At 45.7% G+C, this 70,599-nt stretch overlaps 2 protein-coding genes across 2 annotated transcripts; both read left to right on the forward strand.

The window, feature by feature from the left end:
- The first annotated feature begins 9,102 nt into the window (after nt 1–9,102).
- Nucleotides 9,103–24,360, forward strand: VDAC1 (voltage dependent anion channel 1). Its single transcript, XM_027682366.1, has 9 exons — nt 9,103–9,140; nt 15,336–15,405; nt 15,965–16,014; nt 16,279–16,431; nt 16,526–16,578; nt 18,686–18,913; nt 21,859–22,009; nt 22,489–22,546; nt 23,377–24,360. Exons 2-9 carry the CDS (start codon nt 15,339–15,341, stop codon nt 23,466–23,468), a joined length of 852 nt encoding a protein of 283 aa, XP_027538167.1. The 5' UTR covers nt 9,103–9,140; nt 15,336–15,338; the 3' UTR covers nt 23,469–24,360.
- A 1,456-nt stretch (nt 24,361–25,816) lies between these two features.
- Nucleotides 25,817–33,393, forward strand: CUNH5orf15 (chromosome unknown C5orf15 homolog). Its single transcript, XM_027682365.1, has 3 exons — nt 25,817–25,991; nt 28,820–29,397; nt 31,821–33,393. The coding sequence occupies exons 1-3, from the start codon at nt 25,832–25,834 to the stop codon at nt 31,950–31,952; spliced, it is 870 nt and encodes a 289-aa protein (XP_027538166.1). The 5' UTR covers nt 25,817–25,831; the 3' UTR covers nt 31,953–33,393.
- The last annotated feature ends 37,206 nt before the right edge of the window (nt 33,394–70,599 follow it).

Consider the following 70,599-nt stretch of genomic DNA (forward strand, 5'->3'; position numbering starts at 1 on the left):
TGAAGAGCCCTGGGCTTGTGTTAACATCTGCTGCTTAATGGGACCTTTGTCACATCCACTGCAAGGAATTATCCTGTTTATGGGGTGCCTTGTTCAGGGCTTGGTGTGCCAAGTGTTGAACTTGTGGAGGAATTTCCTTTGCTAAAGCTTTCAATCAAAGTATGGGACCAAAGATCAAAAAGAGGCTTTTGGACAGAAATAACACACTTTGACCAAATGAGAATAGAAAATGGTATCACTAATTACAGTCAGTGAAATAGAGACTGATGTGTGTGTAGGGAGTTGGGGTTTATTGTCAACTTCTACCTTATTATTTCATAATTAACTGCATTTCCACACTGTTACTGATGTATCTCAGGCTAAGAGGGAAATTGCCTTTCCCTTCTCTAAGGTAGAGTAGATCCCTGAGCAGAATGTCTTCCAAAAGAGGGAATCCACACCCTTATAGGATGCTCTGCAAGCTGCTGTTACTGTCCTGGCCTCTGCACTTCATCCAGGCTGGAGGCAGCAAGGAAGGCAAACATCTGCTGAGCTCCCAGGCTGACATTCCTGGGAGATGGGCTGCTCCCAGAAGTGCCAGACCTTGGGTAATGCTTTGGCTTGTGCTCAGGAAATAATATCAGCTCCAAACTCCTTTGGGATCCACAAAAAGGCTGCCCTGAGCTCAGCTGAGTGCAGTGAAGCACCTAAACTGTTCTCTCACCTCCAAGTAGGTGGAGGTTTTGCCCTGATTCTCCCTCCAAGGTGGAAGGGAAGCCCTCCTCGCCTGTCCCACACGGACTTCATTTGTAAAATCTTTTTGCACCATTTGCACCCTGCACCCTGCCTTTATTTTTGTACAAAACCAAACCAGAAATTTTCATGATTTTTGGCTCCAGTCACCACCCACTGCCCCTCCCTGCAAGGCGACCTCAAGGCAACCAGCAACGCTCGTCACCAGCTGTAGGAAACATTTCTTTAGGAACAAATCTCTTTTTAGCCATTTCTATAAGTGTAAAGCAGGCTGGAAAGGAGAGCTCCCAGGCAGCACCTTCCCTGAGATCCTTGGCTGGGAAGTGTGAATTGAGAGGACCATAAAGAGCCCCTTTCTGAGGAGCCTGGAGCAGATGTGGTGACAGACGCTCTCAGCAGCAGGACCCGTGTCCCCTCAGGAACATCCTCTGCAGCTGAGCCATCTTCTTTCATCTTCCAGAAAAAACAACCCCTCTTTCCCAGAGCAGCCCCAGCTTCTACTGCAATCAGCAATTTGTCTTGTGCTAAGCAGCCCTCCCATTCCTGCCAGGGGTAGGATTACAAGTGCATCTGATACCCATCTTTAATTTGATGCCAGGACTTGCCTGAAGGGCTGTGAAGGGTCTTTTCTCCTGCAGGCTCCTGACTGTGTCATCCTTCCTCTCCAGTTTCTGGTAGCACATCCCTTCTATTCTCGCCAGTCAGTTGTTGGCCAGTCCTAATATTTTGTGTTTTTTGAAGAGGAAAACTCATGTGTTGGGGAATGGAGGGGAGAACTCTGGCTACTTCTGTGTGACACCAAGGATGGGTCTAAACCCTGAGTGAGGTGGGAAGGACCCTTTGCTTCTCTGCAGGACTGAAAAATGCAGCTCATTGGCATGGGCTGTTCTTCCCTGGACAAAGATGCCCCTTTCTGCCATGGGAAGAGGAAGCTCCAGTGGAAAAGCTGTATATCAGATAATATACACTCCACCAGACAGCCTGTGCACACCCTTCCTATCCTACTGAGGACATCCAATAATTCAGTGAGCCCTATTTATTACACTAAATAGGTAAAACTATTCTATTTCCCAAGTCCAATGGCAGTTTCCACCATGTCCTTCGGTGCTAATCAGAGTTGTGTCCACTCAGCAACAGCAGAAACAAGTTGTCACAGTGCTCAGAGAACATCTCTATACAGTCAGTTTTACCTGAAGGGTTTTTAAGATCTGTAGCCTAAACCTACATGTCCTGTTCTATTGGGTACTGAAGGTGCAGCTGTATTTATGGCTGAGATGCACAAACATAACCCACCACATTTAGATTTGATCTCATGCCTTTGGTTCAACTGCAGCTGATGAACAGATGTTCATAGTTTTGTTTTTTTAAACAAACAGTGTTACATATCTGTATTTGCAGGATTATTTGGTCAGGCAACCTAAGAGTGACCTTATTAAATAATCTCTTAAATAGATCTGAACCATTCCTTTTTTTTTCTTCCTCCCCTGAATCCTCCTGCCCATCACTGCAGCTTCCACTCCTTGACCCTCACACAAAGAATAGAGTTTTTTTTCCAATTCTATTCATCAGTCTGGTTCTGGAGAAGCAAAAGAAGTGTCATACTGTATAATAGCTAATAATCATATTTGCAGCTCTGTAACCACAATGTGAAAAACTTATCTGCCAAATTATTACCAATGCTTCCTGAATTTAAATAGCCTGCAAATAACATTTTGCTTGGCATGTATTTATCACCTATTTATCTGACATACCATATCTTCACTGCTTCTCTAGCACTGCTTTCAAATCAAGATAATCACTTATTTAGAGAATACTGTGGCTTCTGAAAACTTTGGGTTTGATTTTGTTCTGAGAAGTGAAGAGGGCTGCCACATCCTTCAACATCTGCAGAAAAAAATGTATGCTAGGAGGGCATGGCTTCAGCTGCTCCTTTTCTTCCCTGAAGAAGACTTCATGGAATTGCTGTGTTAATGGTTGGACTTGGTGATCTGAAGGGTCTTTTCCAGCCTAAATGGTTCTGTGATTCTAAGATCCCTTTGATACCTGCAGGCAGAGCTCCTTACAGTGATGGCACACCCAAGGCCTCAGTGCCACTCACCACTTCCCTGTGGTTACTGATATCATAGAATCACACAATGGCTTGGGTTGGAAGGGACCTTAAAGCTCATCTTGTTCCCACCCCCTGCCGTGGGCAGGGACACCTTCCACCAGCCCAGGTTGCTCCAAGCCCCGTCCAACCTGGCCTTGGACACTTCCAGGGATCCAGGGGCAGCCACATCTTCTCTGGGCAACCTGTGCCAGGGCCTCCCCACCCTCACAGGGAAGAATTTCATCCAAATGTTTAATCTACATCTTTCCTTTTTTAGTTTAAAACTGTTCTCCCTTGCCCTGTCACTATGAGCTCTGCCCTCAAGAGACACCCACTCCAGCCAGCCTCACCTGACATATCAAATTCCCACCTCTTCCCAAACAATTCAGGTTGTAAAAGCCATGCCATCTGTTTTGGCAGCCTGCAGCCCAGGCTGAGGGGCTGTGTCACCTTCCTCTCCCCTGCCTGGGGAGGGGCATGTTTGCCCCCACTGTGTCAAGATGAGGTTCCCGAGCCCACGGGAGCTGGTGCTCCTGCAAACAGCTCTGTTTGAAGCAGACCACTGGTCCAGGACAGGGTGAGGGGAAGCACTGCAGCCTTTGCAACTTTTGTTCAGAGGGAAAAGGAAAATATCCAGCGATGGAGAGGCTCTGGGCTTTGATCGTGGCTGGCCAGGGGAAATAAAAACATAACCCAAAGGGAGCGAGCGAGGGGAGCAATAATGTCAGGTCAATCACTTTGTTATTCTCTTGAGATCAAAAGAAACTGGGGGAGCTCAGCTTTTATTGCCCTCCCCTTTTGTTTGCTGCTTTTTGCCTTTCTTAAAAATCAATACAGCCCTCTCTGGGCTTCTCACACCCCACGTGCCCCAGCCCTGCTAAGCCCAAGCCCACTGTAGATGGTGTGGCACAGTGCTGGTGTCACACTGAGCAGGGATGCCCACAGCTGGCCAGCCTGCTGGGGGCTACTTCAGTAGAAATACTGAAATATATACAGTAGAAATAATCCCTTCTTCTGTGTTTTGGCCTGGGGTTTACTCTCCTGGCAGAGCTCACCCTGCTGTGTTGTAAAGGGTGCCTGGTGCAGCCAGCAGAGAAGCCTGGAAATGCCTCCATCAGCATCCATCCCCAGAATTCCATCAATAACATCTTTTTCCTGCTGCACCAGCTCTGGTGGTTTTGTCAGCATCATGAAGCACTGAGCCTGAGATGGAGAAAGCCAGGCTCTGGGCTGGTTTATCTGGCTAGGGTGGAACACGACCTTCTGTGGGGCCACATCTTGATTAAGTAGCTGCGTTGCCTAAAATTGAAGAAATAATTCTTTGGACAGAGTTAGTATAGAAAGGTTAAAAAAGCTCTTTAATAAGACATCTTACATGCACAAAGATGGCATATGCACACCCACACACAGGTTTCACAAACTTATAGTATCATCTAACTATAATATCTAACTATTACCTCATGGGGATACACCCAGCCTGAAAATTGTCCATCCCCCAGGTCCTCCCACAGGCACACCTCCCAGAATTGGGTTGGTGGTCCCAGGACTGCATATCTTCCTCCCATGAAAGTCTTCATCAACTGCTTGGACCATTTTCAAGGATTCTGGGCCTTCTCTGGTAGTTTAGACTCTCTTATATCAAGAGATGTGCCTGTTGTGTCTTAATCGAAGAACATTTTATACAGATAAAATGTTCTTTATCTTGCTACAATCTTTGTCCATCAGAATTCTTGACAAGAAATCTTAAACAACATTTCAGGAATATAATAGAAAGGTACTTAGCCAAAGTGCTGCTAAAAGAGTTCTACCAAAATCTATATAACCTATATTTTAAGGCATCAGCTGAGCAGTGCCTGGAAACTCCAGGCAGGGGATGGACTGGAGGAATGGGAATGGGAACAATGAGTGACCTTTCTGAGCTGAGCCTGTTCTGCTGCTCATCCAGCAGTGAGGCTTCCTTGCTTATTTTATCATTCCATCAGCATGTTCTTGACTGATTATGAATGAATTCCTTGCAAGTTAACAAGCTGAAACCATTTTTGTTATTAAAGAGGGCCAAATCAAACTCCACCGAACAGATACATCTTGGATGTCTGGCTAATGAGTTTTTCAGCTGTTCAAACATGTTATGTGATGTGAATGAAACTGCAGTTGAATTAGACCTAGCTGTTCATGTTGGATTCACAAGCTGCAATTTTTTTCACACAGCTTCATTTGAGGCAGCTAGATTCTTTGGGGTGGAAATGACAGTTTTGCACAGTTTAGCTATACAAAAGTGATTAATGAAAATAGTATTTACTGGCTGCATTTTAGGAAGGAATTGAATCAGAAGCACACTTTGAAATGCAGAAGGGCTGATCCTCCCACGCCTCCCACCTTTTCACCACTAACTGCTGTACAAAGCACTTGTTTTGTGCTTTGCTTTGTAAAGCTGTGCCCTGCCAGGAGGGCATAGGGCAGAGCTGGTGGGAGCCCCGGGACCATCATCTGCTGTCATTGGTACCTGCAGTGGCTCTACTGACTTTGATTTATTCCCTGTTAATTTGGTATGGAACAGTATCAGAGCCAAGGTCATGGCTATATCCATTACTGATACAGGACTCAGCTTAAAAGTAATCCTCTGGCTGACACAGATTTATGTAATCAAGGATGGGGCAGTTCCACATTTTTCCAGTAAACTGATGTTTAGCAAGCTCCTCTGATTGCTTGAGACCCAAAGCTTGTGATGGCAAGGAACATTTACACAGCCCCTATACCTAAACCATTTGTGGCATTATCATTAGTCAAATCTACTACAGATTCCCTTCTATTCCATTTTAACCTGATAAATTCAGATGTGGCATTACCAAAAACCACGGACCGCCAAAAAAAAAGAGGGAACTGATATTTAGAGCATTTTGGTGATTTCTTACACTGTTGAAGGAGTTTCTAAAATTGAAAACGAAGTCACAAACACAGATTTCCTCCCTTGTGAACAAATCCTCCAGTTCATCTGGCACACACCACGATAATCTACAGTTCATAGCCTGTCTGAAAAAGAGCCCAGGAGAGCAGATGACATTGTTGCCCAGCTCCATCCAAGGAGATTTGCTGCCATCTTTTGGTAGATGCACATTCCAGAAATTAATGAAAAATTATCTGTGCACAGATACTAAACATTTTCTTGCTCTGCCCACTCTTAACCCCCCTGCAGCATCCACCCCTGGAGGGATTTGAAAGATGTGGCACCTGGGGACATGCTTTAGTGGTGAACTTGGCAGTGCTGGGTTTACAGCTGGACTTGATGATATTCAAGGTTTTTTGCCTCGTTACTGCTGCTGCAGGTGCCAGCAGAACGTTTGGCTGTGATGGATCTCGTGTCCTGCCCCTGCCACTGCTCCATCGTGGTACGAAAATCTCCTGAGATAAAGAAAAGCTGCAGGGAACAGGCTGCAATTTCTGCACGTCTGCATGCAATAAAAAAGTTTTTTATGCCTGGAGGTAATAAAAGAATATAACTGATAAGCTTGGGCAGCAGCAGGACAATGTGAGGGAAGGGAGGAAGGCTGGGAGCGCTCTACAAATCACACTCGTTGTGGGGAGATTTTCCTTGGCCGAAGACAAAGAGCTGAGGCTGCACTTTGACAGGGGCAGGTTGAGGAGTTGCTGGTGGGGGAGAAAATGTACCCCTTTGGGTACATTTGGCTGAGCCAAAGGGGTGATGGGGGATGTCCTGTGCCCCTGCTCCCCTCTGAAGTCCTGCCAGGGGCACCGGCAGCCCCCTCGCCTCCCTTGCTGCTCTGACTCCTGGATGAGGAGGTTCAATCCACCCCGGTAGAAATCTGCCCACTGTTTCTGCTGGACTAGGTTTTTTTCATGGGACAGTGAGTGAAGTCAGCCCAGGGCAGGCTCCAACAGGCTCCAGGATGCAGGGAAAGAGGGAAGGCACCAGCTGCTGTCATAGGGAGAACAGAGAGGCTGCCCAGAGCCACCAGTTCCCCCTGATTGCAACTCCATGCTCTGCTTACGAAACCCACGCTTGTAGGGGTGCCTGGATCAACAAATGACTGTGCTTAGAGAGCTTTCCAAATTTGAAAGATACCTCTTGTGGGTTTCTACCCTGGTGGCAGCCTGTGCACTTTATTGTAACGTGGATTTGGTATCAGGCACAATTCCTTCAGCCTTTGCTGCCACAGCTGCATTTCCAAGGTCAATGTGTGGCTACACAAAACCCTTTCCCCTCTACCAACCTGTCATAATGCCAAGAAATTCCTGAGATCTCACTAAATTCCATGAGCCACTTCACTTTTACGCTTCAGTTCAACGTTAAGTCCCTTGCAGGGTTTATTGAGTTCAAACCCTGACCAAAGTTAAAGAGTGCTCTGTGTGTGTGTGTGAGCAGGATGACTCTGACCTTGCTCCTGGGCTGTGCTGGGGCACGTACCAGTCACCTGCTTGGGGTACAGACCTGTGATGGCTGTGGGAGCAGTGCCCTTTGGAGAGATGCTGTTGGGAAAGCAAAGGCACAAGCCAGGCAAGAGCACAAGCAAGGAAGCTGCTTCCTCTTGCCACCCATTTTCACTGTGCGAGGGAGAAAGAGTGAGAAAGAATTAATTGTAGAAAAAGAAAAAAAAAAGTGAGTAAGAGTTCCTGTGAGTGGGATGTGAACTCTTAGCAATGATTCTTTTTCTAAGCCAAATCTCCCCTGGGTGGTGGGGGCAGAAGGGTGACTATCCAGACCAGAAGGAATTTCCTGCCTGGGATGAGTCTCCTGTTTGTCTTGTGGGTGATGCTCTGAGCTCCCCAGGGGCCTCCAACAGTGCAGTTCTGGGTTTATATTTCATCCTGAGAACGGCCTGGCTTCAGCTCTGTTCCTCTCTGATAACAGAGCAGTCCCTGCCTGGCCTTTTGTCACCAGGGGAGTTTTGTTCTGGACCCAGCCCCAGTTCCCTGTGAGCTGTGAGGGCTGATTCATGTGTCTGGAGGGGGAGTTAGGAAAGATGTCAACTCCCTAATTCATGGGAACATCTCCACACCCTGCAGACAGTCCCCACCAGGGGCAGTTTGCTGCCTCCCTGCCCCCTGTCCCTCTGACAGCTCCTTTGGACATGACCAGCCATCACACATGGCCTCACCTGCTCACAGACCTTCTCTCAAACTCTCCCTTCCTGCTCTCTCACCACTCTTGCCTCAGTACCTTGAGGAATGAATCAACAGAACCCTTTTTCTTGCTTTGCTGGGAGCAGAGTTGGGATTTGCTGGGATTTGGGGTGCAGTGTAGTAAGCTTGGGGAGAAAACATGGGAATTGCTCTGGAAGTTGTGTTCCTCTCTCTGCCAGTCCATCCAAATGCAGTAGGTAATAGATAGATAATAGTAGATTCCATGATATGGAATTATAAGAGTTGTTTACTAAACATGGCACGACAATCCCTCACCCGCGTTTGCAAGCTTGACAAAAATTCATCACAGATAGAGAACTGAAAATCACAAAATCACAGAATGCCGTGAGTTGGAAGGGACCCTCAACGAGGATATGGGGAATGGGAATTTTAACAAATGGGGCGTTAGAGTTGATTGGGCTGATTCCAACGGGATGAGGTTCAAAAAGGCCAAGTGCCGGGTCCTGCAATTTGGCCACAACAACCCCCTGAAGCGCTACAGGCTGGGGACAGAGTGGCTGGAGAGCAGCCAGGCAGGAAGGGACCTGGGGGTTTGGATGGCCAGGAAGCTGAACAGGAGCCAGAGTGTGCCCAGGTGGCCAAGAAGGCCAATGGATCCTGGCCTGGCTCAGGAACAGTGTGGCCAACAGGTCCAGGGAAGTGATTCTTCCCCTGGACTCAGCGCTGGTGAGGCCACCCCTGGAGTGCTGTGTCCAGTTGTGGCCCCTCAGCTCAGGAAGGACATTGAGCTCCTGGAGCAGGTCCAGAGGAGAGCAACAAGGCTGGGGAAGGGACTGGAGCACAAGTGCTGTGAGGAGAGGCTGAGGGAGCTGGGGCTGTTCAGCCTGGAGAAGAGGAGGCTCAGGGGAGACCTCCTCACTCTCTACAACTCCCTGACAGGAAGGGGGAGCCGGGGGGAGGTTGGTCTCTTTTCCCAGCAAGATAAGAGGGTTCAGGGTCTTCAGCTGTGCCAGGGGAGGTTTAGGTTGGATATTAGAAAGAATGCGGCGGCCCCGCCCGGCTCTGCCGCTCCGCCCCGCCGGGTCCCGCCCGCCGTCACGCAGCAGCCGCGGCCGCCGCAGAGCCCGGGGAGGCGCCGGGCAGGGGCAGCGGGGCCGGAGGAGGAGGAGGAGGAGGCCGAGGCGGAGCGGCGAGCGCGGCGGGGCCGCGGCGGGGGCAGGTAGGGCTGCCCCGGGGCTATGAGGGGATGGGGGGGGGGGGGTGTCCCGGCCGCTCCCTGAAGGGTGCGGGCGGAGAGAAGGCCCCGTGTTCCCCGGCTCGTGTGTGGGGAAGCCGGCGCGGGTCGGAGCTGCGGGTGGGTGAGGGATGTTCCTTACGTAAGGCCGGGCCTGGAGGAGCGGGGATGTTCCCGGAGCCCGCGGGGGAAGCGGCGGGGACGAAGCGGGCGCGGGTTGCGGGTCCCGCGGGTTGCGGGGATGGTTCTTCCCCTTCCCGGCGAGCAAAGGTCGCATCTGCCCGGCCCTAACACCGCCTGACATCCCTCCCACCTCCTCCTGCTGTCCGAGAGCACCCGGACTGATTTTTTTTTTTTTCATCCATTTTATTCCCGGAGCGCAGCTCTTCAGCTGGGAGGGCATAACGCCAGTTTAAGGATGCCCAGGGCTCTCGGTTGTTCTGCCTCCATTCTGCCTCGTCACAGCCCCTGGCTGGGAACAACTCTTGCTGGAAGGGGGGGAAAAGGCTCGTTCAGGGCTTCGGGTATCTGCAAAAAAAAAAAAAAAAGTAGCAAAATTTTTCTGAAAATGAAGCGGGGCTGACTCATCTCGGTGACCAAGAAGGCAGGGTTGTGTCTCTGGGGAATATTTATAGCGATTCCAGCAGAAACAGATCCCAGCTTGTTTGTCAGATGGTTTAGTGAGGATCAGAGGTGTGTTGCAGTTTGTTTTGTTGGATGCGGCGGATGGTTGAATAATCACCTGTCTCGTGGCACTTCACCTGTGAAATTTTGTTGAAATTCCTTCCAAAATGGGCTTTTGCGCTATTAAAATGATATTCTGGAATAATCCGTCCCCCGGCACTCTCCATCAAAGGTTTGTGTTGATCCACAGCCTGCACCTCTTCTTCCTGCCCACATTTTGGGGTGAGTTTGGGGGTGTGAAGGTGTGGGGGACATCACTGTTGGCTGCTGTAGGAGCAGGAGGATGTCCCCAGCCCTGGCAGTGTCGGGATGCAGGCAGGACACACAGCTCAGGCCCTCCTGAGCTTGGCATCTGCTGCAGGTAGGGGAAAAAACCCAACCACCGGTGTGGCGGGTGCTCCTCTTCTGTGTGAGCTGTCACACTGTGCTGGAAGACAAAAAATTCCATTTTAATTAGTCACCCCCATTGATCTGGCACTGGGTGTTCCTGCAGCAGGGCTGTGAGTGAGGGACATGTCCCTTCCTGAACGCACGGGGTGGGACAGGGCTGGGACAGCAGCACTGCTCCTCTCCTCCTCTGCAGGCATTTCACAGGAACAGTTAACATGAATTAATTTAACACGTAGGGTATGTGGTCCTGGGTTCTTCCCTTGCAGTTCAGTAACTACAGTAGCTACAACAGGCTGCAACATCCCCCAGCTTCATTTAATTGATACTCATATGTGACAGTTTAATAAGGGGTTGCCATATAACATTGCAATTCTTAATTTACAGCCAGACAATTAAGAGCAGGCTGTCTCTTTCTGTAATTCCATAATTAGTATAGCCTAAATAATAATATTTACATTTGCTTTTAAGGATTTTATCTCCTTTATGCTCCTGTGTTTATTGGGCTACAGACATGGAGCATAAACCAAGCTTTAAATCTGCTCCTTCATGCATGAAGTTCCAAAGCAAAGCTGCAGCAGGAAGGCTGGGATCCTGTGAGTGTCACAGGGAGGCTGCAGGGCTTTATAATGCCGGCACAAAACAAATTGTGGGCTCCCAAGCCTTGAATTTTGAGTCATAATGGTGCACGGATTATATGACGTTGGCACAGTAGCAAGTTGGGGCAAAAAGTGTTGTTCAATATTGAGTCTCATCACGCAGAGTATTTACAAACCATGTGCTTCTCAAAAGCCTCGTGAATGTGCCCAACTTGATGTTTGACCTCAGCATGACTGTGCATGCATTTACGGGTGAGTGTGTGCTTAAATCTCTGCCCTGTGAGGCTGCTGAACCTGATCTGGAGCAGACTGTGGGCATGACTTGAAGGGATTTTGGGATCTGGATCATAAAACCCAAACTGCGGAGCCAGTGCTGAGCTCTCCCGGCGGACTGGGATGGTGGGATGTCGGATGGTGGGACAGGGACACCGGTGCCATGTGGAGCTGGTGACTCCAGCCTGCTGTGGGATGTGGGGAGAGCTGGGCCCTGTTCTGTCTGAGAGCAAAAAGCACTGTCCTTCAAGGTCTGTTGATGCAACAGGTTGGGAAATGACACTGCACAGGCTGCAGGGCCAGGAAGGCGCTTAAAAGTTGCTTCATTCCAAGGACAAATTTTTCCTTTAATGAAGGACATAAATGACTAATATTCTTTATTTTTAATCTTGAGGTAAGAGACCCTCATGAGCATTTTTCCCCATGCAGACAGACTGTACCTGATCTCTAACCCAATGCTCTCGGTCCCTCCCAGCTGTCCCCAGCAGCTGTTACGTGTCTTTTCTGCAGTTCACATCTTTCCAGGGATAATGCTCATGGAGACAGGGAGATGGAATGTTCAGAACTACTGTTATCATTGAGAAATGGAACATGAGTTCAAACTTACTGGGAAAAAATGTGGCTGCAGTAGGGTTAAATGTCTTTCCATGGAGACAGGGAGATGGAATGTTCAGAACTACTGTTACCATCGAGAAATGGAACATGAGTTCAAACTTACTGGGAAAAAATGTGGCTGCAGTAGGGTTAAATGCAACCTTTTTATTTTCTTAGCCTCGAATCTGACAGACTTCCATTGCCCTTGTGGGAATTTTATTCTTATCCTGAATTTTTAGATTGCTCCTTCCCCCATGTAAATATCATAAAGCTGATAAGTCTGTGCAGGGAAACTTTAACTTGGGCATGTGCAAGAGTTACCGAGCAGAGATGAGTTTTCCTTTGGTTGCAGCCAGTCCTTACGTTTGCCAAGGGCACCCTGGGGGTTTGCTGCTTGTTGGACTGAATTTGATTTAATTGCCCAGAACTGCATCACAGAGTGAAAACTTTGCCATCTGTGACACTGGAAAATATTCAAATTTGGCCTGCTGTAATGAAATCTTCCCTGGGCCTGGCTCTTGGGTCCTGCAGCTCCAAGGGGAGCTCCTGGTTTTCTCCCTGTGGCTGTTATAAATCTGGAGGTGTGCTTACAGCTGACTCCTCACTTCAGGTTTTCTTCAGTCATCACTTGTGCTGTGGTGTTTCTTACTCAAGAAAATCAAAATATTTTCCTACTTAGAGCATGTTATAGATCGTGCACTTGGTCTGCTCTGCGGGGGAGTCGAGGCACCTCGTCACGCTGAGCTATTTGCACAGTTGGACAAGGATAAAAGCAATGAATTCATTTCAGTCCAAACCTAATCTGAGTTAATGTGCAGGGATCGCACTGGTGAAAAGCAAGGGCACTCGGCCACGGCCATTCCTTGATCCTTTAAGAGTCTGAATCCCTGCTAAGCATGCTTGTCTTACAACCTGCACTCGCACAGGATGTAATCAGTTTTGTTTTCCATCTGTTAAACAAGAGGCTTCTGATTAGCCAGTGCAAAGGGGAGTCATTATTTTTGTTTTGTTCTTGCTGACAACAGCAAGGTGAAGCACCAGGTACAGAGCTTGGAGTGTGCCCCACGCTCAGCAGCTTTAAACACCTTGCTCTGTGCATGTTACAGGGTTTGCCTTACAAGCGGCGGGGATTTGGCTTTCGGCATTGTCCCCTAATTATAGTAATTGTCTAAGTGGAGCTCTCCATGTCTCCCACTGTTCTGGGCCCAGACTGCAGCAGTGGAGCAGCCTGGCACAGCTCATCCCCCCAGCCAGCCTGGCCACGTCCAGGGGGGACACACAGGCATCAGGGAACAACGCTTGGCTTCCCTGAGAAGATCCAGCCACAGAGCCTTCATTTAGCAGGAAAATATTTTGATTTTATGAAGCGACTCCAAGGGACTGTCGATGAAATTGGATCTGGGAGGTTCCAAGGTGCAGCTGGCAGAGCAGTCCATTATCTTTCGAAGCAATCCTTATTTGACTTTTCAAGTGGAGGGATTTGTAACATTTTTAATTTTTCATGATGCTAAATGGCACTACCATCAGGGGGTTCTCACGGGGCTGGGCTGCTCTGGCAGGGCAGGAGCATTTCCTGCAGACATACAGCCCTTAGTGACTCCTGCCAGCCTTCTCCTGAGTACTGCCTGACTTTGGGCTGGGATCTCCAAGCAGGGCATTGTATCTGCTTCTAGAGACTTGTGTGAGGAGCAGAGGAATTGCTCAACAAAATCTGGTACTACTTACTTTGGGTTTTTTGGTGCCTGTGGGGTTTATTTCCCTCCCCCTCCCTCCCCCCTCTTTTTGAAGGCTAGTTTTGTGTATAGACATTAGATCCCCAATTTCATGTTTTCCACAAAAAACCCAAAAGTTTAGGTCCAATATAAGTAGCTAAAACTGCTTTGGAATAATATTTTTTTTACCTTACATTTAAAAAAAATTATTTTAACTCTTTAGCTGCTTATGTGTTTGGGGCTGCATGTTACTTCTGAACTATAACTGGAAGGAGATGCCATGCACCCATGTAGTCTGTGCAACTGAAGCTACATCATAGTATTTGCCCTTGTATCCAATTTTATTTATTTTCCAATATTTATTTTATTTTATTTATTATTTATTTATTTTATTTAGCCACCAGATCTGTTTTGTTCCCTCCAGGATAGGGATTCCTCCTTTATGCAATAGCAATATCCTGCTTTAACAGGCAACAGCTTGTTGCCTGGAGTGCTTGAGGCACTGAGTGGCTGCTCCAGGTCCCTCTCTGATCTTCCTGGGGTGATGTGTTCCCAAGAACTGCATCCCAGTCTGCAGCCAGGGAGACTGTTAAAGCACCTCTGTGTTCTAGTGGCTTTGTTTGGGGTTTAAAGGACTAGTTTCCTGCTAACACTGAATAATCTGGAGTAAGAACCGACAGGCAGTTTTTTAAGTATTTGCACGCATATGTAGTAAACTGCTTATTATTTCTGCATAGCCAAAAGTTTGGGAAAATGGAATTTTAGTGCAACATCTGGTGTGGAGAGGATTACCTTCCTAAGTATGATTTATCTCCTTTGCTTTTTAAAATTAGGAAATCCTGTCTGTGAAGACAGAAGGTGTACACCATTTTGGATTGCTTGACTTTTGTTTCCCTCGAAGAAATGACTGTGCTTGATTGAGGGAGTAGAAATTACTGTGCTTGGGTGAAAAAGGAGATTTGGTCGGTTGGTTTCTCTGAGGATCCTGTTTGCTCCTCTGTGTATGGTGCAACAGTTTTCCCATCAGCTGGGAAAATGGGATGCCTTCATCTCACCTGCAGGAGAGCAGTGAACTAGGAATGTCAGGGCCTGCTGGAGATGGGAAAGTGGATCCCCCTGGCACTGTGGGCATCCCTAAGAAACCAGACAGAGTGGAGAATGCTGCCCCTGCCATGTTCCCACCCCTGGGCTGGGCCTTGGCAGGGAGCTGCACTCTGCAGTTGGCTGCTGAAATGGGGTTGTGGTTGCCCTCCCAGCCCGACTTCACAGTGTGGCCTCCCTGCAGGCTCAGTTTTTCTCATTTTTTCTCAGATGATGCACAGAAAAACACTTAAAGGTCAGTGTCTAAGGAGACAAACCATTAACAGCGACAGCAAAGTCAAAGAAAACTGAAGGAGAAGAATGACCATTTATTGATTTTGCTGCCATAAATGTTACCCATTTGCTGTTCTGCATTAGGGGGTGAGAATGCTCCTGATGGGAGATGCTCCTGATGGTTACATTCTCTGAGTGAATGAGCTGGGGCCCTACTGCTTTCCATCAGAATGCACAGATCCATTACGAGAAACTGGAGAAACATTTCCAAGAAAACGGTTTAAAAAAACCCAGTTGTTGTTCACTCATGAAGTTACACTGATAAGAGAACAACAGTTAACTCTTTGGGAAGGCATAGACAGTTCCTTTTCTTGCAATATATATTTGTTCTGCAGCCTGTTTCCCACCCTCAGTGGCAAATCATTGCTGCTGCTGGCAAACTGAAGTCCCACTGTTTGCTGGAGCTGCTTTCCTCAGGCTGTGTTCAAGTGCTAAATGGGGAACACAAAATAAAAGTGGCTGAAACGGGCTGAACTTTCTCGTTACTTAAATGGATTGAGTAAGTTTCTGTGCACTGTAATTTCCTTTTTTTTGATTTCTTCATTTTTCCTTTCCAGAAAATGGCCGTTCCACCTGTTTATGCCGACCTGGGCAAAGCTGCCAGAGATGTTTTCACCAAGGGATATGGTAAATAAAGCCAAAATGAGTTTGGTCTCTTGCTGTCTACCTGAGTCCAGGAACTGTTAGGCTTTTATTACTTTTCCCTGAGAAGTATTCCAATAATTTCCATTAGAATCCATGGAGTTTTCCATCACAGCTTCACATTGCCTTTGCTGTGTGGAAAGGGAGGGTAACTTACTTTTGACAAAATTCTTCCTGTCCCCCATAGGACTGTTGTCTGTTTTGAGAGAAAATTGTGTGTTGTATTTTGGCTGTTCCCTTGTATTGATGAGTGGGATCATTGCTGTCAGAAGTTTCATTATGAACAGAATGCTGCTCACTATGAATAAATTCATTATTACCTAATTTGGTCCCACTTACATTGCTGAGGTCAGTAGGATTATGAGTCAAGTGCTGTCTGAAGTGAGTACAAGCTGCTTCATAAAAACACATGGTTTGATAACTGTACCCTTGGTTTAACTCTTCAGTAGTCCACAGGTGATTTAGAAGGGATTTTAAAGATATAAATCAGAAACGCTTTTCAAATCAACATATATATGATTCATATTTTTTACTCACCTTCTAGGTTTTGGGTTAATAAAGCTTGACTTGAAAACGAGATCTGAAAATGGACTGGTGAGTTTGGAAACACACTGAAATCCTAAACACTGCAACAGTGTTGTGCTTACTGTATATTTCTTTTTAAAATAAATATGCATCCCTTACCTTCTCCCTTTACCATTTGTCACATATAACTTTGCAAGTTACTTTGTATTTGTCTGAACTAATATTTAACAAATTATAATGACTAATATGTTCTAGATGTATAAGTATTTACCTGAGAGTATTAGTGGCAAATACATATTTTATATATGTGATCTTTTTTTTTTTTCCTTCTAGGAATTTACAAGCTCAGGTTCAGCAAACTCAGAAACAAGCAAAGTTAGTGGTAGTTTGGAAACAAAATACAAATGGGTGGAATATGGATTGATGTTCACAGAGAAGTGGAACACCGACAACACACTAGGCACTGAGATCACTCTGGAAGATCAGGTAAGCTTTGGCTCCAAAAATGCAGTTTGCAAATTCATTTATGCCAATAATCTCTTAATTAGAAATCCAACCAGTGAATTTCTTTTCTGTTCAGCTTGCACGGGGCCTGAAGCTGACCTTTGACTCCACCTTCTCTCCTAACACTGGGTAAGCAGCGAGTCAGCTGAAGTCACAAAAAGGCATTTTTAATTTCTCTGTCCTGAGATACTGAAACAGCTGTTAATGAGCCTGTGTCTAATGAAATGGTGCACATCTCTTAAACCTTAGCATTAACTACCCCCTTTTAGTCCTCAGCTATAGCAAGCAAGCTTTTACATCCAGTAACTTGAAAATCATAGTCAGAATTGGGGAGTGAGGAAAAGGTTGTGTCTGTGCTCCCGCTGTGTGTTTGTGGCCGTGTCAGAGGATGAGCTTCTGCCTGAATAAAAGCCCTGACCAAGTCAGCTGTGATGCAAAGCTTAACAAGCTCTGGGAGCCAGTTTGGCCACGGCTCTAATAGGGTGGCACAGGACTGGGCTCTCCTCCCGGGCTGAATTTATCCTGGGAATTCTTGCCGGGCCCCGCGTGCCGTGCCGGTGGGTGGCTGTCCCTGGCACGGCGATTGGATGCCATGTTTTATGTGGGCCACGGGGATTAAGCAGCAGCTGTAGGTCTACATGTTGGTTTATTTTTTTCCCCTGATTATCTTGGTGCAAGCAGTGCTGCCAGTGAGGCAAAATGCTCTGCACATCAGCCTCCCAGAGCTGCCCTCTGCACCTCAGGCCACAGGGGGTTACAGTCCCGGGGGGGTTCACCCTGTCCTTTAGATTTAGTGTCCTGCATTGTCACCTGCTTGCAGTCCACTCCTAATTCTAGATTAACGAGGTATTTTTGTTAACCAGAATAATCTTGTTTGTTTAGAGTTATTTAACTGTAGGATTCTTAAAGAAATAGAAAAAAAAAGCGTTCATGAGAATGATGTTACAGCTCTATAACTTTCTTGGGCACTTCACAGACACTGTAGTGTCTGAGTTAGGATTGCCTTAAGAGGACTAAAATTTGAGTAAATGGAGTGAGATTGAGTCCTGGTGTGACCTGGTTTAGGTTTATAGGGATGCATCATATCTGAACATGAGACCTCTTCTCCTCTTCCCACATTACTGACTGTGATTAGTCTTTCAACAGGGAAAGTAATTTTTAGGAGTGCTCTGTGTTCTTGCCTCTGTCCCTGCTGACATTGGTGGGAGAGGTGCCACTGACTTTTACAGAAGTTGCAGATGAGGGCTTTTTGCACTCCTGCACTCTAGTTCTGATTCTGCAAAACACAAGAAATTCCTGAGCCTGAAATAATAATAAAACAGGGAGCAGTCTCTGTGTGGGTCTGATACAGCACTGATACAGTGTCTGGAGATTGCTTTTGCTAGCTGGCGTGAAAGGTTGATTGCAAATTTCAAATTAGTCTGATTTTTCCAGAAAGATTTCAGTAAAAATTTGGTCAAAGGCAGAAGACACTTGTAAAAAGAGAAGCAAAAAATCTAAAATAAGAGTAGCTGAATATATTAGATGTAACTCTCTTGCCTTGTGAGGGTCTGGCAGCCTTGATATAAATCACCCTGAAGACACATGAGAAAACACTGTTCTGGCCAATAGTATGAAAAGAAACAGGTGACTCAGGAAAGTTTATTTCTGTATTAACCTGGCAGCTTTCTGGTGGCTTTAACCATTATACTTCATAAAGCACCCTAAGGAGAAATTGGGGTGTCAGAGCCATTGAAGCAGCAGGAAACTGCAGCCAAAGTAGTGATTCCTTGATGTCTATCACAGTAAATAAAATTACCAATTCACCAGGATTGCCTAAAAATTGTTTGTTTGGGACAGGCCAGCTACTCTGAACTTTTGGTGGCAAACCTGTAAACTGCTACAGTTTCCATTCCATCCCTTCATCTGCCAAACTTCCAAACCCATCAGATCTGTTGGAGGTGAGGATTTGTTTTTGTCACCTCCCACCTGTGTGCTGCTGCTTTTCAGAACAAAGCCCAGAAGTGCTTTCTGGGGCACCACGCTGCATTTTATTGCTCAACTGCAAATAATTCCCTGTAACTGAATTAGGGTTTTGCAAAGGTGGGAGGTAGGAAGGCGACGTCCAGTGTGGCTCTCCAGGGTTTACACGTTGTCCTCAGAAACTATTGCACTGAGTTAAAGGAAGTGATTTGATGGGATTGCTGCCTACAAGCGTGCCTTTTCAAAAATAAGAGATTCTTTCTCTCCTCTTTAGGAAAAAGAGTGCTAAAATCAAGTCAGGGTACAAAAGGGAGCACATCAACCTCGGCTGCGACATGGATTTCGATATCGCGGGTCCCTCGATACGCGGAGCCCTCGTGCTGGGCTACGAGGGGTGGCTGGCAGGCTACCAAATGACTTTTGAGACAGCCAAGTCGAGGGTAACCCAGAGCAACTTTGCTGTTGGCTACAAGACTGATGAGTTCCAGCTCCATACTAATGTGTAAGTACTGGCAGACAGGCATTACAAAGGAATTTGGAGGGGTTCTGTCGCTTGCCAGGACAGTGACAGGGATGGAGGGTCAGCAGTGGGGAACCAGGGGATGGTGGATTTGAAACTGGGTCTTCATTAAGGATGTCAAGCTGCATTTTTTTTTAGCTGCATTAACTTTTCTTTTGAGTTACGTGGGTGAGGGAGTGCATGATGGAAGGAATTGGAACTCACTGAGCACCCAAGAGTCCAGTGTGTCTGTCTAACAGATAAGGATTATTAGAATCTGTTAGCAGAATAATAAAACAAGTAGTTATAAAGATACTGTTTGTGAAAGCTGAAATAAAAGCAATGCTTTCCTTTTGCACCTGTCAGCATCAAACAATATATGATGGCTTGATCTGTAGCTGAAAGAGTTAATCACAGGATGAACAAGAGCAGGCAAAAGGGAGTTACTGGAAGAGACATGGACTGGGTTTGTTTTAGTACTGGCAGCAATATGGTGTAGAAGTTTTTTTGGTATTATTTGGTAATAATCTATTTACTCAGGCATTTGTGCTTTCTGAATGTATCAACAGTGGAAAACCAGAACCAAATTCCATGAAAACCTTAATTTCTCTGTCTCCTGTTCCTCTTAAAAAAAGCAATTTATGACTTTGGGGAAGACAGGTTTTTAAGATTAGGCAATCCCTAATCCATTCTCCCAGCCCCCCCCCTTTCCGTGCCCTTGGGTAATTGGATATTTTGCATGTAGCAGAGCTATTCCAGGCTCTTTCCATCTGGGGGCTGAACAACTGTTCTGCCTTCCTGGAGCTGCTGCTTCAAAGGCCTTCTGTTCTGTCTCCTGCTGGTTTGCAGAGATGTGGTTTAGGAAGCTCCCGCTGCCTTTCGGAACAATGGAACCCCCACAGCCCAGACAGGGTGTTTGAAGGGTTGCCAAAGCACAAAAATGTGGGCAGAGAACTTTCATCAAAACAATCCGTGGGGTCCCCTTCACTCAGGAGTTAGGAGTTATTCCTTCAAGCACAATGACTCTCTGTTATGCTGTAGCAGTTCAAAACATTGTATTATTGGCTTTTGCTATGAAATGCTGTGATTATTATTACTATTAATTAGAGCAACAGGAGAAAATCACTTTATAACACCAGCAGGGGCTCGGATCTGACTGTTTCTTGAATTCCTGAGGGTCTGTTTCTCAGGTTGCTGTTACTGTACCAAACCACAAATGTGTCATATGAGTAGAAATCCCATTTATTGTTAATAATAGGTTAGTTAGGTGTTTGATGTGTTCCAACTTCGAAATGTGTCGGAGCTTTTATATAATGGCAGAAGGAGTTGTGTGTGGGACTCCCCTCACTGCCCTGCTCAGTTGTTATATCTGCACAGGTCAGTGTTTCACAGGGATGCTGTGGCAGAGCTGATAATTTAACGAGGTGGGGCTTGAACCATTGTTTTTTGTTCCTGGCATTACACAGACCAGCTGGGGACTTTAGCAAGTAACTTTCCTTAAGGGTGCCTTAATATATTAATTTTCATAGGGGGCTAATGTTTTTTTTAATCTACATCTGAAACGTGCTGTTATTAATATCAGTGTTAAAAGGAGGTTCGACTTTATTATTATTAATAATAATAACTTAAAGGAGGTAGGGCTGGATAATTTCTAGTTTTAAAATGACTTTCCTCATCTTTTAAGCATAGCTCAGACCGCCCCCCCCCTAATGTTGCAGGTCAAGACAGAGCTGTGTGGGAACCTTGCACAAAATCTGCCTGTGTAACCAGCTCTCCTCAGTCCTTTTTAATCCTTCCTTTTCTTGAGAGCCAAGCACATGCAGTTAATGTGAGCTTCAGTCTTATCTGAAGTAAGTATTGTAGTGTTTTTCTGGAAGAATTGCTCTAACAACTTAAAAGGCTGCTGCTATTGCTTGAACTTTTAAATAGGTGTATCACTACTCTTTGGGCAAGTGGTATGAGCTAAAGAACATCAGGCCAAAGGGGGAAAAGGGAAAAGATTCTAAATCTACCCTGTTTTTAATCCCTAAAGGTCTGGTATACTGTAATAGTTGGAACCAGATTATTTCACAGTTAGAAATAATCATAATTGCTTTATTTGCAGAGGTCTTCCTGGGGTTTAAAGCCCATTCTCTGCAATGTTTGTGTCCTCTCTTAAGAAAACGAGTGAAAATGGAAATTCAGATGCTCACTGGTTTACAAGGAGTGCGAGGCCTTTAGGAGTCTTTTGCTCTTGTTTTTATCCTCTGCATTCTCTGACGTTTTGCCTTTTATTTACCACAGTTCATTCCCTGTATGACAGTGGTGGCAGTAGCAATTGGAAGTTATGCTGCTCATCATTCAGCTCTGGGCCAGTGCTCTCTGCAAAGCAAAATTAGTTCCATTTCCATTTCTAGTCCAGAGACTGTAGCACAGATGTACCATCAGGAATGTTGCAAATGGAATTCATTTGCAAAAGCCAATAGAGTCGGACAATTAAGTGGCATCTTCACTTCTGATACAGTTCCTCTGTGTCTGGTAAAAGTGCTGACAGGGCAGTTTGGGGATGACTCAGGCTCTGTGACTCCCTCTCAGGACACGAGGGAGACATTCATAGGGAAAGTAATTATTTCAGACACATGCAGGGAAAAATAAATCTCTTTACTACAAAGACTCCCATTGCAGGGAAGGGAAAATTGGAAGCTGTCATCACTGGTCTGATTTTTTGATAGTTTATGCTGGTTTTTTTTCAGTTTCAGAAGTTGCTGAAATATAGTAACCTTCACTGAATTTAAGCATCTAAAAATAACTTCATAACCAATCTGGCCTAATGTCTCTATTTTAGCTGTTATGGGTCATACTCAATGAGGTGTGAGTGGGTGTTGTGCAAATAGAGATCTCACTGGAGAAATAAAAGCCGATTGTTTTGCGTTGCTGTTCAAAACCACACCGGTGCCTTTCCCTTGCAGGAACGACGGGACGGAATTTGGCGGCTCCATTTACCAGAAGGTGAATGATAAACTGGAAACAGCCGTGAATCTGGCCTGGACAGCCGGGAACAGCAACACTCGCTTCGGAATAGCGGCCAAGTATCAGATCGACCCAGATGCCTCTTTTTCTGTGAGTCCTGTGCATGCACATTTAGAAGCATTTGGAAGTCAGTGAAGCAGCCTTTCCATCAGCAGAGCACGCTCTGGGTGCAGTGCTGTGCCGTGGAGCTGGCACGTGGAGCTGTTTGCCTTGGCTTTGGCAGCCTGAGAGCACAGCTATTGGATTTTCCTTAAAGGCACACAGAGTGTTTGATCGTGTTATTGGGTGCTATTTTGAGAATGTTTTTGTGTCAGTCCGGAAAAAATTAAAAGCTGTGTCAATAAAAACCAGTGTTTTCTACAGTGACTGTAGATACTTTGAGACTGGGGGCTTAAGTTATGGCAAAATTATCTCTAGATTTTTAAGGATTTAAAACTTGAAATCCTTTACCTGCTTAAAAGCTGTTGCTTAATTTTCAAGTGTGAAGGACTTTGAAGAAAGCTACTAAATTATTTACTGAATTTATTACTTATTACTAAATAATGCTGTATTTTTTTTTTCCCTTGAAGGCTAAAGTGAACAACTCCAGTCTCATCGGGTTAGGATACACTCAGACTTTAAAGCCAGGTAGGTCTAGGCAGAAAAAAAATCAGAATCAATAAAGTGATATTTTAGTCTTGAAATACCAGAAGTTTTTTTGGTGACAAAATGTGATGGGTTTTGTGAGATTGCTGTTTTGCTTGGCAAGCCAGGGATGAACCTTTCTAGGGACTGCTCTGTTAATTTTGGATGCCTGTTGGAAGCAGAATTATTAGAGACTGTGGTCCACTGCCCAGTCAGATACTCTTTTTTTGTTGATACAAAATATATCTATAATTAGTTGTGTCACAGATAAGTAAACACATTTTTAATACTTTCAGAGGCTTCTCATTACTGAGTTTATTTTGCTTGAAAATGTGACTTTCTCAAGGTCCCCTGGCCCAGGAAGAGGACAATCTTACTGCTGTGAAATTGGGTTTAATGTAGTCTAATAAATCTGCTGCCAGAATACTGAGCAGATTGACATGAGATATTACAGCAGACTGGGCTTGGGCTTTTTCATACCTAGATTTTAAAGTGGTTTAGAAAGGTGGATATGTATCAAGGTCCCAATTTTTCATAATACCAGACTCTCAAATTAGATTAATCAGTAGACCTGCAGCAGCGAATTGACTCAGAGCTTTAATTACCCGGAGTGATAAAAAGCAGAATCCATCATCATGGTTTATTATAAATTTCATAACTCAGAAAGATTTCTTATCTGCAAGTTGCTGTAAAATGCCCAGTCCTTACAAGGCCAGCTGCCAAATTCCGTTAACCTGGCTACCCAATAAATTAAAGCAGCAGCACAGACACTGAACCTAAAGCTCAGTCCAAGTTTTAAGTTGACTTTTCTCTCACTTTTCTCTGTTTTGCAGGTATCAAACTGACATTGTCAGCTTTGTTGGATGGCAAGAACGTCAACGCAGGTGGTCACAAACTTGGTCTAGGACTGGAATTTGAAGCATAAGGAGTGATTCCACAATTGCTAATCTGAAAATACAGCATAGCTACCTTCAGAATATAGTGTACCTTTCAATGTTTTGTCTGGGGTGCGAGTATTGCTACGTATCAGTCCTGCTAGTCCTGGTTAAAGACAGCTAAGCTTTAAAAATGATGTTGTTAAAGAAGTGGAGACAAAAGCGTAAAAAAAAAAATCCTAATTCCAGGCTTTTTTTCTTTATGTAATTGCTCATCACATGTGTCAGCTGCCACGTGATAGGAAGGAGGAAGGCGTTGATTACCTCTGCTAACATCCTGATGGCACAAGGAATGTGTTAATGTGGTGTAAAACCTGAGGATTTCCATGCAGACCACTCCGTTGTACTGTTAATTCCGCGAGCAAAACGTTCCGACACTTGAGGTTTCAACTGACGGGGGAATGTGCAAACTTGTCTGAAAAAGGGATTTTAAGATTTTATTTTTTTTTTTTTTTAGCTCTGTATTCCACGAATGGTTTGTCTTATTTGGTTACCTCCCCCCCACCCCTCCAGCTGTCTCCAGAATGCTTTAGGTTGTCCGCCTTGTCCAAGTCTCGTCACGGAGGAGGTTTGATGTGACTCAGCCAACGCTGCCTGTCCTGTGTTGTGGTTCCTTCCCCTTGCACTGACCGGAAAGCTTTGTAAAAACAGACAGAATCAGGGAAGAGTCTTTGCGACTGCAATCATGCAGTTGCATCACTTAAATCTAAAATGGGAAGTTTTGTTTTATTACCACTTTTTTTTAGCAACTAAATGGGTACATTTTTAGAGAGTCTTCCATTTTGTGTGGAACTAGACCCCAAAATGCTGTACTTGACACTACTAAAAATGGATAAAAAACCCAAACTCGACTTGAATAAAATATTGAAATGTCACCTTTTACTTTTGTCTTTATATTAATTGTGAAAACAGTTTCATCTAAATTTGTGCTCCAGAAGCAGACTGACAACGTCTTGGTGCATATTTTGTACCACACAAACCAAAAATACTTACTAGATTTAAGTTCCAGACGTGGCACTGTTCTTACTGCTCACTAAGCTCTGGCAACTGCACATATGCATGTGTTTAGCTCATGGATAAAACAAGATAACATCACTTGTCTTCCATTGCAGAATCCAGTAAGTTGAATTACCTTTCTATAAACAAGTAAGTGTGAGCAGTGAAGAGTTATGAGCTGGGATCAAATTCAGTGGCTTTTTGGCAATATTTTGTATTTTTTCGTGGGTAAGCCGTTGCTGTGGGTGGCTGCAGATGGCAAGAGCTGCAGTACAGGAGGATGTGCCTGGTGAGGCAATGGCGTTGCGACAGCGTGAGGCTGCAGAGCCACAAACTGGGCAACACTGGCTGTCTTCCCTCTTACCACGAGCCGTTCCCGAGTGTTTCCTATCTCACATGCTTTTCCCAGCACTCCTGGGAGAAGTGGTCCTCTTCCAGACTTCACCCATCAAAATGAACCACGTGCAAGCAGCTCAGAGTGACATGGCAAATGCTCAATATTTATTTACATTCCCGTGTGCTGTGCACGTCCCCTGTTCTCTTGGTGTCCCCGTGAGCCTTTGGGCTCCTTCCTCTTGATTGTCTCATGCTTGAGGCATCTGCTTTGGTATTTTTTTTCTCCTGTGACCAGCTTCGAGCCTTCTCTCAGGGCATGGAATACCCGACCTGAGGTGAGAACAGGAAAGCTTGATTTTTCTATAGATTTACCCAATGTTGCAAAAAGCGTTCCATGAGCGCCAGAGCACAAAGCCTGGACAGGAGGCCGGTGGGCACTTCCCTGTGTGTGGGTGTGGGTGTCCAACCCCTCACATCAACCTCCATCGGAAGGAAGGCAGAGGAAATTCCCTATTTTCTGTCATGGATTTGTCTCACTCACAGCTTGGAGGGCCCTGGCAGCTCCAACACCGCCCGCCTTGCTGGGCCATCTGGGCAACCACCGGCCAGGAGGGTGCAGGGAGGTGGGACGGGGCTGTGCTGCCGTGAGAGCACCAGAGGACACGGCCTTAAGCTGAGACAGGGAGGTTCAGATTAAATATTAGAAAATTTTCCCTGTTGGGGTGGTCAGACACTGAAGGGCGGCCCAGGGAGGCGGTGGGGTCACCATCCCCTGGAGGTGTTTGAGATGTGGCGCTGGGCGATGCGGGTCAGTGGTTTAGGGGTGCAAGTGGCGGTGCCGGGTGGACGGTTGGACTGGGCGACCGCAACAGTGTCTCCTACCCTCGGTGACCATTCCATAGCCCCCCACCATTCCATAGCCCCGCGGTTCTGTGATCCCACAATTCCACAACACCGCCATTCCCTCACTCCCGCCCCGCGCCCCCTCACGCCCCGCCCTCCCCGCCTCCCCCCCGTGCGCATGCGCGGCCACCTCCCCGTGGGCGGTGCCTCCGCCACGTCCGCGGAGCGGCCCAAGATGGCGGCGGGCGGCGGCGAGCGGCGGGAGCGGGCGGGCTGCGTCCTCGGCCTGGCGCTGCTGCTCGGCTGGGCCCTGGCGGCCCGCGGGCAGGAACCCCGCGGTGAGCGCCGGGTGTGGGGGGCGGCTGGAGGGATGGCTGTGGGGCTGCGGGGGTGCCCTGCCCGGCTCTCACCGCGTTCTCCGGTTGGGCCCGTGTGGCCTCGGCCTGCGCGGGTCGTGCCTTGGGGGCACTGGCCCCGGCCCCGGTCTCGGTCAGGGCAGCGAGCGCTGGGGGGTGCGCTGGGGACGGGCATTGCCCGGGCAGGGATCGGGAGGCCCAGCCGGGTGTGCTCCGCTCGTGGTGCTGCGAGAGCGGTTTGGGTGGTTGGAGCAGTTCGGGTGGTGACTTCACTCGTCAGACTTGGTACTTTGTTCTAAATACTCTAGTTCTGTGCCTGGGTTTAGCCTCCCTCTTCCCGCGAAATTAAGCTTATGTTACTTTACAAGTTGGCTCCAAGTTCAGTCTGTTTCCTTCCTTCCTCTTCAGACCAGCTGTAACCCAAGACTGGTAAGAAATGCACATTTCACGTGCGGCGGGTTTCTCTTTGTTTTAGGTGGAGTATTGGCTGGGCAGTGAGGAGAAAGGAATTACTGAAGGAAATGAAGGGAGCTGTTTGAGCCCTCAGTTCCCTCTGTGCCTGTCAGTGGGAATATCCAGCTATTTGTGCTGCCCCTCACCTGGTCTGACGGGTTGGCAGGAAGAATTTGGGACAGAAACCTATAGGAAAACGAGAATTTTCAACTTCAGAAATCATGAAATAACTTGCTTTCTAAAAGCAGTTCTCCGGGAAGGGCATTTTAACCATCACATGTTTTTTTATGTGGTGTTTACTAAGAGGGCTGTGTTGCTAATTCTGTCACCAGGGCTGAACACAAATATCTGTTTCTGAAGCTGAGGCATCCCTGGAGCCCAGGCACTGCTATAACACCACCTGACAGTGTTGTGTAACTGTAAACAGTGCAGCCACCGTTTATAATGCCAAATAGTTTTGGGTAGATATCATAAATCAGCTGTGGTTGAGTTGCTACACTTCCTGCTGCAATTAAAAAAAAATCCCCCGTGTTTTAGGAACAATAGGAAAGTATTCTTTCCCAGTCTGAAGCCACAGCATTAACTGGTGGGAGTCCCTTGCATTTAAGCATATATCCTTCTAAAACTTTAATGTAAAAATGAGTTCAAGAATAATTTGAAATGTAAGCAGAATAATTTTATAGGGAAAATATGCTTGTTTGTATTTCAAACAGTTTAGCTGTTATTATTTAGCTCTCTAACACTTTTTGCCTGTCTGAGGAGAGCAGTAAGGTTGACCTGCCTCCCTCCCAACATGCCAACTGGCTATAAATAAAAATTAATATAACTCTGGCAGCTGCATTTCCTCATATTTATCTCCATGTATGCAGTTAGCTGACTTGACTCCTGAGGGGAAATCAGAATTCCCTAAACTTGTCCTGTGCAAGATCTGAACAAGGTAATGTTAATATAATTCAGAGCAGTAGTTTTCTCAACAACAAGTGTGTTAACTGTAAAACAGTTGCCCTTGAACCTCAGCAGAGGCACTGTGACGTCCAGTTCACGTGAGATGAGTGGAGTCTGCTGTGTTTGAGTTGGTTAAAGAGTAATTCCCACTGCAGAGGTGTGCCCTGTAAACAGGAGCTCTGTTGTAACTGATCCTCAGTAAATACACATTTCATGAATAACATGATTCAGTGTCCCCTCTGTAATATTTTACTTGGGAGTAACCTGGCACAGGCAGTTGGTTGAATGCTTCATTTTTAGAGTCCCTAACTTCCCAGGTGGGCCTTGGGAGTGCTTAATGAAAGTATTGTTACTTTTTTAAAATGAAGAAAGAGTTTTCTAGGGGCAGGTGTGGTTCCCCTGTTCCAGTGATGATGTGTGCTGAAAGTCTAAAATGTGGTCTGCGTTTTTCCAGGTGCCTCTGGAAGTGACGTGCTGTAAACATGAATAATTTGCTACTTTTAAGGTTTTAAAAAACACTGGCTCTTTATAAACTCCCTCTGCATCTGTTTTTACCTTCCTTTGGATAGAGAAGAGGCAGGATGGGCTCTGCATGTGGTTTTAATGCTCACCTTGTTTCTTAGGGGGTTCTGCAAAGCCCTCCCAGCGTTGGAGAGATGCTGAATTTGCCTGAGGGTGACTGTTACTCTTGCTGACTTATTTCATTAGAATAATTTGCTGCCAACAAAAGCCTTTCCTCCAGGAGTGTGGGCAGTCAGATTGTCCTTTCTTTGGCTTTGTTTTTAACCTGTGGTTCAGTGGTTCTGTTTCAGTTAACAAAAGGTTGGAAATCTTTTTCAGTAGCTGTAAATTCAATAAAAATTAGTGCCTGGGAAGAGGTGCTGTGACCTTGTGTCCTGACCGAAGGGGACTTCACAGCATGTTCTCATTTTTGTTGGTAAAATATGCGCTGGTGAGAGATTAAAAACTTTTAACTGCAGGAAAAGCTTTGCTGAGAAAATCTTCCTCTGTAGAGCTCAGCTTCTTCTGTGGGAGAAGGAATTTGATGGTGGAGAAAATACTAATCATGTGTGAGTCTACAAGACATCATAAATCCACAGAGGGAGGGATGACATGTCTTTGAAGTTCTTATGCCTGGAAAACATGCATGCTGAATTTTTTAGGGACACTTTGGCATACTAATCTAGAAAGCATGTGCTTCCAAGATTTGATTCCTGTCCTGCTCAAGACTTAGGAAGTTGCCAAAGTACAGGAAATGTATTTCTGCATATGACTGTTAAAAAGTTTGCCATGTGACATATGATTTCTTGTCTGTAAAGGAAATCTGTGGCAATGGTGTCCCATTACAGCTGAGGTACCACAGAAGTTACTGCCTGGTGCTTAATATTGACTGTTTCTCATCCTTTTCTCAGATCCTGTGAACGCGGAGATGGCTCTGAAAAATATTTCTTCTAGAAGTGAGAATGAAACACTGAGCAGATCCCAAAATTTGACAGACAGCTTGCAGAGCCTAACCTCAACAAAAAAGGCAATCCCAACAACAGCCAAAATCAGTTCAGTGACTGCAGGAAAGGCACCTACAGCAAAAGGTGACTCGTCCTCATCTGTTCTCCCTGCTAGTCCGGTATCTCCAATTGATGCTTCTGAAGACACTAAAATTGAGGACGAGGATCTTCTAACAGATTTGAAAGATACACTAAATAGTTCCCCACCCCTCATAAAAGAAACTCTGGAGTCAGATGGAGATGATTATGGTCCTTACGAGATGACACCGATTTCCAGGTACAACCCAGAGCTAGAGATGCCGGATGACGACGACTCTGACACCATCAGCAACTACAACGAGGAGATCAAGACCCTGGATGAGAAGATAAAAGGTGTTTCTGTCTCAGGGTTGGAAGAAGAAGAGGACAGCCATTTCTTTTTCCATCTGGTTGTAGTTGCCTTCTTAGTAGCTGTTGTTTATGTCACCTATCACAATAAGAGAAAGGTAGGTGTGCTCTGAAAGGTTGAGAGAAACAGCTGGAGCATTTAAAATGAAGTTGGTACACCTTTTTAATAAGAGGAACTTTTCTTTTTGGAGAACAAAATATTTGTCCACTTAAGTCTTGTGATGATACTAATATGCATATTGTTATTATCATTTTATCTGCACAATGAAAATGAACTCAAACATTTTCAATTAGAAAATGAGTTAATTGATAACACCAGTAATCAGTCAGTTCAGTAATGGACACTGGCAGTGCACAACATGAGTTCTATAAAGGAGACCTGAGCCAAGTCAAGTGAAGGTGAACAATTAACTGATTTTGTTTCTGCACAGGATTATAAACAGCAAATTAAGGAAGGTTTAATCCTTAATGGTGTGGGAACGTTCATGTTATGACTGTGATAATCCTTCTAATAATTGTTCACTTTAAGGTGGTCTTTATATCATAAATATTATGAGGGCTTAACTACAAACTTCTAGGAAATGCTCAACACTGCTTCCAATTTTACATAGAGAAGCTCAGAGATGCTGTTTTCAGGTAACTGTTTCTTCAGTGCAAACTAATTCTCTGTATCTCAAAAGTAGCCTGGTTGGTGTTATTTCAAAATACATTGCTAGCATAAAAAATTAACTCCAGCCCAACCAGACCCAGTGCTGGTACATGCACAAATTTGCAATTAAACCACAGGTTAGTTTTTAGATATGAGGAAAATTAAGTGTTTATCCTTGTGGAGAACACTGATTTGGGTGAGGATGTGGGGGACTCTGAACAGAGCTAAAACCCCAAAACCTTCTGCTTTCCTGTGCAATGGCATATCTGGATTGTGCATTGCCAAGGCTTTTTAGGGGAAAATGTTGAAGACTGTGTTGCATTTGAAAATGTAACTTTGAGAGAAGTGCAAATAAGTGATTAAAAATGCCTTGTCTTTGCTATGTAAGTGAAATAATGCTTATAGTATAATTTGGGTAATTATTAGGTTTTAACATGTAGAGATAGTTTTGGGACCAAAAAATTCACTAGTACATGAAGTATGTAGATAGTGGCATGTATTTGTGTGAAACAACAGTCAAGTTGGTTCTTCTTTCTCTGTGCCCACTTCCAGTCTCCTGTTTCCCCTTTTGCCAGTGTAGTTGCTCTGTGTAAAGTGAATTCTTGGATGAGTTGGTAAGAAACAAGGCTAAATAGGGGTGAAGATAATAGACATTTAAACATCTGATTACTTTACTGTCTGTCTTCTTTAACTGCTCAGCTGTGATGCAGAAACAGTTTATCACATCACACCATTGCTGCTTCTGTTGCCTCTGTTGCACCAGCAATATAATTAGTTTTAACAAGGGTGAAATGCCAGGATAGATAAGATGGATAAAGTAACAAATGTCACCACCTGGGGATAGTTTAATAGTCTGTAGATGCAGTGCTTCTAGAGCTACACATGTAGCTTTACTAAAAGATTTCTGGGGGGAATGCAAACTGCAGCCGAGGGTGGCGAGGACAGTGTGCAAGTGTCTGACTGCCAGTGCTGGGGTTTATACCAACAGCAGTGCCATTGCCAGCACCAGGGGGAGAACTGGGATGTCAGTAGGTCTATCAAACCCAGAATCACAGAATCAACGAGGTTGGAAAAGACCTCTGAGATCATCGAGTCCAACCTTTGACCCAACACCACCTGGCCTCCTGGACCATGGCACTGATGCCACATCCAGTCTCTTCTTAAACACCTCCAGGGATGGTGACTCCACCATCTCCCTGGGCAGCCCATTCCAATGCCCAGTCACTCTCTCTGTGAAGAGTTTCTTCCCAATGTCCAACCAAAACCTCCTCTGGCACAGCTTGGCACTGTGCCCTCTTGTCCTGCTGCTGGTTCCTGAGAGAAGAGCCCAACTCCCACCTGGCTCCAGTCTCCTTTCAGGGAGTTGTAGAGAGTAAGAAGGTCTCCCTTGAGCCTCCTTTTCTCCAGGCTAAGCCCCCCCAGCTCCCTCAGCTGCTCCTGCTAGGATTTGTGCTCCAGACCCTTCCCCAGCCTCGTTACTCTTCTCTGGACCTGCTCCAGCCCCTCCATGTCCTTCCTGAGCTGAGGGGCCAGAGCTGGACACAGCACTCCAGGGGTGGCCTCACCAGCGCTGAGTCCAGGACAAGAATCACTTCCCTGCTCCTGCTGCCACACTGTTCCTGAGCCAGGCCAGGATCCATTGGCCTTCTTTCCCACCTGGGCACACTCTGGCTCCCGTTCAGCTGCTGTCAGTCAGTCCCCCCAGCTCCCTTCCTGCCTGGCTGCTCTCCAGCCCCTCTGTCCCAGCCTGTAGTGCTGCAGGGGCTTGTTGTGGCCAAAGTGCAGGACCCGGCCCTGGGCCTTGTTAAACCTGATGCCACTGATTCCCTCACTGTTCTGAGAGCAGATCTAACAGTGTGATTTGTGTTTCAGATCTTCCTGCTGGTGCAGAGCCGGCGCTGGAGGGACGGGCTGTGCTCCAGGACGGTGGAATATCATCGCCTGGATCAGAACGTGAACGAAGCGATGCCTTCCCTCAAAATAACCAACGACTACGTGTTCTGAGAGCACTGTGCTCTGAGTTTGCTGAACTTATCACTCTTTGCCTGCCCAGTCATGTAATGATATTCAGGTATCCCAAATAAGCTGCTTGTACAGAAATGAGATGTACTCTCTGTGACCTGGATGTTTTGGAGATTAAATCTCATGGATGAGTTCAAGGGCATGACACATCTGTTTGCTACTTTGGTCGGGTTTTATATCAACTATAAAGATGCAGAGTTTAATAAATTAGTGCTCTTTCCATTCATTAAGCATCATCCCTTCTGTCTGGAGCAGTCTTAATAGTCGTATTACAAAAAAATAAGCATAAAATATTTTAGGTCTAATAAATTAATGACTTTGGCATCACTAAATCAAATTAATGATCTCTTTGCTCTTCACTTATATGGCTCATAAATCCCACTGTATCGCAAACTTAAACTATAATTACTTTTTTCTATGCTTAAATCCTGATGCTGCAAATCTTTTATCTTTTTTTTTTTCTGTTTCTGTTTTCTTGTTGCATAATTTGATCCTATTTTAGGCAAAGTAGCTAGAATGGCAATTTAATAATTTCTGTATGTGTTCATGCAGTAAATAATTTAAAAATAATTATGTATAACCTGTTTTATTCAGAAGTTTTATACCATATATTTCCTTAAAATGCTCAAGGTGTTTGTGAAGGTATGAAGCTTCCTGACTGTCCAATTTTTTTCTCTAATGGTATTTATGACTGTTTCATTGTCTTTGTAATTAATGAGTGGAAAATAAGCCTTGTTGAATAATCTTACTAAAATATAGATAGTTGACAGGCTTTCTATACATCAAAGCCTTCTGTTGAATTTTAAGACAGTTGGGAAATGGTTATGTGCTCATATTATAATTGGGAGAGGCCTGAAACTGTAAGAATAATTTATTTGGTTGTTCTGACCCAGGTAACAGACAGGTGAGAGTAAAGGTGTGGGGGCTGCCAGTGCACTCTTATTTTTGACAAACATTTATGCATTAGTGTAAATCAAGTTACTGGTACAGTAGTTTTTTTGATTTTTTTTTTACTTTGTCTTTTGTACTTCCATTATTTATGTTTTTATGGGTTGTAAAATATAAAATTTTAGTTTTCTGTACATTCTGTTTGTGATTTAGTTTTCAACCTGAGAAATATGTAAATAACAGTGAATCAGAACCCCATAATTAATGACTTGGTATTCAAGTAGTTATGTAACATTTGGGAAAAAAATCACCTTCACAGCTGATGGCATGAGGAGTCTGAAGGCATGATACTATCTTAGGAATGAAGTGCTAAAAGTTCTAAATCCTACTGTTAAATGCATTCTTTTCATAACTACAGGAAGTAAAGCACAAACAAAATATCCCAAAACTCTTTTCTCGCAGTAATTTTTATCATATTTGGACTTGTATCACTTAATATTTTGAATAAGGTTTTTAAAATAAATGACAATAATGAGCTTGTGTTTTTTATCTTAAATATTTCACTCCTTTTATACAGTATGTGTGATATGCTTGGAATTGGAAACCAGTTCAAAACCATCTTTTCTGTTCCCATATTGGGTGTGTGCAGGTTTGTTTTATGCTTCTGAGAAATGGTGTGTAGCAAGGTTTAAATGAAATCTTTGAAGCTACAGGAGTTAAAAAGTTTTTTAACATGCAATTTTTTAACCTAAGTTGTATAATTAATAATTCTTGTGGAAGATACTTGGAATTCTTACCTGAACATACCTGCTTTGAAGTAATGCTGCTGTGGTCAAGATCCAGAGGGAAAGGTTACTTTGCAAAGCTCCTTTAGGATGTTTAAATACTGGAATTTGAGGAGTTGGCTGATGTTTTTTGCACCCAAGAAGTTCAGGAGCTTTCTCCTTGAATAACATTCATAAAGTGTAGCGATTTTGACAGCAGAAAATAATATATTCACACTTGGCAGAAGCTTGTGCTCCTTTCACCTGGTACCACAGGCCTTGCTCAGAACCTGGAAGGAGGTGCTGAAGGACCTGGCTGTGCAGAAGTGCAGGGATGAGCAGTTTAAATTAAATTGTCATTTTCTCTTCAACCCATCCAGTGAATTAGGCCATCGAGACAGATGTTTGGTCACACCAAAGTTTGTGGAGGCATCACAGCAAGTGAATTTAGATGATGTTTGTGGAATATCACCATTCCCAAAACCCGTGCCCTGCTGCTGTGCCCCAGCGTTCAGCTGACGGTGCCAGTGGGACAGAGAGCCTGCAAGGCAGTGGTTACTTGTGTCCTAAAAGAGACATTTCCTCCCAGTCCCTGCTGTGTGGCAATAGAGAAGTGTCCCTTCAAGATGATCTCAGAATTAAAGCTGTACATCAGTGAGCTCTGAGCTCCACCCTGGCTCAGGGCTGGGCCGAGCTGCTTCTCCAGTGACTTGTGTGTCACTGCCACGGAACAGGGACCTCACCCAGGGCAGGTGAAAGGTTTGACATGCACACAATAACTTGGACACTTTTTTTTCCCCAAGGATATTTTTCCATTCTCAATAGCCCTTGGACTGTTGCCTGAGCAGGGGGAGTGTTGCTGAATTGGCCTGGGCAGTCAGGAGCTGTTCCCTAATAGCGCCAATAAAGAGGGAAAGGTTTTTCCTGATCTGGCTTTACAAGGGCTCCAGCAGCTCCAGGAGAGCCCAGCATATGTCATCCACTGTGCAATAAAAGAGCCATTTGCTGATGAGGTAATCAGGGTTGAACTACTGGGTTTTAATTTCTTTAATTGAATTTGCTTGGGGAAAATTAAGAGCAGGCAATCAAAAATTCATAAAGTGCTGAGATCAAACAGAGGAAAAAGCAAGCAGATTTATGTCAGATCTTACCAACAAGAAATGTCTTGATGAATTTCTTTGGTGAAGAAAGGAAACTTTCTCACATTAAGGTGAATTATGACTTCCATCAATACTCTGATAAAAGGAATAAAATATTCCTGAAGAGCTTTCTGATTAAACTTCTCAAGATGAAAGTTGAAACTCTATTTATGTAGGTTCTCGTTAGTGGTTGGGTTTTATGAAATGAGGAAAGAAATAATGAATAGGATAGTTTAAACAAATGATACATTTCATTTTTACTATCCAGGAAATCAGGTATTTTAAAATATTTATGGTTTAATTTTCATTTAGCACCAGTGCATATTATTCAGCCCTAAGTCAACTGTCCTTGGCTGCTGCTCAGTTGTGTACAGGGTGAATCGAGAAGGGTTTATCTGAGCAGGGAGCTTTGAGTTACGGGAAATTAATTTGCAAGGTGGAGATGAAAAATGGGATACCTTAAATAAATTTCAGTGCTACAAAAATAATAGGAAGGGAAAAGAGAGAGTTCTGTGGCTCTCACCCAGACTGCAATGAACAAAAACATTGGTCAGGGATTTTCCGAGTCAGGGCCAGTTTAGGAAACCTGTGAGGAGCCACAGTGGGGGACACTATTTGTTTTTATTGGTGGAAAGCTGGCACGGTGAGCAGAGAGAAGCCTGGCTGGCAGCTGGGACTTGCTTCGGTCTCAATTATCTGCCTGAATTTGAGGCAGTGATGCCTCCTGGGGCTGGGGGGGCAGGAGGGACTCGTGATGGGGCAGCTGTTGTTGCTCTGCAAGGGGAGGAGCGGGTTCTCCCAGCAGAGCTTCCCCCTGACCTGCCCCGGGGAGGTGGAGGCTGCAGGTTGTGGTGGCCCCAGGGGCTGGGTGACTGAGAGCCCCACAGCCCAGAGAAGGCTGCTCCTCACCGCTGCTCTGGAAGGTAAGTGGGTTCCTAACCCAGTAAAACCATTCCTCCTTCTTTTTCAATCTTATTCCTGGGCTGATTCTCAGTCATTTTAGGTGCTGAGCTGGTTCACTGGGCAGCCAGAGCAGTGCCAGGACTGGTGGGAGGTGGGAGTGTTGGGGGCAGAGATGGGGCTGCTCCCTGTGCAGGAGCTGCAAACTCTTAATTTGGTTTCTCATAAGGCTGTGGAAGGTGGCCCTGCCCACGGCAGGGAGATTGGCACGAGATGATCCTTAAGGCCCCTTCCAACCCAACCCAAACCATAACTGGGATTCCGTGATTCTAAAGCTGGTTCTAAAGTTGTCTCATGAAGCAAAGCCCAAAACAAGAAGGTTTTCACACTGTGGAGCCCAGGTGAGCAATGGTTGCTGTAGTCTCAGCATAATGACTTTTGTGGCTGAGAGGCCAAACCAGGCTGAGGATTTGGGGTCTCTTTTGCTTTGGGTTGTTTTGTGGTAATTTTCTTGCAGGGGAATCCCTGGGTGGGCTCAGTGGGGAGGCTGAGGGTGGTGCTGGTCTGTGCAAGGTCCCCACCACCACAGCACCTGCTTGGCCGTGCAGCTTCCCCCTCCTGTCCCAAATCCAAACCCACAGCTGCATTTTGTGCTCCTACAAGGCTGAGTAGCTTTATGGGTGTGCTAAATCCTCCTGTGAGGCTGATAGAGCAGTAATCTTCGAGGCCATATATCCCAGCCACCACAAAGCAGCAGAACTAACACCATCATTCTTACACCCTTTACCATTGAGTGTCCTTTAAAGAGGAGTCCCTGTGCTGGTTTTTGTTAAACTTTTCTGATCCAGAGCAGATGAGTACCCTCAGTGTAATAAAAAATGGTTAATATGAGAACTTCTCGGCTTCACTGTTTCCAATAGATCTAATTAAAGGGGGAAGAATGACACCTCTTCTCTAATTGGTCCTTAAATCATTATCAAAATCATTTAGCAGCCTCCTAAAAAGTTATTTTTAATTACAAGGTCTGTTGCTTTGTTATTAGCACTGAAAATTACTAATCTCGGCAATTTCCTATCTTTATTAAAAATAAAATACAAAGGTCATGTTATCCTTACTGAGGTGCATCCATAGAGGTTTTATTCAAGATTAAGTGAAGCTGGATTTAATCCCTTTCTACTGTTCTGTAAACAATGCTGAAATGTTGCTATTTAAGGAAGCTGGCGGGGTTAAGAACTGATGTTGAGGTTCACAGGTGTACTCAGGCCACTGAAATAATTTAAATTCAGATTACATGAACTGGGAGACCCCTGTGTTTGTTGATCACAAAGCTGACCCTCGTTATCAGCTGGTTTTGGGAGGCAGTGGGATTATGTTGTGTATTTTTGTTGGCCCCCTCCTGCCTTTCATTTTGCAGTGGGGTTTGTGATGAGTGATGGAAGTTCACTTTGTCCCTGGGGAACATGTTCATGCTCTCCACGTAACTGTTCCTGCTCTGCAAGTGGGGGACAGTGAATAAAACATTCAGAAGTACCCACATGGCCCAGTTTTTGCACTACAACAAGCCCTAATGACTCAGTTTAGGATGTATCTTTTAAGGTTAACTCATGCTTATTGTTACTAGTTAAATTTCCAAATTAAATTGTTGCAGGGTGACTGTTCTCGAGCTGCAGTCACTGAGGCAAGGAACAGCTGATTATCCTCTATAAAGGTGCAAAGTGTTTTCAGCATCTAAAAATAGCCCTTTTAGTGTTAGCTGACAAATTCTCCCAGTTAATCTGGAATAGGTTTTAATTTCTAATGCGTGCTGACTGTGGATCCCAGCAGCTGGAATGCCAGATGTTCAGAAAAGGAGAATTATGTTCCACATTGTTTGGGGAGGGAAGGAAGGTGGGAGTGAAGGACATAAAGCATCATGCAGAAATGAAACCACAATCTTCCAAGCAGCAATGCCACATTTTCAGTATGATTTCTGGGAAAGATCCTCTGCATTTGAAAAGGTGATCCCTAGAGAAGGAAAGCTATCCTTGATCCTGTCTGGTACAGAGGGTTTGGCTGGGTTGTGCCACAAACAGGCAGAAGGGCCCTGTGCCACATGGTATCTGTGCAGTTTGGGGGCAGTTTGAGAGGCAGCTTGCTTTTGTGCAATTTTTTGTAGTTTTATCTTAATAGAGTGGCTGTGGTTGCTCACAGGGAGCAGAACAGTGACCCTGGGGGAGGTGGTGGCATCTGCAGCCTTTTGCTGTGCTGTGTGGTTTGTGAGGAGCTGTTGGGATGGGGGTGAGCTTTGAGTGGCTTCAGCAGCAGGAAGGACCATCAGGCTGTGCAGGGGTGTCTGCCTGGGATCAACTCTCCTACCTGGAACAGAATGAGGATGGTCCTCATGCAGATGTAAATATTTGAGAGCCCAAATGTCACCGTGGCTCCGAGTAAGGGCTGGAAAGCCCCGGAGCAGCTCTGGATACTCAACACACTGCTCATCCCAGGTGTTCATGGCTGGAGCCTGTGGGACAGGTTCTTCTGCACCATGAAACAGCTGGAAGCACAGTCCTCTTGGATGTGACATTACGAGAGCCCAGACTTGCTCCTTTTGTCACCTCCGTGCCTAATTTATTGCTCTGGAGGTTGCCTTCCTCTTTCCCCTTCCTTAGCCAGTGGGATGGCTTTGGGGGAGTTTGGTGAATTGGGAGGTTCCCTCTGCCCATCCAGAGGGTCCCAGGGGTCCAAGTCCTGTGTGTGGAGGTAAAGCTGGGAGGTGAGTTCCCCTTCAGTGACCTGTGGGTGCCCGTGTGGAACAGGGCCGGTCCCTCTGCGCCGTCCTCGCTCTGCTGGGACTGATTTCCAGAGAGCTTGTTTTTGAAAGAAAACCAGGGTGAAGAACTGGGTGAGTTCTTTATCTCCCCACCCCAGAAAAGCCCTGTGCTCGCCCCTTCTCATTTCAGTGGGAACATTACGGGTATCACAGCACAAACCAGATGCCTTCTGCTGCTGGTGGGTGGTGGCTGTGGGGACAAAAGGACCCTGCTGTCACCCCTGGCACTTGCCTGGAGTGCTGCCCACTCCTGCCCGGGCCTGGGCGAGCAGATAAAGCACTAAATAAAAGTTGTATTACAGAAAAAATTCACTGGTGAGGCAGAGGAAGGTATTTTAAGCGGCAAGCAAACTTCCCTTGCTGGTGCTGGGAAACCGTCACTGCTGAGGACAACTTTTCTTTGCGTAATACCCAGAAGAAAAATAATAATCAGTTTAGATTTTCCAATAATTTCTTTTTCCCAGCTTTACCTGCTGCTGGCCAGCCCTTGGAGCAGCCAGCAGGGGGGAGTGTGGCTGCGCCATGGAAGGCACCTGCCAGCCAGCAAAGAGCTGGGAAAGTGCAAAATAAATCCAAAAACGAGTGTAAGGAGGGATCCCTTTGGACAAAACTGACACGATGAGACAGACAGAATGAGCCTGTAAAGCAGCTGAGAGGTGGAGGGCTGTTAAGGGGTGTTTATCTATTTTTTAAAAAAAGAAATTTTATTAAAAAAACCTTAAAAAATGGAGTTTTTTTACCTTGGAGCAATGACCTCGATGATCTTAAGAGTCTTTTCCAACCTAAATAATTCTATCTCCTTCTTACACTGCATCCCCAGGCTTTTATTTTTTATGTTTCTCCTGAAAAATGTCTGCCCCTGACTTCATGGGCTCTTATGTATTAATCCATCTGAGCTGTAATAACAAGTTTATAAGAACAAAAATTGTCTTTACTCTTGAGGGGCTCAGCAAAATAACCTCCAGAGTTCTTCTCCAACCCTGAGGAAAACAAATCTGTTTCCTCAACCCAACATGTATTTCTATTATTGTGCAAGGGGAAAACATTGGAAAACAAAGACACCAATCTCCCTAAATGTTACTGCATGGGAAGAGAAATTAATACAAAGAAAAAAATGGTGCTATTTATGGGATTGTTATATGATGAATTTTACCTGACAGTGCCTAACCTTTTCCAGAGCAATACACAAATGATTCCTATGTGCTTGAGTAAATACAGACTTAAAAATACATCACCAAAACACAAATAGATTAATTACATGCACGCTGCTAATACCCATTTCTTTGTTGAATTTGGTGCCTGAAAAGGGGTTATTTTATATCTGTAAATAGTTTCCCTGCCTAATTACTTGCTTAGCCATTTCTCCTCCCAATTACACACATGTGCAGTTGTTGTGTGGGAATTGCTGATGCTTGTGGAGCTGCAGTGTAAGGCAAAGATGTCTTAGAAACTCAGACAGGGAAGGAATTTCTCCATTTGGGAGAGAGATAAAAATTCCCTGCCTCTAAAACAGCTGCTTTATGTGGGGTGATCCCCACTTAGGGCCTCCTTCCTTCCCCAGGGCTGACAAAGACTCCAGACCAACAAGCAACTCCGGGAATTGTCCATCACCTTCAGGATCCATTTGTCATCCTCCTTCTTTGAGTCTTGCCAGTGTGGATCCTCCAGTGGCTGTTGAGCCACCAAAGGCCAAGAAAACCTTTCTGAGGGCTGGAGAAGGTGCACAGGTGATTTATTCACTGCACAGCAGCTGAGAGAGGAGAGGGTCTCCCACCCCTGTGCTCAGTCCCAGAGAGACTCGAGTCACTCCTGTCCTGGTGATTCATTTTCATGTTTAAGGCAGCAATTAACTTCTCTTAAAATCGATTGTAGCTCCCACCAGGGAGTACTCAGAGCAGAGCTCTGCTGATGTTCAGAGGGCTCTGATGTCCCTCCAAAGCCTTGCAGTCCTTTTATTCCTCTCCACTCTCCATGCAAAAAATTAAATTGAATATAAAAGCTAAAACAGTCCCTTGATTGGTGCAGTCATTAACTGTACCAATTTCTTTCCCTTAGATTGAGGTGATTGATTTCCTAGCAAATGTTAATCAGAATTACTAAAAGAAAAGGAAAACCACCCTCACTGGCACCCACCAGGCCTTCTGGTTGACTTCCTGCTTTATTTCTCTGTAACATGCCAGTCCTAGAACACAAAGCAGGATCCAGAGGTGGAAATATCATTAGCAGAGGTGGTTTCTTATGAAAAATAAGGCAGTGAGACTTTGGGATAATTTGGACATGATATGGCATTTAAGGAGTGATGGTTCGGCAGCACCAGAGAAATATTGGATGGTGACTCGTGATTATTCTAGTGCTTGTCTTCAATATCTGACTTTGCTCTGCATAAGCTGAATATCCTTAGAAATTTTGGACTGAAGAAAATGGAAGTGATTCATTTATATTATTCATTTAATTAAAGCGCTGCAGGTCCTTTAGGCTTCACTGGTTCCCACCCAGTGATGGATGAAGGAGGGACGTGGTACCTCTTGCTCATGGCAGGGCTGGGGATGTTTTTTGCAGCCCTGCAAGCAGCAGGGAGTTGGACTGGATGATCCTCACAAGTAACTTCCAGCTTGAGATATTCTGTGGTTGTAAGGTCGCGTAAAGCTTCTCAGGTCCTGATATTAACAGTGTTAATGAGGGGCCCTGCAAAGCTCCCTGGTGCCCACACCTCACCCCAGACAAGCTGTGTTCAAAAGTCAGGAGTGTGAGTGACTGTTGCAGGAAGGGTTTAGTGCCCTGAACACAGACTGAACAAGTCTCTGTGTTTCTGTCCAGTTTCTTGTTGCACTGAGTGTTGTTTAATTCCCTCCCGACACTGAATTGCAAACAGATGCTTGGGTAATTGAGGGCTGAGGCTTTGGAGATGATGGTCCAGGCTCTGATGCTGTTACTCGGGGTGGATTACACTTCATAAGCAATCCCACCAGCTTTGGTGCAATAAACCAAACAATATTGAGGGGGGGGGGGGGAAAAGCCTGAGCTAAACTGAGCCCTGTGTGCAGCACTGCAGAGGAAACCTGTTCCCACTGAACCACCACTGACAGCTTGTGCTGAAGTTGCAGGAAGGACAAAGTGGGCTCTTAACAGGCTTTGCTTCTTTCTGCCAGATGGTCTCATTCTTGTTTGGGTTCACAGAGCTCTTTCCCCCTCTGTCTGAATTGCTTCTGGGATTAATGTCAGCGCTTTCTGCAGGAGGCTCCACTGAGGGCGAGGAGCAGGGGGAAAACATTCTGCCTGAGTGAGAAAAGAAAAGAAAAGCAAATGCAGAAAATCAGGGGGAGGTTTGGCTGTTGGCCCTGGGCTGAGAGCAGGGGGAATGTGGTCTCCTCCCCTCTCTCTGCTGACACCTTGGCTCGAGGACCCTGCTGGGGGTGAGGGTGGGAGCTGTCGATGATGAAAGGAGGAAAAGATGCCACTTCTCTAAAAGTGAACAATCTTTCTTTTCTATTCATGGCACTTCCTGCAGAGCGTGGCTCAAAATGCCCCACTGACTGAGGGAAGGGGTTGGCTGTGTTCCCCTTGGGAGTGTTCAGGGCAGGAGAAGGGCAGGTGCCTCTTCCATGAGCACTCACCCAGCCTCTGGGGCTGAGGGTTCCTGGGGAGAACCAGCTAAACCCCCACATACCAACCCCCCCTCAGCCCCAGGAACGCTCAGCTTGGCCATGCTGAGCCTTAGTTTGCTGTGAGGAGCCCAAAACCAATGACAGCATCCAAACCAAGCAGTTTTTCTATTTTGGGACAAGATTATCTTGAAATATTTACTGTGGAGGTGCTGATGGAACCAGCGTGTTCATGTCAAAATGTCTGACTGACATGTTGCTTTTCAAATAGCCCTTTGCTCTTGAGATATTTAAAAGCTTTTCCAAACCTATTCTCCCATCTCTGGGGACATAATCTGCTTGTTCCACTTCTGGTCTGCTAAAGACTGTCTTTTTGCTTTTGGGTGAAAATATCTGAATATCACAATTTCTTCTGTTTGCTGCATGGGGCATTTACACATTTCTACACAAGCATTTACCATTTGCAGTGGAAATGCTGTTTGGATCGAGGTCTTCACGACAGAAATGATCTACATAATGTATGTCCTATTACCATCAAACCTCTTAAATAAAAAAAAAAAGAAAAAAAGCCAAGCCCTCAAATATTTTCCTCCGTTGAAAACACACAAAAGCCTGTTGCTTCTAGCAGAGCCTTCTCCTCTTCTGCAGTGCTGCAGCTCAGGGCATCGATCAGACCCCACGTGCTGAGTGCAAGTGCCTCAAAACTCAGAATTTCAGGAACGTGTGGCATCTGAAAGTTGCAAAATTATGGAGTTGAATCCCTTCCTCTCCACGTTCATTATTTCGCTGCATTTTAGGGCTTACATTTGAAATTTCACCTTTCCTTTTTTTTTTTTTTCGAGGCAGATTAGCACTTTATAAATAAAGACACGAAAATTATGAACACCCCGCAGAAAGACGGGTTTTGTGGCGATAAATTATGCAGTAGCCCTGCCAGGGATGTGTGTTCGTTACCAGCGACGTGTTTTATTTGATGCCAAACTGCACGAGGAGCCTTCCCTTGGCCCGTGCAGCTGATCCAGCTCCTCGTTAAGCAGCAGGATCCCAACCCTGCAGGTGCCCCAGCCCGGTGTGATGCTGGGCGGGTCAGGGGCTGGACCACGGCTCCATCCTGGCACCGCTGCCCTCAGGGGTTCTTTGTGATCCCCGGGCCCCAGCTGTGCTGTCATGTACCTCCATCTCCTTACAATAACGCAGCAATAAAGCTGCAAGATGCCTACAATCTGTTTGTAATCTCCAGAATATCACCACCTGCATCCTGTGACTAAAAGATGTAAATACTTCCTTCTGTGCGGAGTGGCGAAAACTTTCCCAAGGCTCCATTGCCAAGTGAACAGTTTTAGTTTTGCAAATGTTTTAAAGCTTTTTGTTTCTTGGAGAACGTAGCTTTTGCCCTTTTATTTTTTTTTCTTCTTTTTTTTTTTCCTTTTGCTCACTTCTCTTTCCAGGCAGCCTGTTGTTCAAAGCTCAGCCCAAGGATTTGCAGAGCCCTGGGAGAACCCTGGGTTATGGCTGACCTGGAGGCTCCAGAGCAGATGAGGTGCTTTGCAATGAAATTGTGCACAACACCTGACTTATTCTGTATTATGAGGGGGGGAGAGAGGCTGTTACATTAGGTATGTGTTTTCCAGTCCACCCAGGTGTCTTCTCCAGCTGTAACTCTCTCCAAATCTGCAGTGGGAAGCTGGTATGAGCTCTGAATACATTTATTACTGAACAGTAGCTGTGGGATATGTAGAATGTGGATGCAATAAAAGCATGGACACCTTCCAACTGCTGTTGGCCAAAGGCTTGATTTGGTTGAGATTTATCACAGCAAACCATCTCTGCTGGAGCTGGGCTTTCAAGCACACAGGTATGTGAGGGGCCTGACAAAGGTGTTTGCTGTGGCAGAGCAGTGTCACAGCAGTGGGGCTGAACCTGTGACGAACTGCAGCAGAGCTCGTCCTCTCTGGCACCTGCAAAGTGGCCATTTTTGCCTTGCCTGGGCAGTTCTGTAATTTCCTGCAAATAATTTTATCACAGTGCAGTCTGAAGGCCCAGACCCCGCTCCGAGCTGTGATGTGCTGAACGTGCTGTCACACCACAAAGAAAGTAAAGTTAAGCTGACACAACACAGCACATCCATGTGATGCATCTCATGAGCATTCCAAAGCTATTCAGGCTGTGCAAAATATTCAGCACTTCACTCTCTGGCTTCTGACTGTGCTCTTGCAGAGCAATTGGTATTTTGGGGTGGTTGCAGCATCTGATTTATACCCAGGCAGCTTAATCTTCAAAGGGAATTAACACTTCAGTGGCAGCATCATTTACAAGGAGCAGCACGTTGCTTGTCTAGAAGATCATCCTTGCTGTAACTAATTAACACAGCATGCTTAAGTGCTTTGTGCAATTGAGGGTGGAGTTCCATTTACCTCCAGTTAGGTGGAGGGAGCCTGGTGAGCTCCCCCCTTGGAAAGAGGGGGGAGAGCAGCTCCACAGCATCACCCCGGGGGCTGTGCCAGAGCTTTTGGAGATGGCAGAGCTGCCACAGGGAGCCTGGCACCTGGAATTATTTCCTTTAAAAAAAAAAAATCTCCCACGGCTGAGTATTCAGAATATTTAATTAGCTGACAGCCACGGTACCTGTCAATCACGTGTTGCCTCAGATTTTGGGTTTAAAGGGCAGACTTATTCCTGAAGACTTATTATTAAAGGAAATTACAGGTAGGGTTGGCTCAGATTCACTAAGAAACAAGATTATAGATGGGTAATGTTACCATGGAAAGCCAAACACTTTAATCATACCCCAGCATGTAATAATAGGGTTTCAAAAGCCACGGTACCAAGAAAACTTAACAAAACCCAGGTGTTAGACAGATCCTGGAGTATCAGTGAGCACTCAAGGAACTTTTAAATGGTTGGATCCATCATGGGGGTTTGCAGCTGCAGCAGTGAGTCCTCATGTCTGTCTTGCATGTGTTTGACACCCATGGAAATTGCTGCACAGAGAGATAAAGAATTAAATCCTGGGGAGGGGGGGGAAACCAGCAAAAAAACAAGCTTTCAGATTTCCAAGCATTAGGAATCTCAGGAACATGTGTCCCATGCTGGTTCCAGTTCACAGCTCAGTGTGTTTTACTGGTTTGGTGCTCTTTGCTGAAGAGCAGGACTCAAGGGTGTGCACCTAATTAACCACACTTGGATATTTTTTTGCAGCCACTGGGAATAAAATGTAAATTATATACTTAAAAAATGAAGCTGAGAAAAAAGGAAGGAGGTTTAAATAGGAAAGTGGCACGTGGCAGTCAGATTTAAAAGCAGCTGAAGGTTATGTAGTGGCAATGAGATTAGGAAAGCCCTGGGATGTAACAGAGCTGATTTTTAATGGGTACATTGCTGAAATAATAATAATAATAATAATAATAATAATAATAATAATAATAATAATAATAATTCTGTTCTGCCTGTTGCCATATGCTTCCTGTGATCTCACAGTGTTAATAAGATCATAATGAAATGCTGGAAAGTTTTTGTCTCAGTCATGAAACTAGAAGGGGATGCTCTGGTCTTCTCCAGGATGTCACAGGACAGAGGCTTTCAGTGCTGCAGACTGATCATAGTTTCATTTCATGCAAACAAGTTATGAATATTTTGAGGCATATTAGGCAGGATTTAGTGCCTGAACAGTGATCAGTGTGAGTAATGAGATAATACCATTCTTTCCCCTTCTCCTGTCTGTGCATAAAGAACAAATACTATCAAATACAGCAAAGAGGGGGGTTTGCTGAGAGCCAGGAGAACTTTTTGACTGCATGAAGGAGGCCTGGTGCTCAGACCTGTCTGTGGACAGGTGCTGATATCTTAGAGATGTGTGCTAGTGACTTCCATGATGGAATAAGACACTAATTTGCTATTTGGGAAGACATTTTAGGTCCATTTGATTTGAACTACTCTGTTTTCTCAGCTCCAATTTCCGAACCTTGTGAATCTGGGAAACAAAATGAGAGCTGTGGCAAATGGATCAGAGCAGAGGCTGGTGTAAAGAAAATATGGACAAGTTCCTTTCAAAGAGTCAGTGTGGTCTGTGAAATTGGATTCTCAGCTCAACAGTGTGAGTGGCTGCATGGAGAGGCCGTGCCTAATCCCAAATGCTCTCAGAGTCGGGGAACAGTCGCTCATGGATTTCAGGCTCTGCAGTCAGCCCGTTACAGACCCACTGATGTTATTAGTGGCCCAACTCAATCATCTCCTTCACTTTGGAGTAATCCCCATTAGCTCAGAGCATAACTCCTCAGCTTTTAGTTGCTCCTTTTAGTCCCAGCTTTGGAGGGATTCCTTCCTGCCTTCCCAAACCATCCTGCTGCCTCCTTCATGGCATGTGCCTGTACAGACCCCACCCACAGCCAGGCTCATCTTCTCCTCTCTTCATTCTGCTTGCAATTATAGAGATGTTTCTATTGCTTAATGCCTTGTAAAAACAAATAAGCCTATTCTTTCTGTGCCTGGTGCAACCCAAGCTCGTTGTTTGCCAGAATGACAAGAGGGACTGTGTGCAGAACTTCCAGGTGTGTTCAAAGGGGAAGTCGTGTGGCTGTGGCAGTGGTGAGGGTTGCTGGTGTTTGTAATGCCTCCATCTGTAGCTCTGCTCCAGGAGAGCCTTTGTCAGACACCAGGATCTGACAGAAATTCCTGCCTTGCTGGCATCAACAATGTTTTTGTGAGATGCTTTTGCACCTCTCTCTGCCACCCTGCCCTATCTAGGGTTGCTGTGGAAATTCCAGCTGTGCAAGATGATGCTCTCACACCTGTAGGAAGTTCCTAAGTTGGTAGCACGAGAGTTTCAGAGACAGTTCAAACATTTCTCCTACTGTTCTTCTCGTCCTTTACTTTCTTTCCAACTTTCTGCACTTTTGCCTTTCCCTTCCTCCTCTCCCTTCCCACTTCTCGCTTCTGCCTCTGAGTTATTGGACTGTGGAATTATTGTTGGGCAACCTATGTGTCCTTCCCTGGAAAAGGCCTCTGTCCTCTCCCCCTTTGCTTTAAAACCCAGGTTGTGGGTTGAACCAGCAGGTACAGAAATGGCCTCATGTCCCTCTGTGTGAGCAGCTCCAGTGCTGGTTCAGGTCAGTCATTTGTTAGCAGGTAAATGAAGTAGGTAAGTTTTCTTTTTGACCCCTGAAGATGAGACTAAATAATCTCTCATTACTTAATTGGACACATGTCCAGTTTTAATGATTTATTATGCCTCAGGCATGGCAGAGGAAAAGACAAGACGTGACTGGGGAATACCCAAGCCAAGAGCTGGAGCTCAGCTAAGGAAAAGCTTCCTGGACGTAGCTTTTGAGTTTTAATTATCTACATAATGCTATCTCAAGAAAATCTTCGTCTTTGGCTAATTAGTTAATCCCTGTCTGGTGCTAATAGAAAACTGTGTTTCAGGGTGGTTTGTTGTTGCACAGCTGAGGACTGAGGCAATTAGTAGCAACACACGCTAAAGCTGAGTCTCCAAACTTACACAAAATGTTTAACGAGACAACTGGGATCCACCTGATTGGGAGCCAAATGTGTTGCAAGTTGTTTGCTGTTATTAAGCTGAAAACACGTGGTTTGGAGCATCTCCCTTATAACTGCCCCGTTCCTGGATCTTACTTCCCGAGCCAGCAGCTGTTGGAATTGGGGTGCTGTGGGCAGAGCTCCCTGCCCAGATGTCTCACAGAGCTGTGGAGTGCTTTCTCCTGCTGCCAGATCTCCAGCAAGGTGAGCAGTGTTGCTGTAAGTGCTGGATTGCAACATCAATAATTGATTTTTTCCAAGTCCTACTGAGATCTGGGCAATCAAATCGCTGGCAGCCTGGAAAACCTCAGCAGGGAGGGAGAAGATCTTTGGTCTTGGAACCTTGTATTTTCTGAAGTTGTATGTTTAATTGATGTGGCTGTTATTTCAGCTGAAAGAAGGTGTGTTAGCAAATCAACACCCTTTAGTCAGGAGCCTTATGAATTCCTGGAGCTCCAGTCTTACACAAAGCAGAAGAAACTTGGGCCATGTAGGATCTTGACCTACAGCCATCCCCCATTTAGCTGAGCCCCAAAAACACATTCTGGGGGCTGTTTCTCTGCAGATCAACCACCTGCCTGTGTGCAAGGCTTTGGGTAGAGAAGAGCCAGGTTAGGCAGTGCCTTTGGCTTTAGGTCCAGCTTCATCAAACCTGAGTTTGTTCTGGTGCTGGAGGGAAGCTGTTCCCAAAGTGCTTGTGGTGGAGGGCAGAGCTGGGTCTCCACCTGCTCATGGTGATGATTAATTCATGTCCATCAGCCTCACAGGGGATAGGAACCATTTTTCCTGGACCATTATGGGCTAAGAAACTGATAGTTCACTCAGTGGTGCCTTGGATGGGAGTCCAGATCTTTATTCCCTTGGGGACAGGATGAGGCTCAGGTGGCTGGTAGGGTGGAGAGTTATAGGGGTTTTATTGTATTTTGGAGAAGTTGGACAGGCCTTGGAGGCACAGCATGTTCCATGTGTGCCCAGTGCAGCTCATGAACGTTACAGAAAGAAAACCTCCTTATTTTGGGTGTCTCCCTGACACGTGTCTGTGAGGTCAGGATTAACCCTCAGGCTCTGGCTGCTGGTGTCCAAAATGACTTAAAATTGTTGCACTTTGATTTCATAGAATCACAGAAGGTTTGGGTTGGAAGGGACCTTAAAGTTCATCTCATTCCAACCCCCTGCCATAGGCAGGGACACCTTCCACTAGCCCAGGTTGCTCCAAGCTCCATCCAACTTGGCCTTGAACACTTCCAGGGACAGGGTATCCACAACTTCTCTGGGCAACAATTTCTCTGGTGTGAACTTTCACAGTGGAATAATCTCTTTTTATTTTAGTTATAGAGCTGGGATTAAGAAACAAAGCAGTTCTTACAGCCACTCTGCTCTTTCTGCCCAACTCACACCATCTCCAGCAGCATTATTCTAAAATTCAAACAACTAATTTTATTGACAAAAATAACGCTCCAGAATGAGCTCCCAGGGTGTCTGTCTGGAAAAATGGTTGTCTCCTTAGCAGGAAATGGCAGTGTAGTAAATTAGAAAGGCATTTCATAACTTCAGAATTGATCATTTTTTTAAATAAATGTTAATGTATTCAAAGGAAATTCTGTGATCCAACTGTGCCAGCCAATGCAAGCATTAAGGCAAAGAGTCAATCAAGACGTAATTTTGTGATCATATAATTCAGAATGGCTGTGTATTCTTCCTAACTCACTTATTTTTTATTGCTGTGGCTCTGTTATGGATAGCTGTAAAATTCCGTTTATGCCTATTCATTCTTTCTCTTGACCCTTATTTAAAATGTAGTTTTTTACGATTCATTTTAAGCTGACAACATGTCAAACCCTGCAGGTAATAAGAGTGTTGATAGGAAAACACTCTGTAAGCACAGGCTTTCTCAATGCATTACACATCAGCTGCTAATTGGACTTGGAGAAATTGCTGAAATGTCTTATGGAAGTTGGGTCTGATCCACGGAAGCATTCCTCTGGATCTGTGTCAGTGCAATCAATTGCCTGACATCTGGTCCCTTTCCAGTTCCTTAAGCCTGGAATAGCCTCTGCATAGTTTGGGTTTGCAGAGAGCAGAATTAAAAACTGGCTCAAAGTGACAGAAGTGCTCGGGGTCACGGCGTGCACCACGTGAGGTGTTCAGCTTGGTTTCCTGAAGAAATGACACTTTGGCATCAGCCTGCCAGGGGACGTGCCTGTGTGGGGTTGTATCCTGCCTTCTTGTCACTTTGGGGCCTATTAACACATTGTAATCCTATTTTCTGATAGCAGAGGCTTTGAAGGGATGATATTCCTACAAATGGAGTGAAAACAAAGAGGCAGCAGGGAAGGCCCTTTCCAGAGCTTTAGGCTGTGGGAAGGCTGAGGCATTGCCTCAAGTCCTTGCTGAGCAGTTGAGAATCAGCAGGGGAGGGGGATCCTCTCGCAGGGATGCTGCAGGTGAGCAGAAAGCTGCCCCAAAGCTCAGCTTTGGAAGGCAAGCAGGGCCTGCACTGGCTCCTGCAGAACTGCCTGTTCTGATCAGGAGGAGAAGAGCTGGATTTGTTGAGTCACAAGCCCTGGTTTTCTTAATTGCTATAAGACATCTTTCACATCCTCTGTTTTATCTTTGGATTCTCTGCCTTGGAGTCAATCCAGAGATAAAGCAATCTGAAACTTCCATGTGTGCACATTTCAATATTGCTGGTCCGATGTGCAAGGTTGTGTTTCTGGCTGCAGTAGAGTGTGTTGGTACATCCATTTTTTCAACAATCCCCTCTGCAGGGGCTGTTCCAGGCAGTACTTGCCTTCCTCCTCCTCTGTTGGGTTTATTGTTACTTATAACACACTCCCAAGGCTGCTGCTTGCTTTCATCTTGCCTTTTTACTGCCTTGCTTGTTTTTCTCTTCATCCCGTTGTTCTCTAAAGAGGTTTTTATGAAACAGTGTCTATCTGCTATGCATGTCTCTCTGTTATTAATAATTCATTAATCAATTTAGACCAGAGACCAAAAAAAAAAAAAAAGGCACCAAAACCAACAGCTAGAGGTGATCACAGCTTGGGAATGGTGCTGTGCATATTTTGCACCTCAGGCTGCATCATTCACTAGTACTACCTGCAATACTCCTGCCAGAGAGAACTGGAGCTCTGTCTTTGTAGATCTGCTTAAAAAAAAACCCCAAAAGTTCTTTCATGCTACACGGAAAAATGCTCCCTGGGAAATCAATTGATGTCGAGTAAAAATGGAACCGTGTTTCTGGAGCTGGTGTTTGATTTTTGCAGGGATGCAGAGGTTGGTGTGTGCTTACCCCAGTCTGCTGGGCAAAGCAATTACAGGCTCATCGAGGATTAAAATTCACCTGTGACTGCACAGTCACTTCACTGAAGCTTCTGGTAATAAAGTCAAAATTGTTTCGATGACATGTAGAAATTAATGCCTAATTCTGAGCAGGCAGCTTGTTTTTTAAGCCAATATCATAGAATCAGCTGGGTTGGAAAGGATCTCTGAGATCATCAAGTCCAAACCTTCTTTTTTTTTTTAAATTTTTTTTTTTGAAATCCAGTCCAGATTTTCCTCCATTCCATACTCCAGAAAAATCCAGTCCGGGTTTTCCTCCATTCCATACCCTGGAAAAATCCAGTCTGGGTTTTCCTCCATTCCATACTCCAGAAAAATCCACTCTGGGTTTTCCTCCATTCCATACTCTGGAAAATTTCAGTCTGGGTTTTCCCCCCATGCCATCCTCTGGAAAAATCCAGAGGCTTCCAAACAGTTCTTCCAGTGGCTTTAATACCTGTTGGAGAGGGAGGTTTTGGCTCTGCCTGTGTGTGGCCCTGAGGGCTGCCTTGGTCTGACTTGCTCTGAAGAATCATAGGATGGTTTGGGTTGGAAGGGACCTTAAAATTCATCCAATTCCAACCCCCTGCCATGGGCAGGGACACCTTCCACTAGCCCGGGTTGCTCCAAGCCCCATCCAACCTGGCCTTGGACACTTCCAGGGATGGGATATTCCCAGCTTCTGCAGAAGCTCTGCCCATGCCAGGGCAGGAGCAGGGCACTGGTCTCTGGAGCAGCTGATGGAGAACAGAAGGATGGCAGCTGGAGGAGGGAGTGGGACCACTGCTGTGCTACTATTTGCTAATTGCTAATATTACTTGCTATCCAAATATCTAAGAGCTGTCTGAGCTCCTCCAGCTCATGCTGGGCAGTTTGATGATGATGCTTCTCCCCAGCTTCAGCCACGCTCAGCACTGAATTATTTTGGTTATTTTGCCATAACCAACTTTGCTCTACGTTCCTCAAAGCTTCATGCAAAGGTTCACCTTTCCTGCTGTCCTCCAGACAGAAAATATAAAGATTTGCTCATTTTTTTCCTGTAACCTTCAGCGGGTTCCACGCTAATCCTGCACTGTTAAGGCAGTTTAATGCTCTATTAATTATTTTGGAGGCAATCTGGGAACTGTGCATGGCGATGACTGTGCTGCTTATTCAATGGGAAGTGAGTTCCCAGCACAATGTGTCTGGTCATCAAGGAGAGACTTTTCCCTCTAAGGAAAGTTAAAGCCTTTTCTTAGTCTGCTTCTGACCCGGAGTTTGCCCCTTCTAATCCTCCTTTCAGCAGGCACAAAGCAGCACATTGTGAATTAACAGAGCTCCAGCAACCCTCTGGAGGCAGATGAATCCCCACATACGTAAGACGTTTAAAAAAGTTCCCCTACTTCATCCAAGCTTCTGCCACTAAGTCACAGGAAGGGATAACATTATGAGTTTGTAATTTATTTCCATATTCTTTAATCATATTTCAGTGGCTGTTTGGTTTATGACCTTTAAAGCCACCTTAGATTTAGATTGATAAATGGGTAGCAAATAAATTTGGCCAAATAAGCAATTTCAGCCTATGGAAGGTCAGCAGAGGGCTGTGCAATCACGGCTCCCATTAATATGTTATATTTCAGTCAAAAGCTTTTAAATGCTGAAGCTTTTCGGTGGGAACACCTATAGCTGTGATGAATGGGTTTCTTCTAATGGCTGAATGGGAAATGAAAATCAAAGTGAGGGGATAAACCGCTTTGTTTCTGCAGCACAGGTGGAGTTCAGCAGCAGTTTTCCTCTGGCACAGGGGCAGGACAGTTGAGTGGGCTTGGTAATGAGCAAATTACATTTCAGCTTGTAAGGCCATTTGAGTGGTCTTGTAAATTAGTTAATTGGCAGAGATTATTCATAATAGCCATTATTATTATTGACATGAGGCTCGAGCAGAGGAGAACCACACAGGACAGGTAAACTAAATAGGCATCTCTCTTAGCAGAGAGGGAGAGGAGAGAGCTTGGTGATGTCAGCCCTCTATTTCCCACTGGGAGCTCTTCCAGCAGGTTCAGTCACGAGGGGCTGGCTGGGAGGGGGATTGCACCTCTTTGAAGGGGACAAGTTTGTTGAATTAATTGCTTGCTGCACAGTAGCTCACCTACATTCACAACCATGTGCAGGGCTCCCCTTCTTGCTGCAGTATGAGAAGTCAGATTAAAGGAGAAAGCAATGCAAAATCTTCTTATGGGAGCGAGATGATCTTTCCTTTGTGCCTAAAGCCATGGAGCTTTTGTGTGGAATAGGAACTCGGATCTCAAAGCCAGGCTGGAGGGGGCCCTGAGCAACTTGACCTACTGGGTGCCATCCCTGCCCATGGCACAGATTGGAACTGACCTTTAAGGTCCCTCCCAACCCCAATCATTCTATGATTCTATATGATCTATATTCCATGTGATCTATATGATTCAACATGATCTGTCAAAAGCAGCACTGAGGGAGAATCAGTACAGGAGAGATCCAGGAGATGCATGAAAGCAGCTTGTTAAAATCTGAGTTAGAACTTGCTTCTGCTTCTCACGAAAGAGTATTTTCACCATTCATGAGATTACAAGTCCATTGTAAAACCTCTTTGGATTTTTAAAAAAAACCCATGAAATAAAGTCAGTTGTTGCTTCTAGGAGCTGTGGGTCAGATCAGCCTGGGTAAAAATCTCTTGGATGGCTCCCACAAGTCAAAGTGGCCTCAGAGGTGATGTGACTTGCTCTGGTGGAAGGTGTCCCTGCCCATGGCGGGGGGGTTGGAGCTGGATGAGCTTTGAGGTGCCAATCCAAGCCATTCTGTGATTCAATGACTCGCAGGGCTGGGGTTGCCCAGGAGCTGGGGTGGCTCTGTGCCCCAGGGGAGATGTTTTTGGGGCAGGCTGTGCTTTGCCTGAGTGAAATGATGGGTCGGGGTGGCCTCAGTCTGCTCTGCCCTGGGACTGCCAGGAGGAAATCTCCCAGCCCCAGGGAAGGGTAATCAGGGATGTGCCACTGCCCCACTGCCCTGGTCCCACAGGAGGCTCAGCTGCAGCCGTTCCCCTGCACCCAGAATTAAAATACACGACAACAGAAGCAAAGAACCCTCTGTGGGACCAGTGCACACTGCAGGGGTGTGGGGACAGGGTTGCAGGGTTGGGTCTGGCTCCCTGGGAAGCCGTGAGGGTTGTGCTGGCAGAGGACCTGTTGTCTTTGGAGCAGGGAGCTGGTTATTAATGCTCGGATTGCCGGCGGTGTTTGCCTCTGATTTAGTATCACTTAAGTAAGTGATGTATGATTTCAATTAGGAGGCAAAGATGCTTACTGCATCTCCATGATATGTTTGGATGGAGAAAAGTGCTTTGCACAGTCTTTCTGTTCCGGGGGAGGTAAATGGAGCACGGGGTGTCTGTGAGTTGCTTGCTGCAAAGTTATTTCAATGTCGGCGGGGAAAGCAAACAGCATCAAGTGCCAAAGTCGATGTAAAGTCGATGTAAAGTCGCTGGGGTGGCTCCAGGGCTCTGGCTGGCACTGGAGACAGGCTGGGCAGTGCCATCAGGGGGTGCTTTCTCTTGGGGCTGTTGCTTTCTGCCAGCTGGAAGAAGACAAGTGCTGTTGGCCCCGCGCTGCTGACACCCAGCAGATCTTCTTTAAGGGTTGTAAGATGCTGTGGTCTTGTAGGAAAATGAAAGGTTTATCCTTGGCCCTAATGCAAAGTTCACCAATGCCTGTATTGCACAGATTGCTGTGGTCTGAGATGCCTGTGGATTTATTAAAATGCTAAAGCTTTGTCCTGAAATACGAGGCCAGAACAAAACCCGAGGCTGATTGGGAGCAGCAGTGGAGTGAGGGAAAGCAGCAGCAAAAGAGTTTTAGCCAAGCCCAGCCCTGTGATGCTTCAGTCATTAAGACCCGAAAGGGCTTTGTGTAGAGGGATACACACACACTTCTGCCTGGATTTAGCACATGGAACACAAACAGAGCTGTATTGATGTCTGCTGAGGAGGCAACACCTCCTCCAGCTGTACCCTTGCACCCAGCTCCCTCTCTGAGCCTCAAACCCAGATGTCAGTGGCACCGTGTGCCACCAGTGCCACCATCACCTCAAAAACACCTCCCGGGCCCTGAGTTTGTGTTGGTGGTGTTTGTCTTCATCTCCTCGTGTGTGTTTTAGCAGGAAGCAGCTGGAGATGAGCTGTGGGTTGTGCAGCCCAGCAGTTGCACAGGCAGGGAATGGCTTCAAACTGGCAGAGGGTGGGGTTGGATTAGATACTAGGAAGAAGCTCTTCATTGTGACTGAAGGCCCTGGCACAGGTTGCCCAGAGAAGCTGTGGATATCCCATCCCTGGAAGTGTCCAAGGCCAGGTTGGACGGGGCTTGGAGCAACCTGGGCTGGTGGAAGTTGTCCCTGTCCATGGGAGGGGACTTTAAGGTCCCTTCCAACCCAAACCATTCCATGATTCTGTGATCCTGTGATTCTGAGATCAGCGACTGAGAACAGAGAGGGGGAAGAATCAGGTTGTATTTAGGAATAAGTGTCAGAGTATCCCTGATACAATGCATTTTAAAATTACAGGTGAGAAAATGTACAGTGCCAGGAACAGCCAATGCCAGGATCTGTACATTGGTGTCTTTCACACTGCCCAGCATTCCTGCTGGGATCAGCTGGAGCCCAGCACTCTCCAGGTGGTCGGAGAGTAAATCACACAAGGTACAGAGTGTGTGCAGGTGTGGGTTTGGCTACCAGAGGGATGCTGGAGTTGGTGGAAAAGTGAGGTTCAGTGGGTGACACACAGGTCCCCTCATGCTCTCCATGTGAATGTTGCAATAACCCTGTGTTTCACAGCAGATGAGTTGATACCAGCACTATTATCCTGATAAAATAAATGCCGGTGGTGATTTAAAATGTTGTTTCCAGAACCCTGTTGCTGCTCTCTCTCCTGGTGAGAGATGTTCCCATGTTTCAGCCAAATGAACTTTCAGACTGCTGAGCTAAACAGGAGAGAGATAATTTTCCTCTAAAACAACATGGGGAAGTGCTTATAAATGAATGAGAGTTACCTTGTGCTGATTAGAGGAGTAGCTGGGAAGCCCCTGTAAAGCAATAACAGAGATGAGTTAATTGCTCAGACTGTGATGCATCACGGGTTGTGCTGGTGTTGTTTTCCTGCCAGATTCCATCTGATCTGTAGGCAGAGCAGATTTCCTAGAAGAGGCAAACCCCAGCCTCAGGGCTTTCCTGGGGTGGTGGAAGCCTTGTCTTTCTCACTGAGATGGAAGAAATCTTTTATGGAGCTGGAGTGACTGGAGGTGCTGGGCAGTGGCTGCTGTGCTGACTTCTGGAGTAGCCTCTTGGAGATCTTTTCCAACCATAGTAGTTCCATGATTCTGTGATGTTCTAAAAACCAGCATCCTTCCTCTCCTGTCACTGCCTTGTCTGTGGCTGTTCCTGCTTTACCTGCACGTTCCATCCCTTTCCTGCTCCACTCCAGCATCCTCACTCCAACTTCAGGACGGGTTTCCCCCTTAATTAAATGTTATTTATTTGCATCGTGCTGAACTTCAAAAGGCTTGATTGTTGAGCCCCCTCCCAACAGCCAGGATCGGCTCCTGAGCGTGTTTTCCATCCTCAGCCCAGGGATCCTTCAGGTCTGGGTTCCCACAAGCCATGTTTTCCAGCTGAAGGTGAGGATGACAGCCAGGCTCTTCAGATTCATGCACTATTCATGCAGTCCTCTAGGCTCCACTGAAGCCCTTATAAGATAATAAGAAATTAATGAAACGTGGCAGTCTACACCTCCACTCCAGTTTTCATCCAGGGATCTCTGCATTTCACTAATATTTATTAACTGAGTCTTGTGAGAGTCCAGCAGGGTCTGGATTCATTTTAGATCCAAGGGACTCTCTCTGTGCAGTGAGTCCATGGCAGGGTTGGCCTAAAACCTAAACTCCTGCTTCCACAAGTGCTGTATGAGGACCCTGTTTTGGATCCTCACCCCCTTTGCTGACAGAGCTCCCAGCACCTTTGGGTGCCTTCAGCACTGTGGGAATGAAAGGAAAGCATTGGATCCAGTACCTAAGGAGGAGGAAAACAAGGGAGCTCAGCAATATTGAACACATTTGTGAGTGGAGATCTGTGCAGTGGAAGGATAAAATGGGGGCTGAAGTGGAGGGCAGGGTCAAAAATAATGTCCCACCTCTCAGCTCCCCGGGGCAGATGGAGGGAACTTCATGAAGTATCTTGGTGCAGAAATGAGAAAGGGCAGGAGATCCAGCAGGAGAGTTTAGGGAAGGACAGACCTGAGTGAGAAGGGAATGGTAAAAGCAGGAGCTGGAAGGTGACAGGAAACAGGGGCAGGAAAAAGGCCTTTGAAGACTGACAGAAATAATGGTCTGGGAGAAGGAGAGTTCCCAGGAAGGATCAGAAGGTGTCTGCAAACCCCCCTGTGCCTCTCTGCCTGCAGGAGGGCTGGGGCTGAGTTAGTCCCTCCGTCTTTCCTGTTTTTAAGGAGGTGTAGGGGATTTTTCCACCTAGGTTAAGTGGTGTGGTGGCTCCCAAATTCCTTGAAGCTGTTGGAGATCACCCAGCACCGGGCACTGCTATGTCCTGCTTTGGCATTTGGAGCTCCAGGCAGGACAACAGGCTGACCCAAACCATGCCCTTGCTGAGGAAGCAGAGCCCTCCCTGTCCTCCTGAGAAGATATGGGAAAGAACATCCCTGCCATGATTGATGGGGGTGCGTTGCTGCCACGTCCTGGATGTAGCAATGAATGGGAAGGAAAAGGTCCATAATTTTTCAGGTTATTGAATCTGTCTGTGCAGCCCACAGATATGAGGCACTTGACATTCTGTGTTTGCTTTAGAAATGAGAATAATCCAAACCCACAGGCTGACTCCCTTTCACAGAGATTTCATATTATTTGTTGCTTTCTTCTTTTTCTTTAAACAGATTGAACAATTAGACTGAAAATTACCTTTTTATTCCTTCTCCTTCTTTACTTGTACTCTTTACACCTGCTGTACTTGTACCAATTTAATTTAAATCTGTTTCTTTAGATCTGTGATATTAAGGAGCTAAGCATCTTTCACACGTAGGAAGTGGCATCTGTGCAGAGGCAAAGATGTTAAAAACTGCCTGATTGACTCCACTCCAGCCTGTGCTGACTCTCTCTCATCTGGTGGTGGATACCAGTTGCTGAAAGAGCCTCATCATAGGCAGATGTGAGATAATCTGCCTCTCAATATCTGATGCTAACCCCTGATAACCAGTGTCTTAGTCCCAGAAACCCCTGAGTTTGATATTGTTTGTAACGTTTCCTCCTGTTTTTAATTATGAGTCTCAGTCAGTTCTGTTGATTGTCTCAACCTTCAGCTAAAATCCTTGGGAAAAAACCTCATCCCAGCAATTTCAGCTAAGGCTGCTGTAATTTCTTCCCTCCACCTACTAAAATTAGATTCCCCGTGTATTACATACAGTTGTTTACTGACATCCTGCTGCAGTAAAGACAAGTTTGTGGCTTTTCTGCAGGAATCAGTTGCTTGCTTGTCGTGGCCTCCCCTCTGAGGACTCTGTGTGGCATCACAGGGGTGCCCCTCACGTGGGGTGGTGACAGCCAGCACTGATTTACATCTGCAGAGTGTCACTGAGGTTCCTTTTATGGACACCAGTGCTCAGAACAGCTGCTCTCGTGGGTCGTTTGTGCAGTTTTTTGGGTTGTTTTGCAGCACCTCGTCCTCTTCTGCTGGTTTCTTCTGGGGAGAATTTAGGGTCACATTGAGCTGTTCCTCTTTTCCAGAGCAAGGTGAGTCCCCATGATCAAAGCAAGTGGTGACAGTGACAGACACTGCCTGGCTGTGCCTCTCCCTTTGTAGCCCCAGGGCTCTGGCATGGATACACCTTGTTGTCTCACAAACATGCAGGAGAAAGGAGGACTTTCAAAGCACCGAGTGGGATCCTGCAACGCGAAGCCTGAGGGGGGATGTACACCTGAAACCTTGAGCTACTGTAAAAATCACTCTTTCAAAGGAGAGCAGAAAGTGAGGGAAGAGGGTGTTTGGCTTCTGTAAATGAAATAAGGTGTCTGAACAAAAACCAAGAGCTCCTCAGGGGTAGGAGCCAGCCAAGCCTCTCCCTCTTTGGGGTGTGTCCATCACTGAACTCGGGATGTTTGTGATGCTGGGATCTCCCAGCTGAGGGGCTCCTGGTGACCCAGGGCTGGTGGCCAGGGCTGGCTCCCCCATTCCCTGCTGCAGAGCAGAGAGGGGCTCTTTAGGGCACAATTCCAGGCAGATTTGAGTCACCCAGTACCCAACGTGTCCCCAAAGATGCAGAGAGGGAAATCTCACCTGACAGGGTGCTCTGCCTCTGCACCTCCACGGCTGACAAAAGGATAATTTATTTAAATTTATGATGGCTAACGGGCTTATCTAACTGCAGTTGAAATAACTTGATGAATTACTGGTGTGATATTTGGAATCATGATTGTGAGAACAAATTAGCTCGCTGAAAACTGGAGTGTGATGCTGCTCGTTAGTAATGCAGGGAGGGGTGCTGGGTGAGCAGGTGGGCTGGCTCTGAGCATACAAATTGGGGGTTTCCACGTTGGAAATGTTCCTCCTGGGCAGTGATTGTGTGGAAGAGGCCCAGGGCTGAGTGGTCAGGAGCAGGAGCCTGTGTTTGTATCCATGGATTCTGTGCCTGGTGCTTGGGGTACTCGTGGGCTGTCCCAGGAATGTGCATGTCCATCCCATTCCCATGGAGAATTTCATGAGCTGAGGGCCATGAAGAGGAGAAGGACTGAGGAGCTGGAGGACCATGTCCCTGGCAAAATCATGGCCATCCCATGGAGAATTTCTGCTTTTAAAATGCCTCCAAAACCAGTCCAGCTGCTGCCAGCTTCACTTGTGCAAGTAATTCCCTCAAAGACCTTTTGAGTCTAGAGAGTTTCCTTTTAAAGATAAAGTGATACCCCGGGTCACTGGTATTTAGCAGAGTGATACTTTCCCTTTTTTAAAAAGTCAGATAATGAGGTGGACTTGTAAAGAAAACCCTCTCATCACTTGGATATCATCTCATAGGCATTGCTTTACATATAAATCAGTTCTTGCAGCACCAAGGAACTGGAAAATGTTTAAGGACTCAGGATCACATTAGCCCTGAGGATTTGCCAGATGGTTTGGTGTGCCATCAGATAAGGATGATATAATACAAACAGGGCACGACTTGGATAATTAGGGGCTATATGTGAAGTGACATGATTGCTTGATTAAAATAATAGTTGGGGCATGTGGAGAAGGAAATTATAATTTATATATTGCTGATTGTCAGGTTTATTTTAAGGACATAATTTGAAGATTGTCAAAATCAGAGAGATCCCGAGCAAAAGAAAGTCACTGGAAGAAAAAAGAGAAAGTGCTGCTGAACAATAAATGTCTGAGGCTGAGCAGGAGATGGGCAGCAAAGGTCAGAGAATACAAAGGCAGCAGCTCCTGTTCTTGGAAGAGAACAGAACCAGGAGCCAAACACCTGCTGGGGTCAGGAAGGGCATTGGATGTATCGAGCTCATCCTTGAGGTGGATGCAGGGAAGCTCCTGTGCTGGCTCTTCCAGCCACCCACAGCCCCGTGCTGGGCATGGCAGGGCATGGTCTGAGCCAGCCAGTCCCTCTGCAGGGCTTGAACCACCCGACAGTGCCACCCTCTCCAGCTGTGGGCAGCTGGCTGGGAAAATGAGTTGGGAATGGTGCTCTTTTCAAACAGGGCCAACACATCCCGAGTGGGTGTAGCTGCCCCAGCCTCCAGAATCTGGGGGGTGCTTTGGTGGTTGTGAAAGGTGTTGGTGGGACACTGGGGAAGGGGACTGGCACGGTGGCTGAGCTGCTGGCACGGCTCAGAGCCACCTGCAGTGGCAATTTGGGCGTCCCTGTGTCCCCAGGGGCACGTGAGGACTTTCTTCAAGGCAGCCAGTTTTCTGCCTGCATTGCTGATTTGTTCATCTGCAGTGTCTTTAATATGATTAATGTGGAGGGGTTTGCAAACTGATCAAGACAGACCTGGTCTGCCTGTAATTTCAGCTAAATTACAGTGATGTTCATTTTCGAGCACCCCTTTGATATGGTAATAGAAAAAGCTAATTTAGCATATTGCACAGACTTGGGCAAAGTGGAGGCCATACTGAATATTGATCAGATCCATACACAGGTAGCAATATTGGGGGATAGTGATAAATATTTTTGTAGAGTCTGAGTAGATTTATGTTGTTATCCTTCTGCAAGCTTGTACCTTAACTCCTAATACCTTTAATTGGAGCTGTTCAGGGCAGGCTTTCAGCTTGCTTCCATTGTGTTCCCATTATTAATCAAAAGTTTATTTGCTTCCCTGGTTGATGTGTGGGAAATAATGATATGGCCTGTAAGCTCCTGACTTGCACAGCCCCCATCAAAATGCCACAGTGAGTGAAGCTGCCCATGTGTTATGACCTTGATGCACAATTTAAATAGATGATTTTTTTCGAGCCAAATAAAACCTTTCACATTAGGCAGCAGATGAGCCACTCGTGTATGCTACAAACACAGCTCCCCCCTTTCCTAATTAATAATACAAAATAGTGGTGGGATAGATTTATGCTTGTCAGCAGAGCAGTTAAGTGTCATGCTGCTGATGAGTCAATGGCTTGTTGTATCATAAGTGCCAATAATACCCAGGTCTGGGCTGGGCACTAAGCTGTGATATGGCAATTTAGTTTTCACACACCATTTAGTTATGCTTTTATTTCAGATTAATCTCTGCTTTTTTTCCCTTTTCATTTCAGCTCTAGTGCAACAGGCTCAAAAGTGACCCAGGTCACAGTGTGAGAAGTTGCTGTCACAGGCTGAACTTCAGCTGGAACTGGTCCTGCAGGTCTGGGGGAGAAGGATGCCTGGGGGAGCCAGGGAAACAACCAGCTCTTGGTGATAACTGAGAACCAAGGTCAGAGCTCACAGGGCTCCTGCAAGCAGGAGGGGAACACCACCACAGGTAACTGAGGTTGCATTTGCCTTTCCACAGCAGCATCTGCTTCAAGAAATCAAATGGATTGCAGAAGGAAGAGGTGTCCTGTTCCCAGCCATGTGTTTTTTAAAGGAAGGGTAATGTGAGGACTCTTAGGCTGATACTGCACCACTGCAGGGCTCTTGCTGCTCCACGTGATGCAAGGTGGGTTTTAAGATGAGTTTAAGGAGTGCAGGAAGGTCAGAGCTTGGAGAACTTGAGCCCAAAAAGCAGAGGAAGATGGAGATGCCTTCAGCAGCTCTCTGCCCAAGAGCTCTGCTCTGTGTTTTATCTCTCAGGGTGATATGATGGAGAATTCACAAGGAGTCTTTATTTCTGCTGTCCCAAATCTCAAAGGTTCTTTTAAAAAGTCACTCTAGATCTTTGTGCTTGTGACCTGTGCAAAGGGAAAATTATAGTCCATCTGAAGCAGAGGCTGGAAATTCAACAGATTGAGAAATGCAACAGATCTTTTAGAACTAACTGTGTTTGGATGGAGAGGGATGCTGGAAAAACAAGTACTGAAAGAGGAAGTCTTGTGTATGTGCAGGTAACTGCTTATGCTGTGATACCCAGACTGCTCTCTGAAATATTAATGATTTATTCTATGTATTGTGGCCCTGAGCTTGGGCTGGGCAGAATGGCAGCAATACTGTCAGCCTGGAGAAGAGAAGGCTCCAAGGAGACCTTCCAGCAGCCTTCCAGGACTTAAGGGGGCAGACAGGAAGGCTGGAGAGGAACTTTTTCCAAGGGCATGTAGTGATAGGAATATGGGAATGGCTTTAAGCTGAAGAGGGGAGATTTAAATTGGATATCAGGAAGAAATTGTTCCCTGTGAGGGTGGGGAGGCCCTGGCACAGGTTGCCCAGAGAAGCTGTGGCTGCCCCTGGATCCCTGGAAGTGTCCAAGGCCAGGTTGGACAAGGCTTGGAGCAACCTGGGCCGGTGGAAGGTGTCCCTGCCCATGGCAGGGGAAGGGTGGGACAGGATGGTCCATAAGATCCCTTCCAACCAAAGCATTCCAGGATTCTGTGACTGTCCTTGGTCACTGGGTGGAGAACTGAGGTGCTGAAAAAAGCATGTAGGTGTCTGAAAGTACCCACACATTGGTAAGGCAAGGCAGATCTGCTTTGTTTGAAGTATCAGGTTGTCCTTCCCTTGGGCACTGTGCTAAAATTGTGTCGTGTACCCACCACACCTTATGCTGAGTCTGTTCTACTTGAGCTCAGTGAAACTGAGCTTGACTTGCCTGTGGCCAGTTAGGTCTGGTTTATATTTCCACTACCCATCACCTTTTTATATTCTTTGTTCATATACATAAGATAATAAGGCTGAAAGAGGAAAATGGGTATGCTGATAGAGAATATATAAAAAGAGCAGATGATGCTAAGTAACGACCATTAAACTACGTAATAAATCCTTGGTGATAGTGCAAAACCTTTGCATCTGCTCACAAGGTAGAATTATTTCATGGCTTGCAGGCCCCATACATGGAGATATAAGTCAGTGCATCAGCATCTTCAGGGACACATCCATAATAAAGATAATACTAATTTTCATAGCAATGTTTTTTCCTGACAGGCAAAGGTAATTAAGTGGTTAAAGAAGAACTCAGTCTGCTACCTAATGTAAAAAATAACTCATGCATTTTATGTCTCAGAGTCTTCTAACTTTCACCTGTGTCAGGCCACATTGGTTTTGCATTTACTGTAACAACCTTTCAGAAGATATGAGACAGAGCACGCTAAGTGTGGGGTTTCTAATCACTTTTCTTTTGTCTCTGATGTCCTGGCTATCCAAAGCATGATCAGATCATGGCTCTGAACTAAACAGATTTAATGCTGAAATAAAAGAATGGATCCAAAATGAGGTGGAACTAACAAATGAAAATAATAAGGAAATTAAATGCCAGTAATTGAAAAGGTTTCTAATGTCTTAGATGCAGTACAATAATTCTCCTTTATGATTTATCCAGCCTTGACACCAGTTATTTGCTTTTGAAAAGTTTTGTAAAGGTATATGGATTGATATAAGTGCTGTATTTTCTGCACCTACTCTACCTAAACTAATTGAAAAGCTATTGCAGAGAGGAAATTGGGTTGGTGTTGGGAGCTTGTGCTTGTGCTCTGATCTTCAGGAAGCTGTAGAAAATCTCCAGAAAATTAATTGTTTAGACTTGAAAGCGCTCCATTAAGCTGAGGTAATGGGCAAATCCAGCATTCCTCAACAGTGAGCTCGGGTTTCTTCCAAATCTTCCTCCACTAATCATGATTCCTGCACCCTTCTAAGTTTCATAGCATATATTGCCAAATTACCTCTGCAGATGACGAGGCACCACGACAGGGGCAGGTACATTTTAAATCACAGCAAGTTTTGCACTGCCTGGTTTAAAAGAGATCGTTGTCCCAGAGCACCAGAGTTGCCACCCTCCAGCACTGGGGTTCTTAAAAATCCCCAGAAGAATAAACACACGTGGTGAATCTTCATTTTTAATGTTGTTTTTGTTTGTGTGTGTAAAAGGGAAGCTTTTTTTCCTGGCCAGTCCCCTGTGAAATCCCTCCCTGTGAGCACCACAACCCTCCTGTGCTGCAGGAGCAGTCCCTGGGTCCCTCTCAGCTCTGCAGCACTGGTGATGTGTCATCATAGGATCATCACAGAATGTTTTGGCTTGGAAGGGACCTTAAAGTTCATCTCATCCAGTTCCACCCCCTGCCATGGGCAGGGACACCTTCCACTAGCCCAGGTTGCTCCAACCTGGCCTTGGACACTTCCAGGGATGGGGCAGCCACAGCTTCTCTGGGCAACCTGTGCCAGGGCCTCCCCACCCTCACAGCCAACAATTCCTTCCCCATCTATCCCTGCCCTCTGGCAGTGGGAAGCCATTCCTTGTGTCCTGTCCCTCCATCCCTTGTCCCCAGTCCCTCTCCAGCTCTCCTGGAGCCCCTTTAGGCCCTGGAAGGGGCTCTCAGGTCTCTCTGGAGCCTTCTCTTCTCCAGGTGAACCCCCCCCAGCTCTCCCAGCCTGTCCCACGGTTCCATATTCCTGCCAACCTGCAGTGCCTTCCAAGTGCAGAAAATTGAATCCTTCCCTTTCCTGCTTTTCCATTAATGCTTTTCCTTTTAACTGTGTATTAGTGGCAGAGAAGCCCGTAGGAATAAAAGCTTTCCACAAAAAAGCTACAACAAAATACTTGATACGAGGGAGGGGATAAATGAGCCCTTGAAATTACAGCCTGCAATATATGACTCAGTCCTGCTCATGGGTACTAAAGGCATTAATTTCTGAATACTGTCTGCTTTAGTAGGTAATTTTTGTGAAATGCCTGGAGAAGCTGGTGCATTTCCCCATATATTATAATGAAGTATGGCAGGTTTTAGAGAGATGAAGGACTTTGCAAAGGTGCAGCAGCCTGACACCAGGATTCATTTTGAGCATGAGCTGGTTCCTATTTTATCTAAGCCTGATTCCGTCATCCTTGGAAAGGAGGGTGCTTGCTTTTGATGGTGAATCTTGTTATAAGTACTTACTTGGCACGCCAGTGAATAAGAAAAGCTATCATGAATTTGACATGTGAAATGTGAAGTCTCAATTACTTTTATGTTGTTTTTTTCCTTCTGTAGATCGGGAGTGAAAAAATATATTTTAATTAAAAAGCGAAATGTGATATCCAGATCTCAGCACACCTCGTAGAGAACAATCCCAATGTTGGGAGGGCTTCCTAAGGCTTGGAGCAGAGCTCATGCTGCACTTCCCAGGCATGGCTGATAACACTGACTGATGGATTTGGCCATTACCTGCCAGCTTCTTCACTTATTTTAAGGGACAAGGAGGCTGCAGAGCCATCCTGCATGTTATTGTAACCTTCCTCTGTGTATTTTATAGTTTGATGCCTTTTTCCTGCTTTTCTAAACAAATGAGAGTTAGGAGAGTGTGTCTTTTCCCTTCCTTCATCACCTCCTGCCCAACCCCTTTTGAAACTTTTTGCTGGGGGCTGTTATGCAGATTTGGTGTGTGTAGAACATGGTTTTAATTGGGTTAAGGGGTCCGTGAGTGAATAAACAGGGTCTTCCTACATTAGCCCTTTTGACACTCTAAGTCAGGGTAGAACTCATAATAATTGTTTATTTAATATTTAATTTATGTCACTAATCATCTTTACTTGCAAGGAACTGATTATATTTAAACCCTGGGAAGTCAATGAGTATTTTATTACCAATTTCATTAAGGCCAGCATTTTATTCCTCGCCATCTAAATCTCCACGTTCGAGTAGGAGAGCTCATTACTTTAAATATGAGAGCAATGGGTGAACCTTCCCAGTCACACCATCCATTATTATATTTAGTACTGGGGTAGCTGCAATGCTGGAAGGACTCTTCAAATAAACAGTCATTTAGTATGACAGTGATAATGGAATGTGCACTGTGAAATTATCTAATTACTGGCACTTCCAGTCTGTATCAACAATTTGTTTTGAAATAGAATATAATTAACTTCTTTTGCTCCAAGTGCATCCCAAAGAGCAATAAACTTCCAGACTTTCACAAGAAGGAGTGAACAAAAGGTGCCATGTAAGGATGATTCTGAACATTTGGAGGATAATATTCCTTCAGAAAAGATATGTCATGGCTACCACTCTTGGACCTGTTTGCTGGGTTCTATTAAAACCTGTTGATGGTTATGGAAATGAAAAGGATGTTTCCAAAGGAAAGGGAGAAGATGAGAACAGGAACAGATGCTACAGCACCCCAGAATGCTTTAATGTTGGCTGGGGAAGGAACCAGAGCCTGATCTGAACAGTAATTGCTTTATTTGGTCATAGCTTTGAAAAGTAGTGTAGCAACATGAACAGATGCATCTAATCTGTTATTTGGAATAGGAATGATCATGGTGCTTCTCAGGGAGGAAGGGCATCACTGCAGTTTGTCCATACAGGCTGTGAGACAGAAATATGAGTCAGAGTGTGACGTAATAATTAGAGTTAACTGGTGTCCTGATCTGGGCTGGGAGAGAGCTCATTCTCCTCCAGCTGAAACCAGGACAACTGGACACTTGGAAAGATGTTTGATCCAAATCTGATGGTTTTCCATAAACCTGAGAGGGTGAGTGTTGCAGGTTGTGTTTCACAGGGGTGGAAGCCCCAAGGAGGCGGCGGGAGGTGAGATGGAGATGGGGAGCAGTGCAGGGAGAAGGGGGCACCCAAAGGAGGGCTGGGGCTGGGAACTCATCCCTTGTGCTGTGGGTGCTGCTGCAGGGGACACCCACCCTGGCAGGTACAAGGTGCTGTGACCTTTTCTGTCTCCTGGGAAAGCATGGCATTAGCTTTGCCACAACAGGTTTTTCAGGCCCTAGCACGTGCACCCTTGTCAAGAGTAAGAGTAAAATTTGGGAGTGAAAAGATGTCAAAGGAAAGAAAAAATGTGTTCCAGACTGCATTGCTTGTAGCTTGCTGGAGCTCCTCCCTGTTAACAAGAAATCTGGGTTGCATGCATTTAAAAAAAAAAAAAAAAAAGAGAGGTTGCTTTTCATCTACTGGCAAAAAAAACCTTGGGAGTAGCGTTCTTCTCTTCTCATCATGTTTTGGAATTAATTAAAAGACATATAACCCAGCAGTATAAACCAGCCAGGAATGTCATCTCTCAAGTATCACAGCCTTTAATAAAAGGCAGTGGCACCGTTTGTGACCATCTGATGTTTACGGCCGCTGCCTCTGGAGTTCATTGTGTCTCCGTGCCCACCTTGGCTCCTCTCCACTCCTGCTTTAACCTCAGTGACTTTGGCAGAGTTATTCCAGCGCTGAACTTGGCCCGTTTTTGCCTCCCACGGAATATGAAGGCTGCTGCCTGCTTATCAAATATGAAACTGTGCACAACTGGGCAGCCTCATGCTAATGGAATCGATACAGCCAGGGAGAGCTCACAGCCTCGCTGGGCCTTTTACAATTTACTTTCTTCGTCACCCATTAATTCTTCCATTGATTTTGCTATAAAGCACAAACTGCATCCCCATCACGGCCCCAGAAAAAAAGCGCATTGATTATATTGGAACAAGGTACGTTGTAAAAATGAAATGCCTAAAACATTTAAATGTAGTAAGCTCTGCTAAAGTCCATAAATCACGTTGTTTAATGCTGTGAATGAGCGGTGCTGCCTTAAACAAGGGAAAAAATACGGCGCCATAAACCAATTTTGACACAAAATAACAGTCTGTGTTTCTCTGTACCTGCCATTCCAGAAATGCCATCAATAATGGTTACGGTTGTTTGCAGGTGGGAGAGGGGGGAAACGTTCTCAATATCCCCTTTAAAAAGTTCCCTCAAAGTCACTTTGTAAAATTGACAGCGGCCGTGGTTTACCTGGCTATAAATAAAGCCTGATTATTACCACGTCCTGTTTACTTTTATCATTCACTCATCAAAAACTTTGGGATGCATCATTACTGACAATCATTCCAGGAGCCAAAGTCAAGCCTTGGTGCTTGGCTGTTATTGATGGGAGCTGCTCCCCCCACCCCCTCAGTGACCACAGTGTCTGCTGGAGATCATGGACATCATTCCACCAGCTTAGAGGGAAGGTGGTTCAAAGGGAATTCATCTTTCTGCACCACTCAGTTTAACCCTGAGTAGAGAAAACTGCTGCTGAGGTGTAATTCTGCACGGTGAGAGTGTCGTGGCAGTGGAGAGGGGAAAAGGAGAGTTTCGTTATGATTACAAAATAGGCGCTTTTTATCACCAAAGTTATGATTGAAGAAATCTCTTCTAGTTGAGATTCCCATAGTGTTTTTAGCCCTGGACTTCACTAAGCCCAGTACAAGCCCAGGAAAGTAATTTTGGAGAGCCTGCAGTTAAAAACAAGTCAAGTGACAACAGCCAGGCAGGGATGGATTTGAGTCCAGCAGGAAACAAAGGGAGGACAGGGGTAAGAAGGATCAGGAGTGGTCTGAACAGATTAAAAACCCAGACTGTTTCCAAGGTTTTCAGGATCCATGGAAATAGCTTTGATAGGGAGGAAAAAAAAGAGAGGAAGGCAGGAAGAAAGAAAAAAGGAGGGTGATTAAGAAGGGTATTGTGCATTTGCTTAGAATTTAAGCTGGTCAGAGGGGGGCCTTGGCTTCCTGCTCAGTGCTGTGTCTGTGCAGGCACTGCCACATCATCCCTTGTGCCAGATTTCCTTCAGGGAGCTCAGGAAGAGGGAGAGGAGGAATTAACACATCTCAGATTAGAGATCATACAGCAGGGATGGGACTGTTTGCTGCCTAAACCCCTTGGATGTGTTCTTTTGTTTAGTTGTTGTTTCATCTTGTTTGATACATTTACGTTTTTGATTCAACTTCTCCTGTGTGTTTTTCTCACACGTGAATCAGAGCAGCTGCTGCAGAATCTGGGATGGCTTTGCCAAACTTCATCTGTCAGCTAAAGCCTCCCTGCTTCCAGCTACACTTTAAAACCCAGCAAAGCTCCAATGACTGTAAAGAGGATGCTGTAGACTTTACCCAGCAAGAGGAGAGTTTGTCCAGTTCCTCTGGAAAAGAGGGAAGAAGAGGATTTGTTTTAGGGGATGTGAAAATTCATTAAAGCTGCTGAGATTCTTCCCACACATGGGCTTCCCCAGGACAAAGCTGGTGGGAGTGAAGCTGGGTGATGACCCTGGGGACAGGCTGTAGCTCCAAACAAGCCCTGGGGGAAGTCAGATCACCCAGAAGATGTGCTGGGTATAGATCCTTTTTTGGGGGGAAGGGAATATGAACTGTGGGAAAGTGGCAGATGTGAGACTGACTTTGCTCAGCAGGAAATTTGCAGCTGCAAAATTCCAGTTAATTCCTGAGTGCCTCATGATTTGAATTCATTAGCACCAGTTTTTCCTGCATGGCTGTCAATCACCCCTCCTTTAAAGCTATAATGTGTTTTTTTCTGATGGGAGGTTCCTCTTGTCACTTGGGTCAACCCTGGTTTTTCCAATTCTTTGGGAAGTTGCACCACTGGCAGAGCACACCAGGTCTGTTCTTCTCCATGGGTTTGCAGGACAGCAGGACTTCTTCCTTGCCCACCTCCATGCTCTCTTTTCCTTGTAATTGTGGGGGAAACATTAACAGGAGGAGTTTTATGCTGAAAACCCTGTGAAATGGTTTCCTGTTCCTGCAGGAGGGAACTCTGTGAGGACCACTCTTATCTGAAAGGTCACCTCCAAGGCTTTCCTAAACTGATGATTAAAGTAAATTATCCCAGATCTCTCATCAAGGAAGGCTCTATATTTCCAGGCTGAAGCTCTTAATTTTTTTATGGCAAGGATCAGTCCTGTCAGATCCTCAGAATTGAGCTGGGGCATTTTCTCCTGGTGACAACTCCTTTGGTCCACGTCTGCAGAGCCCCCCTGGGCCGTGTGGGTGGGCAGGGGGCTGCTCCCACCAAAACACAGAAAAGCTGAGGAACTGGGGAGGAAAACAGTAAAGGAAAGAGCCTCATTTCCTTTTTCTGAGTGTCAAGCCCATCTAGCTGCCGTGCTTTGCCTGCAGGCAGCGTGGCTGGGAGGGCAGGTTGCTGTGACAGATGGACAGGAGCAGGAGCTGGAGCTGCTCAGAGAAGTGGCTTTAGATGGGTGATTTCGTGCGAGTTGCTGGAGCTTTCACAAAGTCACAAGTGTCAGGAGTTAGAGGCAATCCT

The sequence above is a fragment of the Neopelma chrysocephalum genome, unplaced genomic scaffold (assembly GCF_003984885.1).
Source record: "Neopelma chrysocephalum unplaced genomic scaffold, ASM398488v2 Primary Assembly neopelma1_63, whole genome shotgun sequence".
Taxonomy (NCBI): domain Eukaryota; kingdom Metazoa; phylum Chordata; class Aves; order Passeriformes; family Pipridae; genus Neopelma; species Neopelma chrysocephalum.

Coding starts and splice junctions, on each gene's coding strand:
- VDAC1 (XM_027682366.1), top strand. CDS start 15,339: ATGGCCGTTCCACCTGTTTATGCCGACCTGGGCAAAGCTGCCAGAGAT. Junction 16,015..16,278: donor CGAGATCTGAAAATGGACTG/GTGAGTTTGGAA, acceptor TTTTCCTTCTAG/GAATTTACAAGCTCAGGTTC. Junction 18,914..21,858: donor TTCCAGCTCCATACTAATGT/GTAAGTACTGGC, acceptor TTTCCCTTGCAG/GAACGACGGGACGGAATTTG.
- CUNH5orf15 (XM_027682365.1), top strand. CDS start 25,832: ATGCGCGGCCACCTCCCCGTGGGCGGTGCCTCCGCCACGTCCGCGGAG. Junction 25,992..28,819: donor CCGCGGGCAGGAACCCCGCG/GTGAGCGCCGGG, acceptor TCCTTTTCTCAG/ATCCTGTGAACGCGGAGATG. Junction 29,398..31,820: donor CCTATCACAATAAGAGAAAG/GTAGGTGTGCTC, acceptor TTTGTGTTTCAG/ATCTTCCTGCTGGTGCAGAG.